Raw genomic sequence first — 62,570 nt, 5'->3', positions numbered from 1 at the left:
TGAAACTTTTGGGATTATCCAGAGGAAATTTGGGACATCAAATTATCTTTTATTATAAGCTTTTTGCCACTTTACAGTTAGTTGATGTTTTTCTACACTACACATCTTAAAAAGTCTTATGGAAACATCCTTTATTATAGAAAAGGTTTATTTTTTCGAAGACAAAACTCTTATTGCTACAACAATGATAAGATTAGAAACTTCCCTTCAAATAATATGAGCTTTTTGATAAATGGAAAAATTGGAAGTAAGTCAACATTTTTTTTTTACCCAGAAGAAAAAAATGCTTATGCACTTTTTAAAGTGAATTCTGAGGTAAATCAAGCACTTCAACATAAAAAACGTATGAATGTTTATTTTTCAAATTGTTTAATCAGAAACAAAAACAACAAAGTTACAATTTAAATGGACATGAGCAAAATATATCTAATACTTTCTCTCATTTTAACAATTTCTTAAGACAATGTTCGAGATATCTTGAATAAATAACAGATGTGTTAAAATAATTACTTGTTCAAATATCAAAATTGAGCACTAATATGTACATGAGATCTTGTCCCCGAAATGCAATGAATTAACTATGACTTCATTATACAATGTCACGGTTTTAGTGTTTCTGGAATTTATGCAACAAATGGAAGGATGGAAATATAATTAGAAAAATTATTTTTGTGTTAGTTAAGAATTACAATTCCTATGACCCAATATTAATTCTTTAAAAATACCAGCAGCAATAGAATTACAGAGACGGCTTATAAGGGTGTGTATGTTTGGGGGGGGGACAAAAAAGAACAAAAAACAAAGCTATAGGACTTTTAGCGGCAGCAAAAAAATTAATTACAAAAAAGTACAAAATTTTGTTAATTCTGGTTTTGAGAACAGATCAGTGGTAAATCCAACAACTTAACTAAAGTTTTTTAAGATTTTGATGAATGATATGCAGTGGAGGTAAAAAAAATTGCATCACTCGTGCCGCAAAGGAGAGGAATATCATCCTGACTGCATTCAACACACAGTCAAGCATCCCGTATCCCAGATGATTTAGGGATGTATTTCTTATCAAGGAATTGGTATGCTTCACTTCGTGCAAGGAACAGTAAACGCTCAGGTGTATATTGGCATTTTAGAGAAGAAATTTCTTCCTGCTATCCGGGATCACTTTGCTTCAGTTCCAAACGTCATTTTCCAGGATGATTCTGCTCCGCGCCATAGGGCAAAGCTGGTAAGTAACAATTTAAAAACCTTTATCCTGCCATCAAAACTTCTCACATAATCCCATTGTTGTGAAATAATTGTGAGGTAATTTTTTTTTTTACCAGCACTGTATACAATAACTTTCCCCGAAGAAACACTTGGACATGAATAACTGACATTATTTTCCCCTAAATATTTTGAGATGTCACAAAAAACACTTGGTAATAATTTCACTAAACAAGTATGGCTTGTTTAAATAAAACCAAAAGTTACTGCTTTTTGCTAAATTATGTTTTGTAAACAGATATACAAATAAAACAAATAGAGATTTTGAAACTTCTGCTTTTTTTTTTATAATTTCCAGTTTTGGTTTCTAAATTGTAAAATAAATTAACCATAAAAAGTGGAATTGTGGCCAATGTGGAATTATATTTCTACCAATGTATAATCTTTACTAAAAAAAAGCGGAAAGTCTCTCTGTCTGGGACACGCATAGCCCCTAGATCGTTCGGCCGATTTTCATGAAATTTGGCAAAGTTTGTAGCATGGGGGTGTGCACCTCAAAGCGATTTTTCGAAAATTCAATTTTATTCTCTCTCTATTTCAATTTTAAGAACATTTTCCGGAGCAAAATTATCATAAGATGGACGAGTAAATTACGAAATCATCATGACTTGGAATGGGAGAGCGAATGAACATAGCCAATTGGCGAGAAATTCGTCATCCATTATTTGTAAATATACAGGCGAACCAAATGGCCTTTTAATTTTCAACTACGGGAAAAGCCATGGGGGTACCACAAGTGGAAAATAAAACTAAGCTAACTTATAGGTTTTTTTTTTCAATACCCTTAGAGAAGTTAAGAGCTAGTTTGTACCTTGTTTTTATAGCAGCATTTATCAACTTTGTGGGATGGTAATTAACCTTATTTTCAACACTTCAACTACAAAATTGTGATTAAATAGCCATTTTCTTCAAAGATTATAGCAAGTTTCAAAAGCTTTTATTATTTAATGATCACTGTCTCTTTAATTTTTAACGTCAAAACTAATTTAAGAACTAAAATTTTTTTTTGATCCATATACTTGGTGCTCTTATTTAAAAATAAAATTCCAAATAAAAAAATATATTCTACATATAACCAACTGAACAATATTTTCGGAAAAACTAAGCAATATAAATGATTTTCATACGGTCAAACTACAAGAACATTTTCTGGCTAGGATTTACTGAAATGTAAGAAAAATTATGCAGCACACCCGTTGAATGATACAATTTTTTAACTCATTTAATTTCGTAACTAATAAGGAAAGGGCAGGCATGGCAACTTTCCAGGCGTAGGATTAGTATGTTTTAGATTATAATGATTATTAGTTTTGAAAAGAAAGATATTAATAAAGGTTTTAACATAGGAATTGAAAAAAGTTAACAGTCAAAAATTTCACATTTGAAACAAGTTTCTTTTGTAGGGGAATTTTGTTTTTGCTGGAATTAATTGAAGATTTAGTGGGGGGTCATGACATCTTTTAAGCTAATAAATATAACCAAAAACTATTTTGGGTATCTGTATTTTGTCCAGACTCCCTAGTTTTGAGTATTGCATTTTAACACCTCCTACTGCTTGTAACCCCCTCGCCCCCCCCCCCCCCAAAAAAAAGAAGCTGGATCCTCCCTTGGTTGGAATGCATCATTAATCAAAATGTGCTCTTGGCACTTCAATTGCATATTTTCTATTTAAGATAAAAACCTATTTAATTTGCATGCTTTTCAAATTCAGTGGCTTTCTAGTTGGCTGGAACTAACTGCTATAGCATCATGATTTAGCTGCTGATAGGTGGGTTACATTATGCTGTTGTTAAGGTAGCATAAACATGAAAAAGGTTTTTTGAATAAATATGGGGTTTTACTTTTAAATGTGCATTACATAGTGTAGCTGCAATAATTATTGATGTGTTAAATGATCTTAAATTTATTACTACAACAAATCCTAATAGTGGGAATGCCATTTCCACACAACTAAAGCAATGTGTGTGAGTCTGGGAGTGCATTTATTTATATTTTGAACTTAATAACTGCTCAAGTATTTTCTAAAAATAAAATCTTAAACTAAGATATTAGGACATATTGTGATTTTTAAAAAGGATGAAAATGGAACAACTTTTTTGTTTGAGGACTTTAAAATTGGAATATTACAAAATTTTCCTTTTTCATAATTAATATTAATTTTTAAGACAGTTGTAAAACAACTTTTATTTTATTAAAAAATGCTTTGTGAAAAATTAAAACCATAAAAGGAAAATGCACTTTTACAATAATGTAAATAATGATGTGAAATATAACATTCTTACATTCAAATAATCAACAGTCATGTTGGATAAAACGGAAAAATTCACACTATAAGGGGAAAATAATATACATTAGAATATATGATGCACATGTTTTAAACAAGAACACCAATAAAATTTCTCATATGGAAAAGAGTTAACAACTATTTTTAAAATATCAAAATAGTTATTATTTCTAAATAGTACATTGACTGAGTTTAAATACTTGCAGTTTCAAGCAGCACATTTAACTGGAAACTTTTCAGATTTACAAACAAATTTCACAGTAACATTTTCTTATCATATCAAAAATTTCTCTTAAACAACTATCTAAAATTAGAGCACATGGAACAATAATATGTCTCTTTATTATTTCATAAGAATGACCTATCACTTCAATTTGTTTCTCATATAAAAGCCTTATGGTATGGATATGTATGGCAGGAGAAATTGAACACTTGTAAAAACGACGTGTACTTTCTTGTGCCAGTTTCAGTATGAGTAGAGGTGAAAATTTAGCTAAGGTCTCCCTATGTTAGCAGTGTCCACGGGTGACTGTATTTCTCCAGTATTCCCTGTACTCTGGATAGGAGACAGTCAGTTTTTCACTTTGGTAGCGAGTCAACCGGATGGATTTGCGAACATCAGAATCTATAGTACCCTTGTAGCCACCTTTACGCAACAAGGAATCAATGGTCTGGATGTGGTCCCACCCTGCAGAAGACAAAAAAAAGAAGGAAGATTTTTATAAACATTTCAGCTAAAGTAACATTGAAAAAAAATTCAATATCAATAAATCAAGAGAAGTAGAATAAAAAGTACAGTAAATCAATGATATTTAGTATAACATTATTGTTTCCAAAAATTTCAAATCCACAAAGAGCAATTCATCTGTGGATTGTATTTTTGAAAAGAAACCCCTGATAAAATGTTATTGATTATAATGAAATATGAATTCTAATGTATAAGCGCAGATAGTAGTGACAAATGTGCTAATGTGACTTCATGTGTGAACACACAGATTTTGACCAACATGAGAGTCTACTACGCATAAGAGCACACACTAGAAACATTTTGATTTCATTTCACTGGAATTTTTTCTGTTTGTAAAAATAATGGAAATTTTAGGACATTTATTAATAAGTTCAAAATCGTAAGACAATCTTGAAAGAAATTAGCAATTTTAAGAAAATTAGGGCAACTCCAACCCCTGCTTGCTGTAGAAAGGAAACTGAAGAAGATAATTCAAAAATTAACTGAAATCACACACACACACACACAAAAAAAAAAAAAAAAAAAGGATAATAACAAGAAAAGCAGAATATTGCCTGATGAGCTGTTGAACTATCCAAAGTTTCACTGAAAATGAAACATAAAGGGGAAAAGAGGGAGCACATTGTCTATAATACAGAATTGATAAAGGCAATCAGATCAATGAGAAAGCTATTACGTTTCAGCTATAATCTACATACAGTAGAGTAGACCGGGGCAAGTTTACGAAGTGCCCTTTTTTTCAAAACGAATTATAACTGGAGAGCCAACAGTCATAACAAAGTGATGCTGCTCTCTAACACACATTCGAGCAAGTTTTTGAGCATCAGTCGAGCTTTGGTATAGCATGCAGAAATAATAATCTGTTTTCTACGAAGTTGAGTAAATTTTGAGCTCAACGTTTTGAAGCAACTTATTGTGTTGAACGCTTTGAAGCTTATTGTGAATAAAAAATACTTATTTAAGAAAGAATAAATATATAAAAATTAGTAGAATTTTATCCTTTTTTGAGAATTGTACTTTTATAGAAAAATTAATAAAATCAATAAAATGAGAACTTAAAAAATTAATTTTCATTGTCAAAAAAAAAAAAAAAAAATCCTCTGCACATATCTTTATGTAGAAAAGAAATGACTGCAAGTTTATCTGCCGAAAATTTAATACATAAATTAAAACTTTAGAGTGAAAATAAAAACATGTCATATTAATAATTATTATTTCAGTTAAAACCATGGCTGCGGAGTCGGAGTCAATCTCATTTTGGGATAAGAGTCAGATTCGGGAGCCGAAGATCTTTAATTCAAAGACTCGGAGTTGAAATCGGTCATTTCCCTTAGAGTCCGCAACTCTGCCAATGTTCGGAGTCGAAGTCGGATTTATTTTGATATAAAGGAGTCAGAGTCAAATATCCAAGAATCGGAGTCAGTCATTTTTATTCCGTGTGTAAATTTTTGCCAAAGCTACGAAGTCAGAGTCGAAGTTGGGGAGTCGGAGTCGGAATAATTGTCAGGCACAGGAGTCGGAGTCAGGTGCCCCAAAATTCTCGAAGTTGGTGTCGGGAACTTGTCGTCAAGAGCTATTTTCAACAAAATTCGTTTGAAGTAAATCCACCTTCTAGTGCGGGGAATCTACATTGACTTTCAGTTTCCCCGTAGGCGCTAATGTTAGGGGATTTGAACTTTAAAATTGAACGAAAAATTGTTCAAATAAAAAAGTGAAATATGGGAATTAGGTGTCCTCGACAAGATCTTTCGAACAAAAAAAAAAAAAAAAATTGTTCGAATCAGATTAATTTACTCAAAAGTTATTTGGGGGGAGGGGGGGTGCAGACAGACATGGTTCCCCATCTATATACCCTACTTTCCCCTACTTCTATAGTACGGCTTTTTTAATTTTGAAATATGAAAACTAACATGATCCACGCACTAGATAGCGCATAGCAAAAAATTGCAGACAAAACATGAACCAATTAAAGTATACATGTACAATGCTGCAGTTGGAGGAGAACGTTAGAAGGAGGGATGCCATTTCGAAATATTTTGTTTTTACTGTAAAAATAATGCAATTAGGTTTTAAAAAACTTTTTCTTTCAGCATGGTTTCTTGTGGTCCGAAACCCCAAGGTTAGTTTTCTTTGGATACAGAAAGAATTTCTTTGTTCCCTTTATTTTTAATAAAATCTGTTTAAAAAATAATGAAATCTTCACATCGCGCCACTGTTACCAGGTAGAGGAATTTGAACAGCTCAGACAAAGCACGTGTATCTGAGCTGTTTTCAGCATAGACACGGGAAACGAACCGGTTGCTATGCTTCAGTGCGACTCCATCAGACACCACCAAGGGAGTAGATGAGTCAGTGCATTCAATTCTTCCTTTGGTTCTTCAATGGTCTGAGATTCCATTAGTCCCTTTCATTCTTTGCCACAAACACAACTGTGGAATGTCTAGTTTTATAATGGTAAGATTCTGGAACAAGTGTTAAATTTGAATCTTAAGTCTTAAACATTTAGATGAATATCAAAAAAAAAAAAAAAAGAAAGAAAGAAAGAAAAAAAAAATCAATGATAAAAAATAAAGAAATTACACAGTAAAACAGGGTGGCGACAGGAATTGTGAAAAAAAGTTCCCTGCCTTTTCCCTGATTTCCCTGATTAAGTTCATCAAATTTCCCTGATTTACGTTACCAATAATAATGGTTTTTTTTCTTTGCTCTACTTGAAATCCATTGTATGTTTGTATAAAATGCAGTATTTTAAATGTTTTAAGTTGTGTAAAGTTGTTGAACTAAAGATATATTTTTAAAAGATGCTACTTTTTTAATAAAATGATTAAAAAAAACATATCAAGTCAATTTTTTTGGAAAAAACCCTACAAAACAGTATATTAAATTTTTCTACATGGAAAGATCAGAGAAAATTTAAAAACAAAAATACTTTACTTCCAGAAACCACTTAGCATAAGAATTTTAAGAAACTATTAAAATTTCCCTCAAAAACATGTGTATTTATGATAGAACTAAAAAGTAATTGAAATTATTTTGAACTAAGTTTCCAAACTGTATAATAATTGTTGCAATAATAACAAGTAATAGTGAAAAAATAGAAGTAATGTAGTTACTTTTATATAACTAATTGACATATTTATGCAAAACAGATGAAACCATTTGACATCCATTCATAGGGAGCTTTTCTCTAATCAAGAATATAGGTTTTAATGAATGAATACAGCATTTTAACAATAAAAAAATAAAGATATTTAAAGTAAGAAAAACAACGTCAAAAAAGCACAAATTGCCGATTACAGCAGACACATGTTTCTGCGTTTCAGGGAAAGCCTTTCTCAATGCAAAAAGTAATGAGCTTATGAACGAAAAGACATCAAGACATCCGACAAAAGATATTTACTTAAGCACACAAGTTAACTCTATTTCAAATGATTTTAACAGTATGTAATGAAAAAAAATCTTAGATTGCTTTTGTAACAAACACCTTTGAAATAAAAGAAAAAAAAAAGCAATTAGTTAATTTCAAAATATTTAAAAGAAGAATACAACTTGGTTATAAAATTAAAGAATCACTTAAGCCTGAAGAAAAGAAAACCTTTATAATCTGCGGTGACAAAAAATAGTATAACTGCAAAAAACAAAGTTTAGTTCAATTTTAGCAATTAAATTAAAAACGCGAAGAAGTAATAACTTTTAAGCTTTTATCAGCATTAATTCAAAAACCGAAGATTTCTTCTTGAAATCGTGATTACAGACGCTAATTACTTCGAGACAATGGAATAAAGGCAAAGGAGCTAAGGCATTAATGAAGGCTTCCTCTTTGCCTGTATGGTTGTTTATTTTACGTAACATTAAAAGCGTAAAAGGAAATTTCAAGCTAGGTAACATAAACAACCTAACAGACACAGAAGCAATCTTAGGAAGTTCATCCTGTGGTTAATAAGTAAGATTCAATACTTTGACTTGAGGAAAAAAGATGCACAAATATGCGGCAGTGTATAATCGCACCTCATTAATTTTACTTTTTTTTGAACAGATAATTGGCGGAAAGTGCGTAGGGAATTAAAGTACTTAATTTTGCAAAGAAAAAAAAAATTTTTTTTTCCTTCACAAAATCAATTTTCCCTGATTTTTTGTAATTTTTTCAAATTTCCCTGATATTTCCCTGACTTTTCCCTGATTAATAAAGTTCCCTGACTTTTCCCTGATCTCCCTGATTTCCCTGATCTGTCGCCACCCTGTAAAATCTCATTACAGCGAATACCGATACAACGAAATAGCCATTCAACAAAAAATAAATGTTCCTTCCCATTTTAATTTTCATTACATTGCTAAAATTTCAATATAATGAAATTCCTGTCACAAAGTACATAATTTACAATTCCTTGAAATATGTTGTAATGGAATAGGCACAGATTATTCGAGCAAAGAGCAACGACAGCTCTGATTAAAATATTTATTCTGATGTCCTCGCTCAGGGCCTGATTATCGCACAGATCAATTAGGCCTGGGCTTGGGTCCCATCTTTTTCAAGGGCCCCAAATTGCTTAAAGATTTTTGCATAGTAAATTTACGATGTTACAATTCTGAGGAGCCCCGATAGGATATCATATTTATCATAAAGGAATATAATTCATTTATGTAATTCTGTGATACACAAAAGGTTCCAAAACTGCATTCCGACGGGTCGCAAACCTGTAAATCAACCATTGCATTCCGTTATAAAGTCTTCAGGGGGCCTCCAAATTATTGTGGACCTAGGGCCTCACTTTTAGTTCGTCGAGCCCTGCCCCCCCTAACTTTTTTTCACAACGACCCGCGAGTCAAGAGTTTACTTTTTTTTTTTTGAGAAAAAAGAAGAAAAGGTTGTGTGTGGGGGGGGGGGGGCGGAATTCTCCGGTTTGAATGTTTTTTTAACAAATTTTTCAGGCTCTGCGAGTTGATTTTTGTAAAATTAAAAAAAAATACTAATAAATAAGGGAAGAAAAACACATGTGCGGTTTGGGATTTTTTTAAAAAGATTTTGCAGGTTTGTGTGTCAAGAAAAATTGAGAAAGGCTGGTGTAGGAGAAAAATCAACTTGGTGCCTATGTATATAGCAGTCGCTGGCGTTGTCAGAAGTATGTACTTTCTGGGAACTGGCCCGTAGCCTACGGCTCCTGCTCTTGAAATGTTTGGGGTGCGCAAGAGGTATGAGGGCGCACGCTCTGAAAAATATGGCACTATGATGAAATTTGAAAAAAATTTTGGGAGGAGGCGAAAAAGTCTGCCTACGCCCCCCCCCCCCCATATTTTAGTCGGATCTTGCATACGATTTTGATTTAGGTTATAGTTGAGGCAGGGGCGGCATTTCAGCATTTCATTTGGGGGGTCAAGTTTCTTAAGCATGAATTTTCTCAGTATGGTATAAAATACATATTGGTTAACAGGAAGTAAAAAGAAAATGGTTTTAATCTCAAGAATATTTAGGTTCCTTAAGAACAATTTGAATTTTTGAGGCCGAAGCTTTTAATTTATTTTGTAATAAGTTATCACACAAAATATTTTGGTCGTAGTTTTTATTTTTTAGCAAAATTCAATCTGCTATTTTCGGAGTTAGGAAGAACACAAAATTTTGTTACTATATTAAATCAATATCCAGTGTTTAGCTTTATTGCCAGTACAGCTAAAAATTAAGGTCTATGCTTGCCTCATTGTGCTTCGAATGTAATTCTCTAACCTCCTGAGACACAAAAATCATGATAACTGATCAGATTGAAACAGTCGAAAAACAATGGAAGCAAGAAAGTTATGTTAAAAACACATTTCTTTCAGATTTCTCTTTAAAATAACCAAGATTTTTTTTTTAATTGGAATGTATTTATTTTTTGTCATTAAAAAGTATAGTCGCAATTCACAAAACAATTCCTCTTCCCTCATGCTATAAATTTTACTTATTAGTGTAATATTTTCGTTTTTTATAACCGACCTACGACTTGCAAACTACTGAACCTAAAACCAAAGATAAGTATATATTCATCAAATCTTGTCTCAATTTCTTGAGAAAGTGAATTTATCATTTTATTCAAAATATTGCAACTTCATGTGGGTTTTGTCTCCTCTTCTACATTAGCTAACAGTAAAAACTGCTATGGAAAGTTCTGCCACAAAGTTCCGCACTTGGTTCAAGTATGCATTAGTGCAAAAATTACTAAATGAATTAGTGCAAAAATTACTAAGAGTTTCAACTGCTAATCCAAGAATTAAGATTAGCGGATTGAAAAATTTTTGACAGAATGTAGCACTGTTTGAAAAACTCTCTGCAGTACAAATAAAGTAAACAGAATTGAAACGAAGTCATACATTTCAAAATGCCATCAGATTTCCTATCATTGAAAAGATCGCGTTCCAGTAATGGGGTGGTTTACTTCAGTCAAAAGTACTACTTTTAGTCACTAAAATTGATATAATAAGCAAAAAAGAAATAAATAAATAACATAGAGCGAGAAAAAACTTGCATTTTTCCAACGCTTAATTTTTTAAAATGTCCGATTTTGAAAAGAAGGTGTAGTCTTTATGGCGTCGCAAGTGATGTACTTTGGGGCATCTCCAGTAGCGCGCTGAAGCACTTACGCATGCTGTCTGCCGCGTTTCCAGCTTATGATATTTCAGTAGCGAAATATTGCACTCTACGCTTGCTATCAGCCATATCATTTCCAGTAAACATGAGTAAAGATGCGAATTAAGTATTGCGCTCTGTGCTAATGGCATCAGTGAAAGGCATCACATTTGATATCATGTGCAGAAGCGTAAAAAATAAAATTGCAACGTTTAAAATAATTGTTAAAAAACATTAAACTTTGTCAAATTATTTAAAAAATGGCTAAATCCTATGTTTTTAAGCATGCTCTTTCAGAAAAAAAAAATACTTTTAATGTTTCGGATGCAACCACATTCTTCCAGGATTGAAATAACTGCCCTAAAATTTTCAAGAAGGGTTTTTATAGCTTTAACTCTTGAATATCATCTTGTGACACTCAGAGATTGTCAAGCAAAGACCCTCAATATATATTTGTTGATATGGGATGTTTTTCAAAAAAAAAAGCATATCTTTACAAAAAGTTTCTCTGAAAGCATATGATACGTCGAGTTGCTGAAATGTGTTTCTAGTACAAGGAGTCAATGAACACTTACTAGCTAAACATTAAGTTATAATATAAGCATAACAATGTATGTAAAATGACAAGGAGTTTGCGTGTAAAAATCGACTGTTTGGACATTTCATTCAAGAAAATCCATCCTAACACAGGGCACACAATTTTGAAATATTTATCCTTTCTGAAGATATTACTTTTTTAGTTAAGGCAAACAGTTGTTCTGCATCAGTTTTTTCTCTTCTGAAAAGGCAGGCAAATTATTTTTTTATGCTATCTAAATTGAATTTACCCATTTATTATTCTTAGCGAAAAATTTGGGGGTGCGACCGCCTCCTCTCGCACCCCTTATTTGCCGCCCCTGAGTTGAGGTAAACCTAACCTGGCAGCTTCGTGATGTTGTCATTAGGATCTGCGTAGCCTTCAAAATGCTGCCAGGTTAGGTTTGCCCCATCTATAAATACATTTTGCAAACACTCTTCAAATAGGAGTTCGTAGACGTCGGTTTCGAATGACAATGCATATAACATATACGATACAATCAAGTTTTCTTCTTCTTTTAATACAATTGCTAATGAACTTTTTGCCGGATTTAAAATATTAATATAAGACAGGATAAGTTATAAATATCCTAGTCTGAACTTTATTGTTTGAAAACCTAGGTTTTAAGTTGGTTGGAACATAGGAAACACTAACATACTCAACTATTTGATCGGTTTGCCACAAACCACTTGTGATACAAGTGAATTCCAGTCTTTGGGTACCATATAAAAATTTATGCAGCAAAACTATAAACCATTTAATAATTAAGACTGCATTATTGTAATAGTATTTTAGACATTATCTAGATTTTAGTTATGCATTTGTAAAAAAATTAAAATAACTTTGCTTATCATAGTAAAATCATTTCGCAAATACTAATCTTCGCAGTTTTAATAAGCAATTCAATTATGCATAGAATAGAATTAATTTAATGTTACACTTTTGTGGTTAAGTAAAGTAATTTCAACTTCAATCAATTTTTATTTCTTTTTAAAAGTATTTTTTTAATTTAATTAATTGGATTGCTGAAGTTTCAAAAGTTGAATAGCGAATTTCAATGACTGGGTAACTAGCACTAATAAAATGTGCGATATCTGAACAAATGTAAAAATCATACTCGAAATTTCGTAATAAAATGCTTAGAAAACAGCTTCTAAAGCAGGCAGAATTTGAAAAAGGTTCCCAGAACAACTCTAATAAGAAGAGATAAAGCCAAGTGAATAGTGAATACATTCCAACCTCGAACTGTCTTCGTCAACCTACCCCTCAGGGAAAGCGTCCCTTCCCACTCTTTAGTAAACTATCTAGAGCTGGTTTACCATAATGGCTGGATTGATCAAGCAGAAGCTCCTTTGTAAATCAAAGGGGGCAACACTGGAGAACCGGAGGTCCTGGAACCAGCAGTATTGCTGTGAAAACAACATAGCTCTTCGAAATGTTTATGCATAAACTGACCTTTTATGGCGAAGAAGTTCTCACAGTAAAGAGGTTAATGGAAAAAAGTGTATTAGCTACTTTGTTAAAAAGATGCTATTTTATTTGTTCGTTTATTTATTTTTTTTATGCATTTCATTTTTTTAGATGAGTGAGACATATATTATTTCTAGAAATCAGCTTAAAATATTAAAAAATTACGTTTGAAACAATGTGATTTTAGCTATTTTTGATAATTTTGATCAGATAATAGAAAGTAGATATGGGTATACGGGAAAGTAGGCTCGTTTAGTTTTAGACGGAACTTCTTGTTGATTATATTATAACATTGAACAAAACAACGGGCCACACAAATTAGCTTGCAGGTCATAGGTTGGGCACCACTGCTTTAGATCAATGCGACAAGTTTACAGATCTGGAATTGCTGTTTATATTCAAATCAAAATTACTTTAAATTTTTAAAAAAAATCTCTATACAAAAATAAAAAGACTGAAATAAATAATAAAGGTTGAAAATACTCCTAAGAAAAAGATTTAAAAAACAAAGTTCTTTGATCCATCTGCAGGATGCCATTTTGTGGTTTTGTAATTACCTTGGTAATAAATTTATACAGACATAAGTATAATAAATTTCTTTAAAATAAATTTAAAAAAAGAAAAGTGAATTTGTAATGCGATGTTTTGATGCAATGCAATGTATCAAGGTTTGAAACGATTCTTTTTATTGTTAGCTAAACTGTACAGAACAATTATGCATGAAAAAAGCAGATGAGTGCAAAATATTAAGGCTTCCTTTAATGCAAACACCTATGCAAAACATCAAAACAGATATGAGGCCATTAATGTCATTTCGATCAGAGATTGATACCTGACTAGCCCTTGAAGAAATAGGAATTTCCAAAGTAAAAGAAAGAAAATAGGTGGAACTCTCCCTTGGGAAAATGGTTAGTACTTGGATAATCTCCCACACCTCCAGGAAGTAAGCATTTGAAACTCCTTTCATTTAGCTATTCAAAGATTGGAAAATACAAAGGGAAGACTCCTTTAGGGGGGTGGGAGGGGTGTTCAGTAGGGTGTCTCTTATTGTCAAAGTATGAAAATATAATCCTCTCACCCCCTAAATTGGTTCCTTTTTATGAAAAGAAAATTCAGACAAAATTTTAGGACGGTCGGACAAAATTTAGATGTAGCTCAGTGAAAGAGAAGTTAGGATGGCATGTGGTGCATGTGACAGCAATATAAGGAAAAAAATTTAAATAACTTTTTTATACATTTATTATTACTTTTGTTCTCAAAATTTTCTATAAACAAGGACTCGATTTGTCGACAAAGAATGAAAGAAAGAGCTAAAAAATATGAAAAAATTAAGACCAAATTTCAAGGTTATGTATCTTTTGTCATTCAATGGGATGGAAAATTAATCAATGATCTTACCGGAAAAGAGAAAATTGATCATTTACCAGTGTTAGTTTCTAGGAAAGGAACTTCTCAACTATTGGCAGAACCAAAAATTCGATCTGGAACTAGAGAAGCTCAGGCTGCAGCTGTCTTTGAAACCGTTCAAGACTGGGGTATTGAGGACAATGTTCGTGCAATGTGCTTCGACACAGCCAGCTCAAACACAGGCCCAAATTCTGGGACTTGTACCCTTTTAGAGAAGAAGCTTAGTAAAAATCTTCTGTCATTTGCTTGCAGGCACCCAATAATGGAGCTGATAATTAGTTTGGTCCTTAAAGTGTGTATGGGAACTACGTCTTCTCCAGAAGTTGCACTGTTTAAACTTTTCCAAGAATATTGGGGATATATTGAAGCAGACAAGTATGAACCAGGAATTTCATTTGACATGGTAGCTAATCTAGTTGAAGATATAAAGACAGGAACAATCGACTATGCAAGCAAATATCTAGCACAAAGAGAATCAAAGCTAAGAGGAGATTATAAAGAATTTCTAGAACTTGTAATCATCTTTCCTGGTGGGGTTCCAGAAAGGGGAGTCAGATTTATGTCGCCGGGAGTAATCCATCATGCCCGGTGGAAGTCCAAAGTTATATATTGTCTCAAGATCTGGTTTTTCAAAGCCCAACTTAAACTGACTTCAAAAGAAGAAAGAGGATTACATCATATGTGCATTTTCATAGTTCATATATACTTAAAAGCTTGGATTTCTGCACCAAATACTTTCAGTGCTCCATACAATCACTTGTTTTTGATGGTGAAATCTTTTCTTGAATACTCAGCAATACATTCAGCCATTTCAGAAGCAGCATTACATTAATTTTTGAATCACCTGTGGTACTTATCAGAAGAACTTGTTTGTTTAGCGTTATTTAATAACTCTGTAAGTGTTATCTAAAGACAAATGGTGTGTAATATGCAGAATAAAGTTCCAGTCGATAAAGATAAAAAGTTCTCTTAGAAGCTTCAAGTCGATATTAATTCAGTTAAGAATAAGAATTTGCAAGGTTGTTGTTACAACCAGGACAGTGACTTTTTATCAGTTGTTGGATCTTCAGTAGCTGGATTTCTTGAATGTGTTCCAAATGTATGGGAATTAAGAGATGATTACAAACAGGCAAACGAGATAGTTAAATCCCTGAAAGTTGTAAACGACCATGCTGAATGTGCAATTGCTCTTATTGATAAATACAGTGGGTTCCTTACCCATCATGAAATACAACTACAATTTCTATTGCAAGTTGTTGAAAATCATAAAAAATAGTACCCTGAAAGCAGAAAAATGACACTTAGTAAAGACCTTTAGTTTTTGCAAAGGCAATACAATGTAAACTTGACAAGAAAAGCTAAAGTCAATGTATAAAATGAGTGCAATAAACTAATCAGGGGTGCAACCAGGGGGGTCCACAGGGCCCGTGCCCTCCCCCCCAGAACGCTAATTTGAACAATTTTCAAAAATACTCTTTTTTTTATTTGAACAAAGATTAATGCGCTTTGAGGAAACGAAGTGGTTCCGAAGTAAGCAGGGACGACGAGAGGTCATTTAAAACTTCCCCCTCTCTCCTTTTCGGCATTTATTTTTTCTGTAGTTAGGAACTCATTTGAAACGTCAGTGATTACAAGATCGTATCTTTTTCGGTGTGACAGTGGATGGATAAGCAGTAAATCTGAGGAGAAAAACGTCGGAAAACAAACTCACCACCACTTTCGTTTTTCTCGGAAACACTTCTGATTGACGACAGGTAAAAATGTTATGCTGCAGGGGGGACTAAAAAGATGCCTGATTGGCCGACCACACACGCGTTCATTGTAACTAATAATATTAAGATGACATTTGTCTGCTGTACTGGAAAATGTTGGCGGTGATGCCGCTACCACAGGCGTTTGTATTGGCCAATCCTTTCTTACCCCCCCCCCCTCGATTACACAAACTACAGAACGATTCTCATTGAGTTTGAGTTTCATTTAAACTTTATGCTCAAGCTGTATCACTTTAAACCTACTTCTTGTTAATCTTCATCTATAATATAAAATGCCTTTTTTTGTTTTTATTGTAAAAAATTCAGATAGTTTCTAAAAATTGTTTTTGGCTTGATTTCTTATTATATCAGTACTATCTATGAAACGCCAACTTACGTTCTTTGACCTCAGGGCCTCCAGGTCAACCATATCTGCTTCCAACAGCACAGATGTAGATTTGTCAGCACTATCGGAGAAAAAAAAACAACCTGATGAGGAAGCAATGACTTCCTCGAATTATATCGATATCACTCACGCTCACGACACTGGACTATGCGTCGAAGAGAAAGTATCTCGAGAAATGAGATATGCTTTTGTGACCGAATGTTGGGTCCCTTCGGACAATTATATTTTTCCTCAAGTTGTGGAAATGGGAAAGAAACGAAAATTTCAGCTTGGCTAGCTTACAGTGAAAAGCTTTCCGAAGCTTTTTGTAAGCACAGTGTCTTGTTCGCAACAGACAATATTGGCAACCAAAAGCTGGGAAAGCTAGTTAAAGCATTGCTATGTCAATATAAAGATGAAATAGAAATTTGCGATTCTCATGAGAAAACTTCATACTATAGAGAAGCAATGATTAAGTTTGCTTAAGAGTTTTAACAAGAGTTTGTTGCCAATTTTAGAAGACCAGAAAATGCTATCATAAACATTATGGACAGTTGTAGCCGGAACCAGATTTTGAAAAACCAATCCAATATTATGCCCATAATTGAAAGTTATTTTCTGCAGAAGACATGAATTGCCGCTTCGCGGGCACCGAGATAGCGGAAGCCCACTTGAAAGCCCCGAAACCGAAGTCAATGGCGGAGTATTCCGAGGAGCATTACGCTTTCGTTTGGATGCAGGAGATGTTAATTTAAAAAAGCATCTCATGTCTGCTCCTGCCAACGCCACTTATTTGAGCTGGAAAACCCAAAACAAGATAATTTCAGGATGTGGTCAAATAATTGGAACATCCGTGGCCAGAGAAGTTAAGGATGAAGGATATTTCAGCATCATTGTTGATGAAACGACAGATATTTCTACGAAAGAACAGTGTTCTGTATCAGTCTGGTGCATTAAAGACGTGAAAGTTCGAGAAAGATTTCTTCGATTTTGCGATCTTGAAGGTGATTCATCTTCTTCTTCTATTGCATCAGCAATTCTAAAAACTTTGTCCAACTTGGATATTGATACAGCCTTTCTTCGTGGGAAAAATTATGATGGGGCATCGACAATGAGTGGTCGATTTAATGGAGTACAAGCTATCATAAAAGGTATTTCCCCATCTGCTCCCTTTGTTCATTGTGCTAGCCACGTTTTAAATTTGGTTGCACAGAAAGCATCGAAAGTAGCTGCAATCCGCAATGCTTTTGGCATAATAAAAGAGATGGGTGGTTTTTTTTACTATATCTGCAAAACAAACAGCATATTTTAAATTAAAAATAAAAGAAAATGATTCTCCAAAACTTCATGTAAAAAAAGTATGCCCCATGCGTTGGGTTGAGAAACGTGATTCTGTGATATGATTTGCTGAAATTTTTCCTACAATATTTGAAGCTCTGGAAGATTTCTCTTCTGGCAAAGGGAAAACTGCATCTAAGGCTGCTGAAAGGAGTTGGAAATTTTAATTTTGTGATTAAATTACTGATAATGGAAGATATTTCCGGGCTTTTACTTCGCATATCAAAAGCACTCCAATCAGCAACTGACGATTTGTCAAAAGCAATGAATTTGATGAGAGACATTCTGGCCATATTAAATGAGAAGCGTTCAATGGCTGATGACAATTTTAATGTTCTTTTCAAGAATGCCTCAGGAATTGCAGAACATCTCGACCTTTACATTAAAATTCCAAGAAGAGCTAAACGTATAGACAATATAATTTTGCAGCTTGAAGAACGTTTCGCCCCTCATGATGCAAAGTGCACCCGAATACAAGGATTGATCCCAGCCAATGTTTCTGAAACCTCTTTTGAAGATCTCTCCGATGCGATAGAGTATTATCAAAACGATGTTGGCCCACAATGTGTGATTCGAGGGGAATTCGCAAGGTGGAAGTTAAAGTGGCAAAATTCAGAAAATAAACCAACTACCACACACGATGCTCTTTTGGAGTGCAACAGGGACATTTTTCCAGAAATCAACATACTGCTTCACCTGTTCATAATACTGCCTATTTCTTCTGCTACCGCGGAGCGATTGTTTTCAACATTGTGCCGTCTCAAGTCCTATTTAAGAAGCACAATGATGCAAGAACGCTTAAATGGATTAGCACAGCTTTGTATCAACAAAGATATAGTTGTAGAAGCTGAAGAAGTTGCAGAAGAACTAACCAAGAAACAATGACGGTTAAACTTTGTATTGTCGACAATAAGACAATTTTATAAGTGCACATATGCAATGTGGATATTTAGGACTCATCAAGTGTAAGTGATTTTATTGATTATTTTGTTGTATTTTTAAGTGATTTCATGCCATTTTAACGTGTTCCTTTTTTCTTTCTTTCCTTGAATAATCTTAAAAATATGAATAGTTTAGAGCTTTTGGTGATAAAAATTCGTGTGCAATATGATTTATTTCATTAATATAGTAAATGAAGTAATAACAAGTATTGATTTCCATTTATTAATTTGAACATCTTACCGCCATGCTGTTGTTTCAAGTACTTTAAAAGTTTATTCTTAACGTGATTTCACTTCTGGCATAAGAACAATTAATGTTTTTGCAACAGTTTTTGAATAAATTGCAAAACTTATACAATTTTAAGGAATGTTACTAAATAATAATAATCTTAATGTATAAAAATCTTTTGTGCGGACATTTGTCACCATAAGGCTTTTAAACGGCTGGACCGATTTTGATAAAAAATTTTGTGTGTAATTAAATTGTGGCAAGCATGGTTTCGAAGCATGATGGATTGAATCAGAAATGTTAATTAATTTATTTATAAATATTGGATGATTATATCTCTCAAACAGGGTTGGCAAAAACCCGGGTTCACTTAAAAAAGCCCATGGACCCAGGGTTTTTTGGGTTTTTTAAAATAAAACCCAAAAATACCCAACGAAAGCTGGGTTTTTTAAAAGAAATGCGGTTTTTTTTTTGTCTTTTTTTAGGGAAAATGTGGGTACTTGTAGCATACTGTAGCGTAAGTATACGGACAAAGCACAAAAATTGTCTTGGGGTAAAAAAAGCTGGAAAATTTTTCGTTTTCTGAAGGAAAGTAAAAGACGACAAAACCCAAGAATGGTGAAGTTTCAGATTTTTAGTTTCCATGATTATCAACAGTGGCAAAGTTACTTTTCGAGTGATAAAATCTATTGTTCATTTGTTCTATTATGTTGTTTTTCTTTTCTTTTTTTTTTTTTTTTGAATTTTACTTTATTGTATTTCATTTTGTTCTGCAAAACTACTGTAGAACCTCAAGTAGTTTAAATCCCTTTTTACTGAATTCCAGCTTAATCAAGACATTTCTTTGAATTTTATGTTGCCTGCTTTTCTATTTATATGAAAAGAGTAAGAAATATTAAACTTTTTCGTAAGCTAAAATGAAAATACTGTACATCCTATTCTGTTTTCTCTCCGACCGTTTGTAAAAAATCTGCTAATTTCTAAAAAATATACTTTGTATATTCGATATTTGTGACATGTTGGTTTGCAGAAAATAATTGAAGGGCCACGGGGAAGAGTAATCCTAGTCCATGCTCAAATTTCCCTCATTACATTTTTGAGCTTGAAATCTCTTGAATCACTTCAAAGGTAGCCTCATTCTTCCCTGTTAAAACTCACTCACTATGATGATTCTTGTCTGAATAATATTTCTCTTGAATACTGTCTGTAATAATCTACGTGTTCCCATAGGTTAACCAGAGTTTTTTAGAAAAACGGACTGATCGTTCTTCCCCGTAGCCTTTCAATTCAAATGAAAGCCTTTTATTAGAGTAGTTTCCTCTGTGTATACAATCTACAAATATTGAGAAAATCATACGTGACAGGACTTAGTCAAGATAATTTGAGTTATTTATTGACCAGTTAAAGAAAAAAGTTAAACATATTTAAAATCTTTGAAGTATTTTTTTAATGCCGTTAAGAGTTAAGAAATACTATTAAAGTTCAAAATTCATTTTTTATGTCCATTGTCTGTGGTGAAGAACAACAAAAAAAAAAGAAGTTTAAATTGCAAAAGTATTTAAATAAATTAATTTTTTTTAAACTTCTCAGAAAATTTTAAAAAACCCAAAAGTGGGCTAAATAATGGGTTTTTTTAAATGGGTTTTTTCAAAAAAACCTATTGGGTCCAATACGGCCAACCCTGCTCTCAAATGATGAATATTTATTTTAACCTATTGTTGAGCGAGAACTGAAATAAATATTTAACCTGTTGCCAAAGGACAATAAGAAAGCCAGCTCTGCTTTTTGTAATGAAATTTCCTACTGTGATATGTCAATTGAGAATAGATAAAACGTAGAGAGATAGAGAACCCTTCATTTCTTGAAAGCAACGATTTTAGGTCGGACCCGTGATATATCTTTATATATAAAAATCTTCTGTGTGGATGTTTGTCACCATAAGCCTTTTAAACAGCTGGACCGATTTTGATCAAATTTTTTGTGTGTAAATAAGTTGTGGCAAGCATGGTTTCGAAGCGAGATGGATCGAATCAGAAACGTTTTTGTTAATTAATTTAAACATTGGATGGTTATATCTCCCAAATGATTAATATTTATTTTAACCTATTGTTGAGCGAGAACTGAAATAAATATTTAACCCGTTGCCAAAGGACAATAAGAAAGCCAGTTCTGCTTTTTGTAATGAAATTTTCTACTGTGATATGTCAGTTCAGAATAGATAAAACGTAAAGAGAGAGTGAAGCCTCCTTTTCTTGAATGCAACGATTTAAGGTCCTGTGAGATATTTTAAACTAAAGTACTGGAAGGTTCACGCAAAACGTGTGTTCTGTTGTCGTAGCTGAACCATGTGACAGGATCGGTGCTTTAGGTTTTCCTAACCAAATGATCAGAAAGTACCGTACCTAGCAACATTTGTTTCTCGGCTGAAATCCATCTGAGTTTGGGCACCAATGTCGAGAATACTTTTAGGATTATCTAACTAATCAGTATATTATTAAAGGAAACTATGATGGAATTTAAAGACGAAACAAATTTTATTTTCGTCCATATAAATTACAACAGGGTAGTTCTGTACACAAAAGATCACTGTAGTGGAAGATCTTTATATTTGACGGAAAGAACAAATTAGGCAATGTATGAAATTTAAAAAGTTTTCGTTCAAAAGATCGGACCGCTATTTGGTTGGAAATGGCTTCACTCACTGATTGGCTGGGAGTGCGTGATCATTTGTTTACATTTTAAAGCTACTGTTAATGTAATTGATTGTATTTCTTGTTTATTTGGCAAAATATTTCAAATTGCAAAGAATTGTTTTTCGTTTTTAAAGAGTTTTTAGTCATTTTAGTTGAAGAATGTGTTTATTTTACATCGGGAGGGGGGGGGGAGTGATTTTCGCTTAATCAGAGAACTGTATTTACCTTTATATTTTTAAACGATATCCTGTCGATTGTTTACTCTTTTTCATATGGGGGATGTTACAGCGGGATTTTCCGTTTGTTCTAGATGGGTAGTTAGTTTTTTACACTTAATATCAGAGGACACTTTTTATCCTTTGAGTATGGCTGAAGGAACAAGCCATCAAGTATGGGAGAAAAAATAGTTAATAAAACAACTTTTCAGTGGGCATTAGATAAATAAAGTTGTATAAAAATAAATAAAATTGTAAAATATACGCGCGCATTCTGACACCAAGCAGCTTAAGATATTTTCTTTTTACTTATTTTTTTCAAGAAAATGGTTCAAACACTTGATAGTTTATTGAAATTTTTTAACTTTTCAATTAACAAAGTTCGAACAGAACAACGTCTGTCGAGTCTTCTAGTAATAATAATAAATATACATTGATGTAAAGAGAAAGAGAGAATGCTGAGTGTAGTGAAAAAAAAATTGTGCCCCCCCCCCCTAAAAATATTTTCTGGTTGCGCCCCTGAAACTAAATCCAACTAGTTTATTGATTTTAAGTTTCTTGTTTCACATGTAATCCTACTTTCTGTTACTGTTTCAAAACTTTAAGGTGCTTGAGCTACCCTTAAATATTAAAACATATTGTTCAAACTTTACATATATTGTTTTTACAGTAAATGTAACCAAATAAAAGGGTGAGACGTGTGAAAATATGAAATTTTTTTTTAGGGCTCATAAGAGAGACACTCTAGTTTTGAGACTGAAATTCACTTTTTTTTACGAATATTTATCCAAAAATGGTTTGATTAAATTTATTAAAACCTTTTGCTCATTATTATGTATGTTTTTAAGAATATTCTATTAATTTTTGATCAAAAAATATCTGGTGACAGAGCTTTTCCCAGAGTACCTTTGGAGAAAGATGATTTGCAGTGTTCACTGCATCTCAGCTGACATTTATCTGAAATTAAAATCTATTTGAATTAAGTCAAAGTATTAACTGATCCTCTCCCCTACGTTCTCAGATTGTTTGTTTGACTTTAAAGTTTTTAGCGGCCATTTGAAGTTAAAAGTGCTATTTTTTAAGAAAAATTCTGCTATTCTGTTAGTAAAAAAACCATTAAAAAAAAAAAAAAAAAACGTCAAACTCAAAGTAGGGGGAAATTTTTTATGAGTAGAAAGTGTGTACTAAATTTGAAATGAATCAGTCCATTGGTTTTAAAATAGGAGTGAACACAGACTTTGAAAAAGTAGTTTTGAGAAAAACGCGTTTGAAGTCTTAGAAGCTAAAAAGCATCAATTCCAGCTTATAGAGTACAGTCCCTGTTGCACATTCGAACTCTTCAACCTCTTCATTTTTCATTATTTATTTATAGTGTATTTAACTAACCCCATGCCAGCACTGACACTCTAAGCATTTGCAGCTGTTAGAACCGCTGCATTCTTCGGCAGCTGTCGGAGTTACGGCTTGAAGGAACGGAGACTGAATGCTTGATAACTTTGAGAATTTTGCTCGAAACGACTTAAAATTTTGGGAACATATATTTGAAATGTTTAACTACACGACAAAACAAAAAAGAAAAAAAATATCGTTTTTGAAACTACAAAACCCTACCCCCCCCCCCCCTCTAAAGAACAATGAAATGCTAGTAGGACATTGCAAGTATTACAATGGTAATTTCTGTTAAGCAAAAAAACATTTTTTGTCATAATTTTAAACTGAATGCAGCTCTAAAATTACCGAAATACCTAGATAACAAATGTGATCATCCAACCACCTTCAGCACCATTCTAGAAGACTTCAACCCCAATCTCGAACTGTAGGATAAAATGCTTACCTTGTTCTGATGCCACCTCTGGAAGATATGTAGCTGTTCGTTTGGAGCCTTTTTCTGTTGAAAACTCTATTCTGATTCCATGAACTCCTATCTGAAAGAAATTATTAGCTTGAATATCAACCATGTTTTGCAGCAAGAAAATTAAAAGCATTACGTAAAAGTGGCTTAATTCAATGCCATGAGTTGAACAGGTTTATGAAAATGAGAAAATATATGTAGAAACTTTTTTAGGGTAAGATGTATATAAAAAATAATTATTGCTTTTAAGTTCAAATGCATATAGTAACAATTCATAAAACATGCCCATTTGCTATGAATTTTAACATCTTCATATGTCACACAGCAGTTCCATTGCCAATAAATGCATTAACCAAATTGAAACAAGAGATAAAAAGTCATGAAGTTTTTGAAATTAGAATCAAAAGTCACAGGAAAATTTAACAAGTTAGAGTTGAAAAAGAATATGTTATAAGGGGAGGGGACGCACGTTGGTTCACTTTTTTACTTATAATTTTTTTATCTGATCAAAAAATTTACTGAGTAGTTAGATTTTCTACAATAAGTTTCACTAAACACTTCTGAAAACCACTGTTTTTTTTTGGAAATTTTGAATTGTTTAACTTTTTTTATATTAATTTTTTAACAGAACCTTGGATACTAAAAATTTTTTTCGTGTATTTTATCCCTTTAGCATCACTGATAGCGGAAGTTCCTACTTCGTACTAGTCTGAACATCTCTTATACAAATACCCCCTCCTCATTTTCCATTTATTATTTTCATTCTAAATATGAATGCTGATGAATACAATAACTAAGAGCGTTGTTTCATCTAAAGTTCATGAACATGAAAGAAAAAGAGAAAGTTTCTGACAATTAAAGAAAAGCTTAAGGTTATGTGCATGAACAACTATAAAATGCGTTGAAGGTAGCACAACAATTAGGTACGAGTGAATCTTCCATATGTACAATTAAAAGTCAAGAAAAGGAAATCCGTAAAAAGTTCACCGAGTAGTATCTAAAGAAAAATGCAAAAATTATGAAAATTGAAGCTGCTCTTGCATTGTGCTTTTAAGAAACCAGGAAGAGGGGTGTTACCATAGATGGGAAGGTTATTTAAAAAAAAAAGAAAAAAACTAGTGAAGCAACTGTATTGTTTATTTGAAAGTAAATAGGAATAACGGTTTGATCATGCAGCATAGATCATCATCATTATGACGTTTTTAAGTTACAAATATCATTATGGATCTACTATACATTACAACTACAGTGCATTTGTTTTTATTACTACATACTGTACGTAACGTACTGGTTTATTTTATACATTTCTTTCCCATTGATCATTGATTTTGTGCATTGTAGCAGTATTTTGGGTTGAATAGAACTGTTTTTTTTTTTAAATAAATAAAAATTCAGGTTTTATTTTTATAAGAAACAATAATGTATAGTTGAGAAATTGTTTTTAACCGGTTTAGGTGGTGTTTACAAGTATTTAAAATAATTGGGTATATTTATCAAAGTTTTTACACATACCCTTCGCCACAACACGAAATTTCGACTTACACAAGGAGTCTTGGAACGCATCTCTCGCATAAGTCGGGATTCGACTGCACAAGGTCAAACGTTGTAACTACCTTATATTCTTTTAACAAAGAGTGAAAAATATAAAGTTTAAAGATTAATATAACATATTAAATTGATTTTAATTGATAAATCATCCTTAACTGAAAAAAAAATAATAAGCATTCACCAATAGTACACAATTATTTTTAAAAGATCAAAATAAAAATCAATTATTGAATATTCACGAGACAATATTGAAGTTAATTAAAGATGTGTTAAATGATATCTGGGAATATAAAAGTGCTTCTTCCAGAGCTTTGGAAGAAGCACTTTTATTGGACTGGGTTTCTGAAGAATAAGTCATATGTTACTTTTATCCAAAGTTATATCAATGATTGCTAGGGGGGAAAAAGCTCTTTTTTTTTCATTGCATTGCATGAAACAACTAAAAAGAAAAGAATCCTGCTATACTAATTCCATATATTTGAAAGAAAAAGTACAATAAAATTGACAGATTTAAGTTAGCATATGTTAGTGTTTTAAAATCAAATATAAAAAATAAAATTAGATAACCTTAAGTAAAAGTATACTTTTTTATTCCTTTAATCAATTATTGAGCAATCATGATTGCCTATTGTTCTCATTTCACCGTTTTTGGTGTCCGTGCCTTTTTCAACTTGGACCAGGGACACCAGCACCACCGCCCACCGTCTTTTGCTGGCGGCGCGGCGCGGCTGCTCCGGTTTTGAGCTATCCAATCTCCTGGTCGGAGGCGTCCATGTCCCACACACACGCACATTCACACACATACACTCACACACGCCTACGTGCATACACACAGGTCTACGCGCACACACAACTATGCACACGTAGGAGGAGAGGCAGGCTTTGGGGGGACAGGAGCTGTTTCTAGAAACAATAACTCCAACGAGTAGGGTCCTGTCTCAGTTCGTAATTGCGAAAAACATAATTTGGATTCGAAATTTCACAATTCAAATTTTTTTTTTGTTTTACTTTGTTTTTACATAGAATGCTTGTTCAGCCAAAAAATTTTTTTAATGCAGGATCTTCATTATAGCATGTATACATGTATTGCATATTTTACTCTTAGAAAACAGTTGTCCGGAAAAATTTAGAAGTATGTTTGAAAATATAAATTGTAAAAAAGCTTTTGGTAAAATTAATTTTGTGTAATTTTTGTTGAAAAATTATCTTTACTTTTTTTGCTTAAAGTTTTTATTATTATTATTTCGAAACATGTGTAACATGAAATGAAATGAATGTATAAATAAACTCTTAGAATATTGTTATAATTATTGAGATATAAGAGAAAAAATTTTTTTTAAAAATTATGTGGGGTAGTTTTGTCTGATCCAACGTGCCCCACAAAGAGTGAACCAACCTACCCCACCTTATTGGTTTGAAAAAGTTATGTCATAATTTTTTTCTTTTGACAAAAAAAAAAAAAAAAAAAAAAATAGCCTTTTATTGTGAACTAAAAGAACTTACTTTAAGAAAGGAGTTCATTTTTTCCCCCCATAATCTTGATGAAAATCAATAAAAAAATAAAGTTGCAGTTTTCCGAAAATTACTCAGGGCTCGACCACTGAAATAACTTTCTTGAATAAAATTTGTTCAATATAACTGTACCATGTGATTTCAATATAGGATTTGTAGGACCATAAGTGCTATTTGTTGGTCATAAAATAAAATAAAAAATATTATTAATAGTATTAAAATAATTGATAAATTAATAATGAGTGTTAATAAGTTATAATGCATGTAATAGCATTTATAAAAACAAACACATCAGCTGCAAGTTTTAAGATGTTTATCTGTGATTTGGAGGTTTATTGCCCATAATAAATGCATTTATAAAATTAAAAAGTAGAAATGAAAATTTTTTAAAGGTTGGAGTCTCAAAACATTAAAAATTATATGAGACAGGGAGAAGCAAAGGGATGTAAGTGGCAAAATTTAATTTGGAGATAACCTGTATGAATGGTAGATGAAACTCACCTCTGTCTTGGGTCAAGAGATGGTACCAGTAGCCCTGGTAGGTGCTGGTATACAGCATGATTTAGAAAAAAAATCATTGAAAGCCTACCAAGGATATGATCTTTAAACATGTTTTCCTTGAAACTTGATAAATACCACTTACATCCCTTTGCTTCTCACTGCCTCATATTAAAAATAATAAAAACTACTTAAAATTAATAAAGGAAATGTTTACATAAAGTGAAATCTGCTCTTGGGATACAAATACAAATGTGATGATCAGCAACAAACTCTGAACCCAGCTAGGCTAGTGCAAGTTAATTTATTAGTCTCCAATGAAGATTCATGACTTTTTTAAAGCTATCTACCCCCTTGCTTATTACAGCCTCTTCTGGTACTGTTCTGAATAACCACAATCCTACTAAAGTAGTAATGTTTCTTAATTCGTATAACATTGACATATCCATAAAACATGCAAAGTACATAAATATTTAACTGCCAATGTTTGACTTTCTTCTGAAATTTTGACGAGTAATTAAAATTATCCCTTAATCAACCCTTAAAACTTATTAGATCTTTTTCTTGGAAATTGTCCAATCAGCAACAGATAATGATTGGAAGAATCTTCCTTCCAAATGCAAAAATTAAAATCTTGAAATATACGTCCTGTATAAGATTATCAAAATCACAAAAAAAAAATATATCACGACCTTACCTCCCAGTCCATATAGTCTTCACCATCTTCAAAATGTCTCAGAATAGAGACAGAGACATGTAACTTTCCAAATTCGTCTCTAGTGATTGGACTAAATCGACTATCTTTGAAAGCACTAGTAAAAAATTTAATTGATGAGAAAACGATAAAACAAAGATATTAATAAAAATAATGATAATTTATACAATATCAATGTAAAAATACAAAATAAAACTAAGTACAGCTGAGCCCTGAGCAAAAAGACAACAGAAATAGATTAGGACCTCTTGGAGAAATTTGCATCAATGTTTTACTGAACTGTGGAGATAGAAGGTAGCATTGATGTTAATCATGACAAAGTATGAATTGTTACATATGAGGCACATATACACCATGTTCATGTGATGAAGGCTCCATCTTTAAATGCAGGCAAATACTTTAGAAAACTTTGGAATTGCCCAGGAAAACTTTGAAGTAGATGCTCCAGTTAAAAATTAGCAATTTTAACTCTAATGAGCTAGTCAGTAACAAGATTTTGTATACAATACTATACAAAACTGTATAGATACTGTATAAATTTTTGTATAGTATTGTATATTTCATATAGGTTTTTATATTGTAATGGTAATTTCAACATTTGCAGTAAATACATGCAGAACAAAAGTCATCCATGCTGCATATGGCATTTCCATAGAATAATAGTTTCAAAAAAAAAAAAAAAATCCTTTGAGAGCCATTTAAGCACTAAGTATGTTGCACAGAAGTACTTAAGAATCAGAGAACCTGACATACTCAATTTTCAGTCTTATATAGGAGGTATTCATGACAAATACATAATATCAATGCTTTGCGAGGATTAAGTGGCTATTAGATGTATATGTATATTACAAGTAAATACTTCATTATGATGCCTGGATTTCAAAAACTAGGTGTAAAAATTGATACCTTAAAACACTTTACATTAGAGTGGAAAACTTTTGCTTCTCCGACCCATTCCAAATGTTAGCTACAATTGATATGAAGAACAGAACAAAATGCTTCTTTAATTTTGGTCGCCTTTAATTACATTGCTTACTTTTAATGTTTTTTTTTTTCTTTTTTCAATCAATAACCTCAAGCAGATTTGATTTTAAAAAAGCATTACCTAGGTTTTTTATTTTGATTCCTGGAAAAGTTTTGCGATAAGACCCTACACGTTGGGTTAATTGCTTTTACAAATGGAATGGAAATGGACAAGAAATTTGCACCAGTCATACAATGACTGGTGATTTTCTAAATTAGATGATACGATAAACGTCCATAAAAAACGAAACAGTAATTAAGACCTTATCCACAAATCGGAAGCTCTAAATCAAAATCGCTTCACACAGGAGGGTTTTTTTTTTTTTTTTTTTTTTTAATTTTCAGTTTTTAAAACTTCAGTTGCTATGCATTTCTGTAGAACCTAGACTGATTGAGATTCTCCAAAAATATTTTATATGCTTTTTAAAATGCATCAAAAGTACAAAGATACGAAATTTTATAAAAATCCAAAACAAGGTGCCAAACCAAGGTGCCATCTGTGGGGTCTTTGAGGAGCAATTTAAAATTTTGTGGAGTAGTTCTGTATTTTGTATAAAAATTAATAAAAGAAACTAAAACCACCTATCTAAAATTGTTTTATAGCTTGAATAAACAATGTTAAGCGCGAATATAAAAATAATTATTTTTAAATTAATAAAACAGCTTTAAACACTATTTCAATTTTTTAGTATAATCATCTTTAATTTCCCATATTTACATGCTTGTTACGATAAAATAGCAAAATTTAAGCTTGAAAACTTTTGGTTGGGAAATGCGGAGCAAAAGAACTTCTTTTCGGAGCCACGGAGTTTCGCCATTTTTGCGGAGCAGTTGGCAACCCTGAAATAGTGTTAATAAATAAATTACTAAAATAATAAATAAAATGAATTGAGTTAGGGTAGCAAATAATAAAACACTTCAAAACTTTCTAAATGATATATTTTCAGGATGCAAAAGGATTGCCATCTCAAACAAGACACGCAATTTTTGGGGATGGACGTGTTTCAGTATGTTTTCCAAAACATATGTTTGTGGAGGAAATTGCAGTGGATGAAGGGTGATTGGAAAAAATAAGGAAAAGAGGAACCAGAAACGTAGAAAAATCAGAATCTTTTCAGGTTTAAAGTATGAAATTTCTGCAAAACTATTGATTTCCTACAAATATCTTCCAACTCAAGACATAACTTTGCACAAATTCTGTAGATTTCTTTTAAGTTCAAAGTAAATCTAAAGTTCCTGCAGATGACTTATCGAATAAAATATTTTTCATAAGCTTTCCGCCGAATTATCATAATTTACGAGAATTTTATTTACTTCTAATTTAAAGAAGTCTGCAGAATTTTATCTTCAGTTGGAAGATATTTACAGAAAATCTATAGTATCTGCAGAAATTTCACGGAAATCTAGAATTTCTGCAGAAAATTTGTCTGGGTTCTGCTCTCACATTTGAACAGAATTGTTCTGCAGCTCAGGCATCTCTGCGTCGCATGTCGCAAATTTAGCAGTATTCTGCTTTGTGGGATGCCTTTAAAAAAAATTATTTCACACTAAAAATTCATACTTTATAAAGTAAGACGCCCTTATTTTTTTTTTTAGATATGCTTCATTTAAATTCAAATAAAAAGAGGGTGACACACTTATCCCATCCTATGAGGTAAGTACCCATCTGATTAAAAAAATATACATAATCGTTGGGAATATTTAAAGCATCATTTTAGAAAATAATAATGAACTTTTGTTTATAAATAATGTCCAAGATAAAATAAGTTAATAAGTTTAATTTTTTTTTCTTTTTGTGTTAAAACTTTTGTATGATGCTTCAAAAACAAACTGTTATCAAAAGGGATTCCACTTACCCCAACCAACAATATCCTATATTAAAGCATTATTTTTTTAGTTTTTTAGCAAACATCATTTGAGTAAGAGGCAAATTGAAGGAAAAGAACTAAAATATCTTTTTTTCAAGATATTTAAACTATGGGGTTTTATTATTATTGCTTTTCATTTGCTAGTTGTTACTAACATTCTATTTTGTACAAACTTGCTGCATTACGCCATTTCTTGCAAGTTTGTTTATTTCTATATAAAGTAAAATTTTGAAAGAGAGGCAGCAATTTCTATTCCTCTAGTCCTGGAATAAAGGTTGAGGGAGCCAGGGTTCAATCTTGGCTGCATCACTCAATATCAATTTTTCATACTTTTTAGATAAAAATAATTTTTTTTAATTAAAAACATTTGAATTTAAGGTATTGAAAATGAGAATGTATAAAACTAGTTTTTTTTATTACTGTAAAAACATACAACAGAGTGAAAAATCCAAGTTTTCCTTATATGGTAGAACATACTTTTTATCACAAGAATTGAAAATAAATAAATCTTTACTAATAATAAAGCGGAAAGTCTCTCTGTCTGGATGTCTGACGCACATAGCGCCTAGACCGTTCGGCCGATTTTCATAATATTTGGCACAAAACAGGTTTGTAGCATGGGGGTGTGCACCTCGAAGCGATTTTTCGAAAATACGATTTTATTCTTTTTCTATTTCAATTTTAAGAACATTTGCTGGAGCAAAATTATCATAAGATGGACGAGTAAATTACGAAATTATCATGACGTGAATTGGGAGAGCGAATGAACATTGCCAATAGGCGAGAAATTCGTCATCCATTATTTGTAAATATACAGGCAAACCGAAGGACCTTTTAATTTTCAACTGCGGGCAAAGCTGTGCGGTTATCACTAGAAAAAATATATAGTCACACCTCCCAATTGCAGACACGGTCAGGATCAAAATTTTTGTCCATTAACGGGGAGTGTCCGCTATTGGGGAGTCTGAATTTACAATCGCATTTAAATTTTGTATTTTAAACCCACAGATACAGTTTATGGTTCTAAATTAAAATAATGAGTTCAAGGGCGCCTATATGCAAAATTTTAAAAAATTGAGGGGGGGGGGGGAGGGGAGACTCAAAAATTTTCCCCAAGGAAACCGATTTCAGTACAGATTAGAGATAATAAAATTTGACATTTTTAACAACTTATTCAGTAATTGCTGGAAAAGAAATTTTTATACATTTTTACAAAGAAAAAAGCACTAAAAGCAAGGGAGTTCTCATTTCTAGGGGGGGGGGAGGGCCTTGAGCCTACACTTTGTCCCCTTTATCATGGGTGCCCTTGATGAGTATTGCTTATATAAGTGAACTTAACTAATAAGTAAATAATCCGCTGAATCTTTTGGGAAAATAAAATAGGAAGGCATTTGTAAATTGTTTCCTCCAGCTGAACAAAACCAGTCAAGCACAATAGAATCAATGTCGTTGATTTTCAGCACATTTTTTGTTTTAGACTGCAACAAAATGTAGCGCAATCGGCTACTTTTCACTCAATCTGGCAATACTGTGCCGATTCCTCATCAGCGTCTGGTGGGAAATGACGTGGAGCTGACACTCGGGGGAACGTTAAGGTGCACGAGAGTATTTTTTTCTCCCATGCAATCTGATAAAGCAAGGTACTGTGTAAAAAGAGAAAGATGTTTTTCTTCTGTTTATTGCTGGAATTTCGTCAGGGTTGGCAAAAACCCGGGTTTTTTAAAAAAGCTCGTACCCAGGGTTTTTTAAAATAAAACCCAAAAAACCCAACTAAAGCTGGGTTTTTAAAAAGAAATGTGGGTTTTTTTGCCTTTTCTTAGGGAAAATGTGGGGTACTTGTAGCATATTGTAGCGTAAGTTTATGGACAAAGCAAAAAATTGTCTTGGGCTTGGGATAAAAAAAGCTGGAAAATTCAGCGTTTTCTGAAGAAAAGTAAAAAAGACGACAAAACCCAAGAATGGTGAAGTTTCAGATTTCTTAGTTTCCATGATTACCAACAATTAAGGCAAAGTTACTTCTCGAGTGATAAAATCTAATGTGTCTAAAAAATTACTACATTTTTTTTTTTTTGCCTTTTACATTATTGTATTTCATTTGTTATGCAAAACTACTGTAGAACTTCAAGTAGTTTAAATCCCTTTTTACTGAATTCCAGCTTAATCTAGACATTTCTAGAATTGTACGTTGCCTGTTTTTCTATTTCTGTGTACAGAGTAAGAAATATTAAACTTTTTTGTGAGATATTGAAAATACTGTACATCTTGTTCTGTTTTCTGTTCGACCGTTAGTTAAACCTGTTAATTTATAAAAAAATATACCTTGTTTATTCGAGATTTGTGACGTGATGGTTTCCAGAAAATATTTCACACGAAAGCCTTTCGGCTAGAGTAGTTTCCTCTGTACAATCTACAAATATTGAGAAAATCAGATGTGACAGGACTTAGTGAAGATAATTTGAGTTATTTATTGACCAGTTAAAGAAAAAAGTTTATTAACATTATTATTATTATTATTATTATTTATTAGTTAAAAAACATAATTTAAAATCTTTGAAGTATTTTTTTAATGCTGTTAAGAGTGAAGAAATACTATTAAAGTTAAAAATTCATTTTTATGTCCATTGGCCGTGGTGAAGAACAAATAAAAAAGACGTTTAAATTGTGAAAGTATTTAAATTATTTTTTTTTAAAACTTCTAGAAAATTTTTAAAAAACCCAAAAGTGTCCTAAATAATGGGTTTTTTCAAAAAGAAAACATGGGGTCCAATCCGGCCAACCCTGAATTTTGTGCATGAAATGAAAACAAAACTTTTACAAGCTTTGACTGAAAAGGTCGACTTGAATGGCTCCTGTTTTCGGAGAAAAAGGGGTTTTAACCCTCTTATCGGTATTGGTTAGCCCCAAAACATCGTAAAGGAGTAGAAAAAATGCTTTCCGCAAAAGCAATACAAAGCTAAATCTTACCAGACACAGAAAAGTAAAACAAAACTCAGCTGATTTACTGTCCGCTAACGAGGAGTGAAATACATTATAGGCCTATCTTGAGGGTCTGGGGATTCAGAAACTGTCCGCTATCTGGGAGTGTCCGTTAAGGGAGGTTTGACTATATATATATATCTATAATTTATTATCTTTTTTGATTGCATTGGAAAACAAAATTTGGTTTGAAAAACATAATACTATTTCAGGATCAAAAGAACAACTTGATGTTGCTTTATTAAATCATGAAATTCTAAAAAAATGTTACCATGCTGTAAAGCATATACCATTTGAGATTCATAAATATTTTGAATGCTTTCTTAAATTAAATGCATAAAAAAAATAACCATGCAAAGTTTCAATACAATCCGAGACTATAGGAGTTAGACCAAATTTTTTTGATAAGTTTTTTTTATTTTTTCTAAAATAAATTTAAGAAACAAAAATATTATTGAAATTATGAATAAAGAAGGCAGGAAGAAAATACCATTTGGTAAAAAAACCTTCCAACAGTAAAAATGATTGAAATATCTGCAGGATGCAAAAAGATGCAAATCTCAAACAAGGTGTAGTGAAGTGAAGTCACTGATTCCTGCGAGCGATCAACTCAACTCGAGCGGAGTGCAGGAGTGGAACGAAAACAATTCGGCGATCGAACAGACGCGTTTGATTTGGTGTGTATCATTGTAAGATTAATAAATAATATGGAGTCAGATGATAGTGTTTACTGAATCAACCACAACACTAAAGCTACAATGGTGACCTCCGGACTATTTTGTGCATTGAAAATGAGTACTGATAAAGAAATTCCGAAACAAAGCGTTTCAACGGACGTTCTTTCTGAAACCGAAAGCACTGAGCAAGCCTGCTTTGTGGGTCATGTTGGAGTGAAAGTTCCACCATTTTGGAAGCCTGATCCCAGGATTTGGTTTCTGCAGTTAGAAGCACAGTTCCGCCGTGCAAAAATCACAAGTGACGAAACAAAATTCGACCTAGTCGTCAGTTCCATAGAGGCGGAAATCCTAGCGCAAGTTACGGACATTTTAGTTACCCCACCACCCAACAACAAATATGACGCAATAAAAGATCGCCTGATTTCGACTTTCGCAGACAGTGAATCCCAAAGGACACAAAAATTGTTGACCCAAATTGAACTTGGGGATCGTAAACCTTCAATTTTACTCTGTGAAATGAGAAATCTTGCCGACCAAAAGGTTAGTGAAAATTTTCTAAAAACCTTGTTTTTGCAACGCCTCCCAATGGACATGCGCAGCATTCTATCAGTCAGCAACGATGATTTAAATAAACTGGCCACCATGGCTGATAAAATTTGGGACCTTCGATCACCCAATAATTACAATTTGGCTTCGGTGTCACATACTAATGTGTCGATGGTTACTTTGGAATCCCTCCAAAAACAGATAACAGATCTCCGAATACTGGTGGAAAATTTAAACAAAAGGGGACGTTCCTCAGCTCGTCGTCAGCATAGTGGGAAGAGCCACAGCAAATCTGGCAGCCGCAAACCCTCCGATCAGCACGGAATATGCTACTTCCATTCAAAGTTTGGTGATAAAGCGTATAAATGCTTATAGTCCAAGAGCTAGCAACGTCGAAAAAACAAGAATTTTAGGAAAGCTGGTTCTTTAATATATCTTTCCCGAAGACATTTCGAACAGCGTGCGGGTTGTCTGGCGGCCGGTAAACGTTGTGTTTTTTAGTGCGCATCACATCTTTAGAAGTAAAAATGTGGATTTTGAAATCATTTTAGTAAGAATCTTATCTTTTTCAGTGAATTCTAAACACTTTTCGAAACACGAATTTAATATTGCCAGACAATTTTGTTGTTGCGAATATCGTGCCAGATTCAATTTTTTACGAAAAAAAAAATTAAAAAAAAAACTATTTTAGTATGTCTGTCATTTTAACATTATTTTACCTACATATGAATAAGTACAAAATTAATTTGACAGACATGAATTCGGTTGCGTACTCGACAGACAGACCGATTTATTGCTGTAGAGTAGCGCAGCATTATGCCTCTGAATATGAGAAAAATGAAACATTATTATTTAAATTCGTGCCAAAATGATATAAAATAGCTGGATATATATTTTGTTTAATAACAGGAGAAATATGTCACTTATAAGTATCAAAATTAGAATATTTACAGATTATATTTAAATCATAAAAATCCAATTGTAACTAAATTACATTATTTTTGTAAAAGATACAGGAAAAAGAACTTTAATTTAGAGCCAAAGTTCTCACTACTTATAAATATTATACTTAAAAAATTACAATCCATTTTTAACTAAAATTGGTATGTTCATTCTATAATTGTATCGCAAAAAAGTGATGTATCTCCATAGTCGTCATCGTCGTCACTGCTCTCATCATAATCATTGTAATCATCGTCATCTTGCGTAGAGTTTTCGTTGGATAATACTTCACTTTCAATAACGATGTCAGCAACTGATGATGGAAACTGCTCCCCAGCAAACCAGAGAAAATCGTATTTATCATCATTGATGACCCAACCGGAAGTTAACGGCGATAAAGATGACGGATTTTTTAAATTAGCGTTTCTCCAAATTTTTGTCACATACCGCACTCGCAATAAATGCTGATATAATTCAGCTTTGCATGGGGGTAAGCTCGATGCATCAAAATTTCGAATTTTTTTTTCAAAGTTATCACTACATTTTTTTCGATTCATAAGTTTTTGAAAACAGATAAAAGCGAACATCGTTAACATTTGAAGGATTAGTCACCCCATACATGTGACATATAAAGTTTTCTAACCTGTCCAATGTGCGTTCTAGTACACGCTCATCGTCTGTTGTAATCTCTTGACATGCCAACTGGTACTCAACAGATTTCTCTAGCAACTTGAAGGGCCTTAGTTTACCTTTCCGGAAAAAAGCTGGGGTGTAATCACATCCTGTTATTGCTTGGAAACATGGTAGAGCTTTTGATAAGGAAATACCAAGAGCTTGATATAACTCATTGACGTTTATTAGACGTTCATGGTTTCCTACTCCCCATTGAATCCAAAGCTTTAAAGGTGCATTCAGGTGATCCATATTGCCTAGAAGTATAATAAGAATATCAGAGTCTGAGCAACGTACAAGAACTTGAGAGTCAAAATTTATCTGGCAAATATGGTACATGATACGAGTATCAGCTTCTTCGTGTTCTTCACATGATAATGATTCTTCAACGATTCTAATAACTTGATTATTTACAACCTGATACGAGTAACACTTATCAAAACTCAGGTAAATAGTTTTATTCCCAATAAAAGGAAACATGTCATCATTTGCCCAATGATCAATAAAAAACCTTACAAGAGCTTCCTTGAACTGCGAGTTTCTGAGTTCACCAGCAAAATGATGAGGCCGAATTTGACTAGGTTTGATGAAAACTGTACTGGTTAATTCACTGCGACGTAAACGCTCACAATCTTTTATGGAAGGTTTGAAGTACTGATCAAAAACAATGTCAATGCGAGATGATTTAAACTGTGAAATCATTTTGAGGAATTTTTTCGATATGCCATCGAAAGTTTGTGGTATTTCTTTCATAAGGTGTAACATGAAGAATCCGTCCAAAATACTGATATCAAAACATAACAATTGCTGATTGACACTGCTAACTTTCTTTTCGAATACTTTGACTAATTGTGCTTTATCCGTTTTACAAATACTACCATCGGCATGGCACATTGATGTTGGTACTGGTGTTAGTGGAAATCCTAATACTTTTTCAATATCAACCTTGTTGTTCATAGATATCCCCAACATTCTACCGAATAGATCTCTTTGCATTCTTAGCTCAACAATTTTGTTACCAAGAGTTAGTTTTCTCTTCTTTGGAGCACAAGCAAAATTAAGCACTTGATTTTTTTTATTGGTTTGTCAAATCTCTCCTGATCTTCAGCGCATTCATTTATAAACTGCTTTCGCAAATCGTCACCCTTTTTTTCAATATTCAGCAAAAAGTCAGCTGTATTTTCAGGAGCGGGTTTCGCAGTAGCAATATTGTACAAACTATTTTTGTCCAAATTTTGATCAAATGGATTGTTATTTTTCTGAAAGATTTCTATAAAATCGGTGATTTGTTTGTTGTAAATTTTGATTCTATTAGGTTGTAAATCGGCAGACACGTCTTGTAATTGCCTCAATCCACAAACATCGAGAACGTGAGAAATTAAAGCAGCTCTAATGCTGTGACTCTTTGACCAGCGCTGACGGGCAGCTATGGAATTGGTAAAATGTGCAATACCGCTAAGACGTCTAGCCGCTTCGGCATTTATAGTCTGCTCCAGTGTAAGGTCAATTGGTATCCTTGAGAATGGTTTGTCGGTTCTTTTTATTCCAAAACATCCGTTTGTGAAATCATCTTTGAGTCCTGGATGTGTTTCATCAACATTATTCAAACTGTCTAAATATTTAACACACCATCGAGCATAATTCGGTTGATTTACAATGAAAAACAAATTTGTTATTTTTGGAATTACATACTTAAACATTTCGATATCACCCATTCGTATACTTCTTGATAGGGTAATGTAATAGTTTACAAGCTGGATGTAAATCATATAGAATTGAGCAGTTTTCCCATGTTTACCTTGTCTTGTTTCTGCTACGAATTTTTCATAAGCAGATATTAGTCTCGATAATACATTATTTGATAATTCTATCGTCGTAGATGTACAAGTAACTTTAACCTCCTGGTAATGTAAGAGATCGTCAGAAACTTGCTCTTTCATAAAATAGTATTCCATTTTGTCCATCTTTAAAAATGTATCAAAATGCAACATTTGCAAGCCAAGAGCCATCAACGGATGCAGACGTTTGCAACGATTAAAATGCTTTCCTTCAACTATCCCATTTACTGAGCCAGGAGCAATAATATGGCTCTCAATCATCATATGCGATAGACCACATTCATTAATAAAAACGCCTATAGCTTTGAAGAAAGCCATCATTAAATGGAATGAGCCAAGATGGATGAAGATATTATCAAATTGGGGCTTTGATGTTGATTGAATTTTATATGCTATTTTAGCTATTGCCAGATCATAAGTAACTTGCACGTACCTTTGATTACATTCTTCTCCAACGATTTGGGCCTGTTCCAGTGTATGTTTAACCACCGCTGCATTTGTTGGTGAAAAATTAATAGGCGTAAGATATGATACTTTTTGTTTGGGGCTAGTATCTTCAATGATTTTACAATTAAAACCAGTCCACATTGGAGTATTTGGCACATGAAAGACGTGTGAAAGTAAGTATAGCATATCTATTGTTTCTATCAAAGGTGAGTTTACGGGCCGAGTTAATGCATTGTCTTCAACTGGTGTTAAATGTTCTAATATCTGCAATCGATTTCCATACGAAGGAGTTCAGGAATTTCTTCGTTAAACGTCCGTCTTCTTTTTGCTGGTGGTGGTGACATATCAAAACTACTATCTATATTGCTTGGGTTTAATTCTACATCGTAATCATCACTTACAATTTGGTAGATGATCCCTACGGTGTCATGCAGTGTATCTTTTCCATTTAAAGTGTCAACGTATCTATCGAAATTATCGAATGCTACACCTGTGCATAATGACGGACTTCGAATGATGTCAGGAGGACAAATTTCAGAACGTGTTACGGATGAGATCGTAGCTTCAGTTTCTAATTCTTTCAACGTATTGTAGTTGCAACAATGTCCAAGTCTATTCAAAATATTTATCATCTTTCGACTACTCGTAAGACTTTTGACAGTCATACCCAGAGTTATATGTTTTGATGGTTTCACAGTACCGTTGCTTACACAAAAAACAGCATCAGAAGCCAATGAGTTGCTCAATCTATGACAATTAACTCCATCTCTGCGACGAATATCTTTACCTCCAATCAATGCTTTAAAGAAACAATCTAATTTTTCAGGAATTGTGCATTCACCATTTATCAAATCCTTTGTTTTTATTGCAGCAGGTAATTTTGTTTTCTCCATTTTCAAAATTGTAGTTCTTAGAGTCGAAGCAACTTTATCGATGAGATCATTTTCTTCGAGCATCATAAAGTCTTCTTCTTCTAATAAGTTACTATCAGTATGCATAATAATCTTTTTTTTGTATTTTGTTATAATCTTTATTTGCTTGAACTGTTTCAATATTTTTTCTTCAAGCTGATGATTTTTCATCATATTTATTTCTGATTCAGGATGAAGTACTAATTCTTGTTGTAATTCATAATTATAAGTGTTACAAAGAGAATTTAATAGCAAATAACTTTTTTTTAAATTATGTCTTCCTGAATTATTGACACAATTTTATCGAAAACAGTGTTGTGAATATCTCTTACGCAATGCCAAGAGGTTCGTGCAGTATCAGTAATTATTCTTTTGTAATGATTGAAATATTCCAATTCACATGAATGATGATAGAATATTGGACCATTTGAGGTTTTCAGATAACTAAATTTTTGTATCAACTCTTGATTTTGGCATTTTTCAACCCACTGCGTTACTTTTTCAAGCATCTTGACATCATTGGAAGAATGTAAATTTTGTTGCTTACCTTTGACTTGTTTTCGATCCTTTTCACAGAAAAAACAGACTCTTTCATTACTAAGACTTGAACAGGCATCACTACATGACAAAGTCTCTCTTGCATCTACTGGATTATTCGGTAATGTTGAAGAAGAACTTGATGTGCCAGGAAGAATTATTGATGAATCATAATTATCATCAGATATATTCCGATACTTCGCCATCAAGGATGCAAAGGATTTGTAACATCGTGTGTGGTATCCATCAGAAGTATTTAGTTGTTGGGGTAACTTTATATTACTATATTTCAAGTTGAATGTAACACGAACACTCAAAACTTCTTCAAATTTTTTCAATTTTCCTTCGTCAAATGCTATTATTTTTTCATTTATTCCATTGCAAAATACACATTTCATTTTATTTGCCATTATTCTGTCATAATTTTCACGATAATTTTGAATACATTTTTAAAAATAATATTTAAGAATAATCATATTGATGAGAAAATTTACAGTAACATTTTTCGTCAAAGACGCGTAAGAAAAACAAAGTTTACATGCCAGCAAAACATTTCCACTGTTCAATCTAATTTCTGTTTTCGCTGATATTACAAAGAAAATAAGAAAAAGCAGACGATATTTAAGTTAAATAACGCAAAGACACATAAACATTGCAGACGATAGTTTAATTAAATAAAACAAAGAAGTATAAGCATTTCAGACTATTATCGTATGCAACGTTCTTTTTTCTTTGCATTATTTAATTTAAATATCGTTTGTAATGTTTGATAAATATTAAATGTTCAAATGTAAAACACGGCAGACGAGGAAGAGAAAAAAGGAGTCAGAAAAGAGTCTTCAAAAGATCTTGAGCAAGCAATTCACTATTATAGACCTTTACAAAAATATATATATATATATATATGTATTTTTAAAAAAATAAAAAAAAAGCTTTAACTGAAGATTTAAATTACAATTTTATAATTTATTATCTCAGCTCTATGATTGCGCCACCACAATCGTTATTATCTTCCTGTTTCAGTAAGTGATCAACAAGAATTACATCACAGTGCGCAAATTGAAAATGGATGTGGTTCTCTGCGCGGCACGCTCGCAAAATGGAAAATACTTAACTTTTTACATAAATTTTAACAAAAAATAGGCAACATGTGTGTGAATTCAACAAGCAATTCTTAATTTTAAAGTGAGGTGACTAATTTGACCTAAAACTTGGGCACCACGCTAGGAATACTTCTTTCTTTTGGTCTCAGCTTATCGGTCTGTCTGTCGAGTACGCAACCGAATTCATGTCTGTCAAATTAATTTTGTACTTATTCATATGTAGGTAAAATAATATTAAAATGACAGACATACTAAAATAGTTTTTTTTTAATTATTTTTTTCGTAAAAAATATCATCTGGCATGATATTGGCAACAGCAAAAATGTCTGGCAATATTAAATTCGTGTTTCGAAAAGTGTTTAGAATTCCCTGAAAAAGAAAAGATTCTTACTAAAATGATTTCAAAATCCATATTTTTACCTCTAAAGATGTGATGCGCAGTAATAAACGCAGCGTTTAACGGCCGCCAGACAGCATGCACGCTGTTCGATACGTCACAGGGAAAAATATATAGAGAAATCAGCTTTCCTAAAATTCTATCTCGAAAACGTTGCTAGCTCTTAGACTATTACAACCATGCAGTATGTCTCTTCAACTACGGCGTGAGGGCCCCGACGTGCAGGAAAACTGATACCCCGGCTTTCCACGGCGACAGGGAGCCTAGGGGCGGAGCTGAGTCGCCTCTCCATTAGTGACAAAGCATCAGCAGCCCTTTTCCTGGTAGATTCAGGGGCGGAGATTTCTGTAATTCCTCCAACGCTCACGGAAAGAAAAAATGTACATAAGTTTGAACTATTTGCAGCAAACCATTCGAAAATTAAAACTTTTGGGCAGAAACTGTTACGACTCGATCTTGGCCTCAGACGAGACTTTGTATGGCCGTTCATAATAGCCGATGTCGACAAGCCAATCATCGGGATAGATTTTCTGGCAAACTTCAACCTTTTAATCGACAGCAAAAATCAAATGCTAATAGATGGAAATACAAAACTGTCAACAAAGGGAACGTTTTTTTCAACGAGAAGACCAGTCATCACTGAAATAGAAACGCAACAGCCATATATGTACATAGTCTCAAAATTCCCTGATCTGCTAAGACCTAATATTGTAAATACTAAAATTGTAAATCATAATATTGAACATTTCATCACCACACAGGGACCACCGGTATATAGTAAAGCGCGCAGACTTTCCGCAGAAATTAAAGGCCGCTCGAAAAGAGTTTGACTACATGCTACAGCAAGGTTTGTGCCGCCCTTCCAAGAGCAGTTGGGCCAGCCCACTACACCTAACCCAGAAAAAATCAGGTGATTGGAGACCTTGCGGGGACTACAGGGCCCTTAACAACGTTACGGTTCCAGATCGTTATCCGATACCATTTCTAACGGATTGTAGCTATATACTGCATGGAGCTAAGATTTTTTCATCCATTGACTTACTGCGAGCGTACCAGCAAATACCGGTGCATGAAGCGGACATCCAAAAGACCGCCATAACCACGCCTTTTGGGCTATTCGAGTTCCCCTTCATGCCGTATGGCCTTTGCAATGCAGCACAGACTTTCCAACGTCTGATAAACACTGTGTTGCAGGGATTAGACTTTCTTTTCTGTTATTTAGATGACATATTGATTGCTTCGAAGGATGAAGAGACACATCAAAAACATCTGTTCCTTCTCTTCGAGCGACTGAACGAGTATGGTCTACGCATTAACCTTTCTAAATCTATATTTGGTGTAACACACATCCAATTTCTCGGATATGAAATCAGCTCTGAGGGAATGAAGCCTTGTACATCCAAAGTCGATGTCATTAAAAATTATCCTGAACCTAGCTCTGCCACTGGCCTGAGACGGTTCCTGGGAATGGTAAATTTTTACCACAGATTCATTCCTAAATGCGCTGGCATACAGCAACCACTCACCAAGTTACTTGCTGGCCATAAAAAGAATAGCACCAAACCTCCTCAGTGGACTGACGAAAGTCGTGAATCGTTTTCCAGGCTCAGGGATGCCTTATGTTCGGTGACTCTCTTATCACATCCAGATCCAGAGGCTCAACTGAGTTTGGTAACGGACGCTTCAGACATAAGCATCGGAGCCGTCCTTCAACAAGAAATCGCTGGATTAAAAAAACCTCTTAGTTTCTTTTCAAGAACTCTATCCCCGGCACAGAAGAAATACAGCACGTACGATCGTGAACTTCTGGCCATTTACAGTGCAGTTAAGCATTTTAGATACTTACTAGAGGGAAGGCCTTTCGAAATCTATACGGACCACGAACCCCTCACATACGCTTTTCGACAAGACTTGGACAAAGCCTCTCCCAGACAAGCAAGACAATTGAGTTATATTGCTCAATTTTCAACGGATATTCGCTACATCAAAGGAGAAGAAAACATTATTGCTGATACCCTTTCCAGAATTGATACAATATCCGCACCATCTCCAATCGATTACGCAGCTATTGCAAAACTTCAAGATGATCACGATTTAACAATTTTGAAGAATAACCCAAGGCTGAGAATGGTTAAAATATCCATTCCAGAAACTGACGAATCCATTTATTGTGATGTCTCCACCAAGAGTAATCGACCCTACATCCCTCCAAACTTCCGACGACAGTTATTTTCTTCTATTCATAACCTATCTCATACAGGAATTAGAAGCACAAGAAAATTAATTACAAAAAGATTCATATGGCCAAATATCAATAAAGATTGTCAGTTATGGTGCAGGGAATGCGTGGAATGCCAAAAATCCAAGGTACAAAGACATACCAAATCAGCTCTTATGGACTTCAAGGTTCCTACCGAACGTTTCCAGCACGTTCACATTGATATCGTTGGACCCCTGCCACCATGTCAAGGTTTTAGATACTCACTAACGATGATTGATCGTTTTTCGAGATGGGTTGAAGCTGTTCCTATGGCAGATCAATCAGCAGAAACAGTTGCAACAGGCATGATCTCAACCTGGATTTCACGCTTTGGAATACCGCAACGTATTACGTCTGACCAAGGACGTCAGTTCGAAAGTCAAATCTTCTCATCTTTGAGCAAATACTTCGGGTTTCAAAAATACAGAACAACAGCCTACCACCCACAATCGAACGAACTGCTTGAGCGACAACACAGGACTATTAAGGCAAGCTTGAGATGTCATTTACAACAAAGCAAATCTTGGGTTGATGCTTTACCTTTGGTTCTCCTCGGATTGCGTTCTGCACTGAAAGAAGACATAGGATACTCTTTCGCCGAGCTCCTTTACGGAAGTCCTCTACGTTTACCCGGAGAGTTTGTTGACACCATTCCTAATGTCACGCATTCAGAGTTTGTACAAAGGCTACAAAGTATTATCCGCAACCTAAAACCTTCTGCAACGACTACCCATGGTAATACGAACGTGTTCGTTTCAAAACAGCTTTTGAATTGCTCACACGTTTTCGTCTACAATAATGCCGTCACTTCATCTTTGCAACCAGTTTATCTTGGGCCTTATGTTGTGAAACATCGGTCACCAAAGTATTTTGACATTGAAATCAATGGAACTGTCAAAAGAATTTCAATTGACCGACTGAAACCATGCTTTATCGTAAAGGACAACGACGAGAAACCCCTCGAAAACCAAAGACACAGGGATTTCACGGATCAACCCACCCAAGGTGCATTTCGAGAGGAAATTTCACCGCCGAGCAATCGCACTCATACCACACGCAGCGGAAGGATTGTCAGGTTCCCCCCTCATTTAAAGGATTATGATTCCTAATCGTTTGCTCTAGGGAGGGAGTGTGTAGTGAAGTGAAGTCACTGATTCCTGCGAGCGATCAACTCAACTCGAGCGGAGTGCAGGAGTGGAACGAAAACAATTCGGCGATCGAACAGACGCGTTTGATTTGGTGTGTATCATTGTAAGATTAATAAATAATATGGAGTCAGATGATAGTGTTTACTGAATCAACCACAACACTAAAGCTACAAAGGCATGCAATTTTCCGCGAAACAATTGCTTGATGTTGTTGGCATGTTTTCTAAACATACATTTTCGGTAGATATCCTGGAAGATGAAGATTTTAAGGGAGGAGCGGGGTAATAGAAAAATGAGAAAAAGGGGACCAAACTTGATTAAGTTTTAGGATTTTTTAAGTACCTTAATTTTGCTTGATGAAATTAAGGGTTTCTTAAAAGTTTTTTAACGAACCCTGCATTTACCCACCTGTTTTTGGGTGCCCAAGGTACAAGCAAAAAATATGGCCAAATTACATGAACGTGACTTTCAAAATATTTTTGAAAAAATACTAAAACATTGCTAACAAAACCCAATAGCAAATCATGAAGCTCCTATTTCAAAGAATCAAATTAATCTAGCTCTCACTTGAAAAAACCCCTTTAACCAATCATTAAAAAACACAGGTGATTGGTCGAGAAAACTTCACTCCCTGCCATTTGTTTCTGATATAACAACACAAAACTGAAATGGCAACCCAATAGAGCAACCAAAACACAGGAGCAGTATTGTCACAACATGTGCATCAATTTTGCACATTCACAAGAATTTCTCTTCCCAAATAACAGATAGCAGGGGTGTCCAAGGTACACGATCTTCCCTTGAAAAAATATATGTAGGTAGGAAAAGATTAGACTATTTGCTATTAAAAAACAGCACAAACAACATTGTTCCTTCAACAGTGTTTCACTGACATGAATCTTGAAAAAAATCACAACTGTCAGACACAATCTTTTTTCAAGGTGTTTTAATAGGTATGAAAACACTTTTCTCTCTCTTATTTACTTCATTGTTTTTGTCCTTAATATAGGAAAATTGAATGTATAAGGATGCTTTAACACAATTTAGTATTTTTGTAAGATGCATTTTTTAACAGTAAAAAGCTGGTGACCATTATTTCATTATTTACCCTGGAAAAAGAGATCCCTGGTGTAACCCTTTAAATAAAGAAAATGCAATCAAAGATTGTGTATTTCTGGTTTTCTTTACTCTTTTTAAATACTGCAAACAGAAATTGCAAGCAATAGAAAGCAAAAAAAAAAGTTTACCTTGTAACAGCATATTCCCTGAGTCCAGCATGCAAATTCATAGAATTGAAAGTTCCTATGCAGCCTCTAAGTCTCCGATCTTTTCCAATTTTCCAAGTCACAAACAGTGGACTGAAAAAAAAAAAAAATCAAGACATTATTTAAAAAAAAATTTTTTTTGGTTCTTGACAACCTAACTTAAAAATAATAAACAGCTTTTTAATGCTTCATATGTTTAAAACTGAGTAAATTCAGATTTATACTCAAATCAAACTCTAAACCATCAATAGGAAAAATGATACCTTGAAAATCAATTTTGGAAACCTGAAAATACATTTTACTATTACACTGATATTTTATTATATTTATCTGTTTTTTATTGCTTTCTATATGCCCATGATTAAATATTGTTCCCACACTATTCAAACGCACAGTAAGAGAAATGGAAGAGTTGAGAGTCTGGTTTCAATGCCAGACTTTAGTCAGTGTTTTACCCTTCAAAAAAGATTTGCTTTCATATTCAAGTATTGTTTTGAACTTCAAAAGGACAAGATAGATGCACTGAGAAACAGGGCAGGGCACATAGAAGGTTGAATATAAAGAGGTAGGGCACAACACCTACACATGAGACCATTAATAGATTTTTCTTCAAAAATATCAAAAAACTTGTTGCAGTGCTGCCAAAGTGAAAGCTATGAAATGAATATGATTTTTTATATTCTTTTTAATGTTTGATTTTTATCTATTTTTAAATTTTCTGCTTTTGCTTGATTTTTGTCAAATCTGGCTAATTAAACACAGGGCTCAGAGTCAAGGGCACCCATATGCAAACTTTTAAGGGTGAGCTCAGATATTTTCCCCATAGATACCGATTTCAGTACAGATTAGAGTCATTGGGTAGTTCTCAAAAGGTGGGAGCAAACACAGACTTCAACTTTGAAGCTTCAACACCAAATAACTTTCATTTTAATTAACTCTAAAATTTTTGAGGTAAATTATAATGCTGTATAGAGACAAGAATTGACATAAATTATGGAAAAAAAGCTCTTTAAATGCCCTTAAAAAATATTTTCTTTGCTAAATGGCACAATTTTGGACATACCAAAACGTTAACTGAGCAAATGTACCATTAAAAAAAATTTTTTTTTAATTATTTCCGTACGTTTCAAAAGAAAATTAAAGGCATGAATCTTACACTGAATAATTTTTTGTTAATATTTTACACAAATAACAAAAGTAAAGACAGATTATTTACTTTGTAAACGATTTTAGAAAAAAGTAAGTTTGAAATTTGATGCATGTCCAAAAGTTACGATCTTTACAATGCTATTATTTGAGAACTAAGTATATGATGTTTTCGTTTTAAAGGTATTTATCGATCCTCAGAATCAGTTTTTAATTGTTTAAAAGTGTTTTCATAAGCTTTTATGCAGTATCTTAGAAGAAAAATAATTTTTCTTAAACATACATGTGAGATGTCCAAATGGCGTTACGATCTTGACGCCGATAGTTCTGTCCGTTTATTTATAACTTTTTTATAATCCACTGTCTTCTAACATCAATAAAAAAGATTATTATGATGTTATCTTCTTTAATCCATAGGTATTTTGCATAATTAATACGTTACACATTGAACAATACATAAATTACAGTAGAAACATGGCTGTTTATGATCGAACGAAAGCCATTTTGCGCGAAAATCGCCAAGCAAACCTCCGTTGGCGACAACACAGTATACGATAAGCTAAAGATTACCAGAGGGGGATTCCAGTTTGACAAATGTAATTAATCGTCAGCCGCACCAGTTTTGGTGACTTTATCACCTGCACTAGCAATTTTTTTTTTTTTCCCGCGGCTTTTATTATTTTAGAATTTTTTTTTCTCTTCTTTCTTTTGGAAACATAATTTAACGATCTCCAAATAGAAATACGAATTTCTTTTTTCAATAATTTTTTTTTAGACATCGTTTTAATTCTTATGACATTAGAAAATATATTCATTATTAAAACTGATGTCACTTTTTACATTCTTTCTTAAAGCATATTTTGTTTATTTTTCCTTTAAAAATATATATGCCGTATTTATTTGTCGGTATTTTTATTCTTTATTTGTCCCAAAAAATCAAACTACAAGTTTGTATAATTATTTCCATGAAGCTTTTTTCTACCTTTCATCAACTTCTTCAAAATCATTCCAAAACTCTATTATATGTAAAGAGCAGTATGTATAGCCATTCAAGTACTTCATTACTATCCTCTTTATCATTAAATTGCAAAATTCAAAAAGTAGTAAATAAAATTTTCATTGGAAAAGTTAAAAATCAGATTAACAATTGTCAAAAATGGTGAAACTTACATTTATGATGATGTCCAAAATCCGTTACCTACAGGACAACAATGTCCAAAATCTGTTACCTTCAGACTGCTAATTTAATTTGCTAATTAACAATTTTTACAAATACCTGCTGTCTTTTCATGTTCATATATTGTGTTCTAGGTATGCATACTATAGAATAAAAGCAAAATTGATATCAAATTCGAAAATTTTTGAAATTGCTCAAAGTTAACTTTTTTGTTCCCACCTTTTGAGAACTGCCCCATTAAAATTTGATATTTTTAATAACCTATTTATTAATTGCTGGAGATGAAATGTTTTTACATTTTTGCAAAGGGTAGAAAAAAGTACTAAAAGCAAGGAAGTTCTAATTTCAAAAGGGGGGAGGCTTGAGCCTTTACTTGCCCCCCCCCCCACGCCCATATGGGCGCCCTTGGTCAGAATGGGAATTGGGAAAAAAAGACAATTTTAATCACATTTTAAGTAGGGATGCACCCAGGGGCGCCGACTTGCAAAAATTATTGAGGGAGCCAGACATCAAAAAGGGTTTTGGGGGCTATGTAATCCAATTGAGCCCCCCCCCCCCCCAAATAAAGGTCAGATTTTTGTACCTTTAAAATGCCATATTTTCTGGTGTGCATAATTTAAACAAACAAACAGTATGTGACATGTGTTTTCAAAGTAAAACAATCTAAAAATTGGTATACGAATTTTCTGGTTCAACTAGATTATGTCACTTGTCTTAGTGAGAGACGTTTTTTGTTCTATTTTATGGAAAGCTGTACAGTGCCGTAGCTAGCATTGGTATAAAGTCGCATGACTTGACTTGCATGGAAGGGCATTCCCAGAGGCTCCGACTTAAAAAAAATATTGGGGGGGGGGGGGGGGGGGGGACATACTGTGGGGTCTTTCTGTGGGAAATTTTCTAAATTTGAGATGAAAAATAATGAGTTTTAAAGTTTTTTAAAAGCATTTTAAAGTCATATAATCAACATTAGAACCCCAAAAACTCGACAAGCCTGACACATATTTTTTGGCTTTGAAAAAAGGAAAAAATAAATACAAACACGCACAGTATTTTCGTAAAAAGGTAATTTAATTTACGCATGTTTTTTTTAAGACCAGTTTTTTTATTAGTTATGCCGGCTAACATATTCAAGTGTAAACGCACTCTCTCAATATCTAGGTTATTTTAGAAAACTCAATTGATTTTTCAAAATTTGTTTCACCTCTGTTTTATAAAAGCAAGCACTCTTGTTCAACTGCAATGATCTGTGCGAGTCAAGTTGATGTAAACCACCCAATAATGCAAGATTGCACCATTTCACAAACCTCAATGTAAAGTGCCTTTGGGATTTTAAAAGCACGCGGTGAGCTGGCTTCGTTGTTTTCATACCTATTTGGTATACGTCGATTCCGAGGAAGCGAGGGATCATCATTTTGTGAAGGTTTTCCTTTTAAACACAATTCCCAAAAGTATTCAAAATCACGCCTCCCATTTAATATACAAATCAAATCCTCATATATTTTTTCCAAATCACCAACACTTAGATGAGCAGCGCTGCCTACGGGTGAGACTTGACCCGTAAGTTCACGCACTAGGACAAATTCTAAGTGAGCTTGCAGCACCGTAACACTATCATTATTCACACCACTCATTTTTAGTTAACCGGCTTACTCTACCGTAATAATTATTTGTTTTAACTCATTACTGAATGTATTTTACAAGGTAAACCATCTTGTATCTTCAAACAAGGAACATAAAAGATAAATTTGTGAGTTTATAAAGCATAATATGGGCAGTTCTCAAAAGGAGGGAACAAAAAAGTTAACTTTGAGCAATTTCAAAAATTTTCAAATTTGACATCAATTTTGCTTTTATTCTATAGTACACATACATAGAACACAATATATGAACATGAAAAGACAGCAGGTATTTGTAAAAATTGTTAATTAGCAAATTAAATCGGCAGTCTGAAGGTAACAGATTTTGGACATTGTTGTCCTGTAGGTAACGGATTTTGGACATCATCATAATGTAAGTTTCACCATTTTTGACAATTGTTAATCTGATTTTTAACTTTTCCAATGAAAATTTTATTTACTACTTTTTGAATTTTGCAACTTAATGATAAAGAGGATATTAATGAAGTACTTGAATGGCTATACATACTGCTCTTTACATATAATAAAGTTTTGGAATGATTTTGAAGAAGTTGATGAAAGGTAAAAAAAAAAAAGCTTCAAATTAAAAATAATACAAATGTAAAATGTGACATCAGTTCTAATAATGAATTTTTTTTTTAATGTCATAAGAATCAAAACGATGTCTAAAAAAAATATTGAAGAAAGAAATTCGTATTTCTGTTTGGAGATCTTTAAATTATGTTTCCAAAAGAAAGAAGATAAAAAAAAATTCTAAAATAATAAAAGCGGGAAAAGAAAAAAAAATTGCTAGCGCAGGTGATAAAGTCGCCAAAACTAATGCAGCTGAAGATAAACTACATTTGTCAAACTGGAATTCCCCTCTGGTAACCTTTAGCTTATCGTATACTGTGTTGTCGCCAACGGAGGTTCGCTTGGCAATTTTAGCGCAAAATGGCTTTCGTTTCAATCATAACCAGCCATGTTTCTACTGTAATTGATGTATTGTTCAATGTGTAACGTATTAATTATGCAAAATACCAATGGATTAAAAGAAGATAACATTATAATAACCTTTTTTTATTGAGGTTAGAAGACAGTGGATCATCGAAAATTATGAATAAACTGACAGAATTATCGGCGTCAAGATCGTAACGCCATTTGGAGATATCACATGTATGTTTAAGAAAAATTATTTTTCTTCTAAGATACTGCATAAAAGCTTATGAAAACACTTTTAAACAATTAAAAATTGATTCTGAGGATCGATAAATACCTTTAAAACGAAAACATCGTATACTTAGTTCTCAAATAATAGCATTGTAAAGATCGTTACTTTTGGACATGCATCAAACTTCAAACTTACTTTTTTCTTAAATCGTTTACAAAGTAAATAATCTGTCTTTCCTTTTGTTATCTGTGTAAAATATTAACAAAAAATTATTCAGTGCTCGATTCATACCTTTAATTTTTTTTTAAACATATGGAAATAATTAAAAAAAAATTTTTTTTAATGGTACATTTGCTCAGTTAACGTTTTGGTATGTCCAAAATTGTGCCTTTTAGAAAAGAAAATATTTTTTTAAGGGCATTTGAAGAGCATTTTTTCCATAATTTCTGTCAATTCTTGTCTCTGTACAGTATTATAATTTAACTCAAAAATTTTCGAGTTAATTAAAATGAAAGTTATTTGGTGTTGAAGCTTCAAAGTTGAGGTCTGTGTTTGCTCCCACCTTTTGAGAACTGCCCATATAACTAATAATTTCATTGATTTATTGGGGGGGGGGGGTATTTATGGTTTTTAAGGGGTGGGCCCTTCCTCTTAGGGGGGGCACCCCTGTATTTAAGATGCTAATTTGCATCTTTAGAGAGAGTGAATCTTTGTTTTCTGGAATTAAAGTAAAATTTTCAGTTGATTATTTTAGCATAAGTTTATTAATTTGTTAACTGGGTTGCCTACCTGGGGGGGGGGGGGTTAGGGGTATTTTCTCTTTTTTTGCGGAGGGGGCTTTCTATTTGGGGGGGGGGGGTATTTATGGTTTTTAGGGAGTGGGCCCTTGCTCTTAGGGGGGCACCCCTGTATTTAAGATGCTAATTTGCATCTTTAGAGAAAATGTACCTTTATTTCTGGAATTAAAGTAAAATTTTAAGTTGATTATTTAAGTTTATTTATTTATTTTTTGAGTCAAACTGGCCCTGTTTTAATATTTTCTTTTTTAACTTGTATGTTAGAAAAATTTTACACGTGTATTATCTGTAATAAAATTGATTTCAAAGTAAAGTTTTATTTTTTGTTATTTCTATATTGGAAACAAGAAAATGTATTACTTTATCATGAAGTTTAAAAAAATTTCTACACGTCATGCAAATCTAATAACAAATACAACTCATTATACGACCTGTATGATTTCAACTATGAATAATTAAAAGTTTAAACCATGTGTGGGCAGTTCTCAAAAGGTGGGAGCAAACACAGACTTCAACTTTGAAGCTTCAACACCAAATAACTTTCATTTTAATTAACTCTAAAATTTTTGAGGTAAATTATAATGCTGTATAGAGACAAGAACTGACATAAATTATGGAAAAAAAGCTCTTCAAATGCCCTCAAAAAATATTTTCTTTGCTAAATGGCACAATTTTGGACATACTAAAACGTTAACTGAGCAAATGTACCATTAAAAAAATTTTTTTTTTAATTATTTCCAAACGTTTCAAAAAAAATTAAAGGCATGAATCTTACACTGAATAATTTTTTGTTAATATTTTACACAAATAACAAAAGTAAAGACAGATTATTTACTTTGTAAACGATTTTAGAAAAAAGTAAGTTTGAAATTTGATGCATGTCCAAAAGTTGTGATCTTTACAATGCTATTATTTGAGAACTAAGTGTATGATGTTTTCATTTTAAATGTATTTATCGATCCTCAGAATCAGTTTTCAATTGTTTAAAAGTGTTTTCATAAGCTTTTATGCAGTATCTTAGAAGAAAAATAATTTTTCTTAAACATACATGTGAGATGTCCAAATTGCGTTACGATCTTGACGCCGATAATTCTGTCCGTTTATTTATAATTTTTTTATAATCCACTGTCTTCTAACATCAATAAAAAAGATTATTATGATGTTATCTTCTGTAATCCATTGGTATTTTGCATAATTAATACGTTACACATTGAACAATACATAAATTACAGTAGAAACATGGCTGGTTATGATCGAACGAAAACCATTTTGAGCGAAAATCGCCAAGCAAACCTCCGTTAGCGACAACACAGTATACGAAAAGCTAAAGGTTACCAGAGGGGGATTCCAGTTTGACAAATGTACTTAATCGTCAGCTGCACCAGTTTTGGCGCCTTTATCACCTGCGCTAGCAATTTTTTTTTCCCGCCGCTTTTATTATTTTAGACTTTTTTTTTCTCTTCTTTCTTTTAAACATAATTTAACGATCTCCAAATAGAAATACAAATTTCTTTTTTCAATAACTTTTTTAGACATTGTTTTAATTCTTATGACATTAGAAAAAAATATTCATTATTAAAACTGATGTCATTTTTTACATTCTTTCTTAAAGCATATTTTGTTTATTTTTCCTTTAAAAAAGATAGCTATATGTCGTATTTATTTGTCTCTATTTTTATTCCTTATTTGTCCCAATAAATCAAACTACAAGTTTGTATAACTATTTCCATGAAGCTTTTTTTCTACCTTTCATCAACTTCTTCAAAATCATTCCAAAACTTTATTATATGTAAAGAGCAGTATGTATAGCCATTCAAGTACTTCATTAATATCCTCTTTATCATTAAATTGCAAAATTCAAAAAGTAGTAAATAAAATTTTCATTGGAAAAGTTAAAAATCAGATTAACAGTTGTCAAAAATGGCGAAAACTTACATTATGATGTCCAAAATCCGTTACCTACAGGACAAACAATGTCCAAAATCTGTTATCTACAGACTGCTGATTTAATTTGCTAATTAACAATTTTTACAAATACCTGCTGTCTTTTCATGTTCATATATTGTGTTCTAGGTATGCATATTATAGAATAAAAGCAAAATTGATATCAAATTCGAAAATTTTTGAAATTGCTTAAAGTTAACTTTTTTGTTCCCACCTTTTGAGAACTGCCCGTGTACATTACATACAGAATTAATTTTTGCCGAAAGTTTGTCTCTTTCAAAAAAATCTGTCGAAATAAAACAATATTTTAATGTTTCATTTTATATATAGCACAATTCCTAAATTAAAATATAGAGGCTCTAAAAAAGTACATTTGAATGTACTTAACATGTTTTTAAAGAAATGATATGTGGAACAAGTTTGATTTATTGTTTTGAAACGGCGTTGTAGAAAAATATGCAAACATGCAATGCAATCGAAATGCCGGATATCCGAATCCAGCAGGTAAGGGGGCATCGGATATCCGGTATCCGGCAAAATCACTATCCGGTGCATCCCTAATTTTAAGACATTTCTAGGACACTAAATTGACTAAAATTGACTAAAAAGTGAACACCAATAAAATGAGCACATTATTCACTTTTGTTAATTTCATTCCAAACTGCATTCTGTCTAAAAAACAAAAAACACCCCTCTCCCTCCAAAAAAAAAAAAAAAACCCTGCATGTTTTTTTTCCTGAAATGTAATTTAAAAGCAATTTCTAAAATTATTTTATCATAGGTTGTTGCCAAATTTGTTTCCTTCTCCTTTTCACAAAAGAATTATGTCACACATGAAGATGAAAGTCATGCATTGTCAAAAAAAAAAAAAAAAATCTGGACCTAGATTAAGATATTAACAACCACCAGTACAGGAAGCTAGGGCACTTAATTACAAGCTCCCCATTCAATTCAAATTGTTAATTAAAATCATCCCAAAAGGGAACATTATATTATTTCTTTTTTTGCTTTTAAATTCAACCAGAATATTAAAACTCTTATCAAAAAATTATTTATTAAACCTTTTAAAATAATTTTTGACCATGAAGTATAAGTACTTAAGACAGAAATATCAGAGTTAATATTACCAAAGAATGTGTAACTACTTATACTTTATAAATGCAAACGATTTTCCTAAGAGAAAAAAAGGATCTATTGACTTGATTCATTACTCATTTTATTTTTATAATCGTAAGCAGGGTTGGTAAAAAAAACGGTTTTTTTTTTCTTCAAAAAAACCAAAAAAAAAAACGTTTTTTTTTTGTTTGAACCAGGTTTTTTATGGTTTAAACCGGGTTTTTTTGGTTTAAATACTATTTGCGAGAAAACAATTAATTTTCGGAAGGTAATTAAGGTTCCATGTAATTAACAGTTATTCAATAGTCACATTATACCTAATTTCTTGATTAATTAAAGAGATAAGAACAAAATCTTGTAACTAAATTAAATAATTAAAATAGCTTTCTGCGGGGAAATTTTGATTGAAATGTTTGACTTGATTAACATATTAGTATGCATGTATATATAGACCCTTTATGATACAAAATACTTCAAGAAGTGGTTGTGATGCGGGTTAAGATAAAATATAATGAAGATCCAAGAAAAAAACTTTATAAAACCAACATAATATGAATAATTATCGAATAAAGGTAAAAGTTATATTTTTAAGCATAATCTTTTCAAAAGAACAATTTTCATATTTTTTCTTTCTGATCTTACATTAATGCTGATTTTTATGTACACAAAGTCACAAATATTGAAGTAAAGCAAAATGTACAACAGTACATGATTGAACAGTCAAAAAATCGATTGCTGTTGTATTGACAAAGTTTTTAAAAAAAGTGCTGCTCTATATTCGACTCCGTTCTTATTTTGGAAAGACATGGGAAAAATATCAACTATCGCTAAAACAAAGAACCAAATCAAAAATATAAAAATTGGTGTAACATGGCTTAAATTACAGCTTATTTACTGGCATACATGTTGCATCCAGACTTGGATAAAATGAAAAGCTTTCTGCGAACACAAATCCTAACTGGAAAATTTTCTGAAAATAATGTTTTGCCTAACTCACCCTTGAATAAAAAAATAAATTTATATTCAAATATGAAAGAGACGAAAAAAAATGCTTTAAATCATTTTTTTTTTTAACAATAACATAATAACATATAGTTTGCTTATTTTTCACCAACTGAAGAAACTGCCAAAACCATTATTATTTTTACACATGTGCTTTAAAAGGTTTTGACAGAAATAAACTCTGAGATTTTCTTAAAAATTCCCTTAAAAATAAATTTTTTTTTTTTTTTTTTTAATCAACGTTAGCAGTTTGGAAAAAAATTTCTGCAGAGCCAAAAATTTTCTGCGAACGCCGTTCGCGCGTTCGTCTATATTATGCAAGACTGGTTGCATCCAGCATTGAAGTTTAAAATATATTAAATGCAAACTCTTTAGAACAAATAAATGTGTAGCAAATTCTATTTCAAGAAATTTTTTTTGCCAAAAATGTTATATACGTGAAGTATAAACTTTTTTTAAAATTTGATTCAAAAAATATTGTTTGTGTTTACCTGCAGAACAAATCTTAATTTTTAGGATCAAACAATTACATTAGACTGTTGATTACCTTACAAGTCAAAGTTAAAATTCCAGGAAAGTGCAAATAAATGGGCAAAAATGTCACACCCCCTGCAACAGGAGTGAGTAAAATAATGAATTGCATCTACACTAAAATATTCAATCCTTAGTAAATCTTAACTAATCATGCGAATTGAGCATAATGATGGAAGTTGACTGAAATCTGCTTTATGGCACATATATGAAATAAAAAATATATTAATATTTTTTTTCGATTAAAGCTTGTAATACATTTTGAAGAAGCAACTTTGCAATTTTAGTATTTATCTCTGCAACTTAGCTAGGAACTTAGCCTAAATGGAATTTTACATTTTTCAATATGTGTGGGGAAATCAATGTAAACCTGTAAAATAGATTTTTTTTTGGGTTTTTTTTTAAAAAAAACATTTTTTTTAAAAACCGCATGGTTTTTGGGTCTTACCTGGGTTTTTGGTTTAAAAAAAAAACAATTGGTTTAAACCGTGGTTTAAACCATGGTTTAAACCAAACAACCCTGATCGTAAGTACAAAACCTTATTGGTTAGGATTAAAATTTTTAGAAATAACATAAAATAACACTACTTACTAACTATCATTTGGAAAAGTTGGAGATTTAGGTGGATCGAATTGATTTAAATGGCAGTAAAGCACATCGAAACAAAAGAAACACATTTCAACACAAACAACAACTCCATTTTTGTAATTGTTTGTAGGGTAAGTATGATGATGGATTATATTTCCGTTCTCATTACAGCACGGACTGGAATGATTATTTAACTTCTGTTTTTTAGCACCACAACAACTAGCAGCCATAACTAGCTATGTTTCTCTGAATCTTTCTTTATAATCAAGTTGTGAACGGAATGAAAAGTCGATGACTATTGTATAAAAAAAATAGCAAAAAAAAAGAACGTTAACAAAACTCAGTTACAAGCACAGTTAATATGAAACGATTAGAAACAGCTCAGATGACAGAGGCTTGTCTCTCCTTAAATGAGCTCTTTTTCAGAGAATAGAAGCAAAAGAGGTATGAATTAGACTGTTTGTAAAGCAAATGTGTAAAACCTTCGAATTTCTTTTCTTCTTTCAGAAATCACGTTCAGCGTTTACTGTTTGAAATCCAAATTAAAAAAGGTATTTTTCAATGCCGTTATGTGATGGCAACTTGTTTGACAACAGCACAATTGTTGTAAATGTAAACATTGCCGTGTCAAGTTGATTCAGACGTAATAAAACAGAAACGTTTCCTCTGTTAATCATGTTGAAAATAAATTTGTTGCATCGAATAGCAGAACCAGTTATTACCAATTTGGTAATCCGGTCATCAAGTTCAGTTCGTTCTATTAGTGATAAAAAAGGGAAGTCAAGTGAAATCCACTTTAATGAGCAACAAGCCCCATATTACACTGCCAAGGATGTTGAATTTTGTCCTAATCGTGCGAAAGAAGTCATGCAAAATTACGTAGAAGAAACATCCCAAAATGAATGCAGTGATGATCCTTTCATAGAGGCAAAGCAAAGTAATTCAAATGCACCCATGAGCGATGAAGCTCATATGGAGGCATACAAATCTGGAAATTCAGTTAGTTTGCATTCGGTAATGCAAAGCAATGTTCCAGAACCATTTTCCACTCGTGATAAAGCTCCAACTCACTTAAACATGCCCGGAAGTTCGTCTAGTCAAGACTATAAATATTTGTCTGGCAAAATGCAGAGTACGCACCAGTCAAAACAATAACGTAAGTCTGTTTTTTGTGTCAAATTGAGATTATAAATTTGAAATAACTCATTTTTAAATGAATTTCCGAAAATTTAAATATTCTTGGTTTTGAATAAAAATATAGTTTTTATACATCTATAAAGCTGAATATGAATGAATCAAACTTTGAGTATTTTGTGTAGTTTCATAAAGATCAAACTTGTGGGGGAAGCTACCTCTAAATAGTTACCACCCCTGTTGTCAAACGATTTCCCAAATCACTGATTTTTTTTCCAATACCTAATCAATAGAGCCCAGAATGCATATATTGTCGTTGTCTTCATGTGGATTTGATGTCATCTCTATTTATTGTGGTACCAATATATTTATAAATTTCTATATCACCTGTTGTTTCGAATATTTGAACAAGAGGAGTTTGGCGAAATGGCAGTGGCAGATGCAAAAGGGAGGAGGGGCATGTGGTTCATGACCCCTTCCCCCCCCCCCCCCCCCCCCCCCCCCCCCCAAAAAAAAAAACCTGCAAATGTATCAGAATGTTTACTTGAAAAATATTAAAAAACTTGATCAAAACCATATGAAAAAGAATTTTTTTTTAAAATTCAATATTTTTTGGGCATTACATGAAGGGGTGGATACAAGGAAGGGGGAGGGGGTCATATGGATCGCAACCTCCGCTGCCCCCCCCCCCCAATATGCAAAATTTCTTTGTAATCACATAAGGTTCATTGCATTTGAGGAGTGAAAATGACTGCTTGAAAAAAAAAACCTGAACAGAACCATAAGAAAAAGAAATTTTTGAATTCCTTTATTTGTGGCATAAAATATTATTTGCTATTGATATATAGCTTTGCTTAAGACAGTCTTTCTACGGCACTGTTTTCAGGCGCCAGTAAACTGAATAAACAAAGAAGTGTCTGCGGCCCGGTCACTTTTTATGCAACAAATTTAATGGAAGATAGGAATCTTTCCAGAGCTGTAAGGCACAGCTTCAATTGATAAAACGTTTGATTGTGTAATTATTTTTTATGTAAAGTCTCTGTGAATTAGTATTCCTTTCTGTTGTGATTTTTAGGGTTTTGTTTTTGTTTGTGCTGAGTTTATTTGTAAATGTGCTGTGAATAGTTAATTAGTTTAAATCAGTGATTTGGATTTTGTGTTGTGCAAGAAATATAAAATTTTAGTTTCGTGTTAGCTCATTGACGAGGGTTTCCATAAATTATTGCACGGAAACTGCTGAAAAAACCTTGTTTTGTTAGAAAAGGACTACCTATAACAAAAACAATGAAGTTTTCGGTTGACAAAGCATTGTTGTCTTTTTTTGCAAAGTTAAAAAAAAAAAACTGATGAACCCAAATCTGATGGAAACATATTCAGAGTTCCTGTATCAGACTCTGAGACTGCGACGTTCTCGTCCACCTCCGATTTTTCTACAATAAAAAAAAAAATCAATCAGTGAGTATTGATCAATGTCCAATGTACATTCATAAAATATTTAATTTTTAATTATATTTTTGCCGCATTTTTTAAGTGAAGTTTTAATAGTATATTTTTGCTGCATACAAGATAGACGGGTCATAATCATTTGAATGAAATGAACCTCCTTTACGGAGATATCAGTACATAAAATATAAAAAGGAGCAGAGACCGTCGTTAGAAGCTATTATCTTAATGTTTATTTTGTTATAATTAATGTGCAACAACCTTTATAGTTACATCAGTTAGTTAATGTTTAATCACAACTTTTATGCTAAACAATCCTTCATTTCATGCCCTGATCTATAACTTTCATGTTCTACTACAAATATCAACAAGCTTTTTATGTTTTTTGACCTCATATCTGAGATGCCCATTTTATTCAAAGTCGATTTGTAAATTTCAACAGGGTTAAAACTTTTTCTTCAGCACCAATTCAAAGTTCACCGTTAGAACAGGAAATATCATACTATCCCTTCACGGCTCTTACAAGGTGAATCCCAGAGGTCAAACCAAGTGATTTACTTTAATTAATATTATTTTAATTAAATGTGACCCAAGTTTAAGATAATGGCCTTACGTTCGACTACAAAATCTATGGTTGCTGTTCCGGGCTGACAATACGCAATTATTTTTAAACAAAAACTTTAAAAATGATTATTTCAATAATTTTTGTATACAGTTTTGAATTTTTTATGGTGGGAGGGGGACTTTCTCATAGGTTTTGTAAATTTTAGAGTGTCTTCAAAAAATTTTACTTGAGTACACTCTCATCCTTAGTCATGACCCCCTCCTAAAATGAAATCCTATATCCGCCCCTGGACGAAAGTTGCCTGAACTTTTTAAATCTTGTGGCTAGAGGTGGCTCATAGTGCATTCGTCCAACACAATGAAACAAACCTTTTACAGAAGATTTCCCAATTGTCCATTTTTCTTATAAAACGTCTCCTGAGTTTTTCTGTAGGGGGACATACAAAGCAGTTTACATGTGAATAAACAGTTTTTCCACCACCAAATAAGGTTGCAGTAATTCTGAAAGAAGCCAATTCAAAAGGTACTCTGCTTGTTGGCTGATTTTTGGTTGGTATTAAATAACTACTGCAGTTTAGATAATCTATGCCGGCTTCCTTTTGGATTTAAGCAGGGTTTAAGCTGAACTCAAAAGTTCGTTATCGAAAAAGCTTAAACTGGGCGGAGTTGACTTTCTGCCAACAGAAGGTAGTTTTCCCCTGCCAGTGGCAGAAACTGGTTATAACTGGTAAAAAGCAGCAGAAACTGGCAAAAACTAAAAAGCGCCTTCAATGATGCAAGTAATTACTAAATAATATTTGTTTAATACTGTTTAAGGCTTTCACGGCCGGCGTCAATATGAGGAGATAACATTTCCGGGCTTATTGGCCGTGGTCTAATTGGAGTAGAAATTCCAGACATTTCGGCTTGTTTTGCTGCAGCCATCATCAGTGGTTTGAGTTGATGATGAATCCCATCCAATCAGGTACCAGGATCACCCAGCAGCTTGAATCTCATCCAATCAGGAACCTTATTCCACCAGCGGCTTGAGAACGCCTCCCAATCAGGACCAGCAGTGCAGCAGCAGTTTGCTTAAATATCGGAGCCACCGAAGCCAGGAATCAGTCTCACCAAACTCAAACCACTGATGATGGCTGCAGCAAAGCAAGCCGAAATGTCTGGAGTTTCTACTCCAATTAGACCACGGCCGATAAGCCCGGAAATGTTATCTCCTCATAATATTTGTTTAAGTAAACTAAAAAAATGAACTTAATTTCATCATTATAAAAAATAAATTCCATTGCTAATGCCCTTGATATAGTTCAGAAAGAGAACTTTTCAATTGCAGATGATCGTAATATTTGGACTAATCTAACAAAGGACCAAAATCTTATGGGTGCTTAGGAAAGAGGAGTGACATACAGATTTAAACTGACATTTCTGATTGTGATTTGATTGCTTATCTAAACTGCTTGTGATTAAAATTGTCAAGTGCTTTAAGAAGAAAGTGCCAGAATTTTACTTACCAATATTAACCTAAATCTATACAAATGAGGTTGTTTCCAAAATTTTAAAAGTATTTTTTTCTGAAAGAGCATGCTTAAAAATATAGGATCTGACCATTTTTTAAATAATTTGTTCAAGTTTAATATTTTAAAAAAATTACTTAAATCTGTGAGCTTTCATTGTTTACGCTTCTGCCGTGTGACATCACAGATGATGAAATGCCA

At 32.8% G+C, this 62,570-nt stretch overlaps 1 protein-coding gene across 1 annotated transcript; it reads right to left on the bottom strand.

The window, feature by feature from the left end:
• Positions 1 to 3,514: 3,514 nt before the first annotated feature.
• Positions 3,515 to 58,005, bottom strand: LOC129227537 (nuclear protein AMMECR1-like). Its single transcript, XM_054862111.1, has 5 exons — positions 57,724 to 58,005; positions 46,614 to 46,724; positions 28,004 to 28,118; positions 23,731 to 23,821; positions 3,515 to 4,232 (listed from the first exon to the last, which is right to left on the bottom strand). Exons 1-5 carry the CDS (start codon positions 57,948 to 57,950, stop codon positions 4,054 to 4,056), a joined length of 723 nt encoding a protein of 240 aa, XP_054718086.1. The 5' UTR covers positions 57,951 to 58,005; the 3' UTR covers positions 3,515 to 4,053.
• Between the last annotated feature and the right edge of the window lie 4,565 nt (positions 58,006 to 62,570).

Source organism: Uloborus diversus, chromosome 8 (assembly GCF_026930045.1).
Source record: "Uloborus diversus isolate 005 chromosome 8, Udiv.v.3.1, whole genome shotgun sequence".
Taxonomy (NCBI): Eukaryota; Metazoa; Arthropoda; class Arachnida; order Araneae; family Uloboridae; genus Uloborus; species Uloborus diversus.
The sequence above is the reverse complement of the archived record's forward strand: the minus strand, read 5'-3'. Positions and strand labels throughout refer to the sequence as shown.

What these genes read in the sequence shown, in the direction of transcription:
- LOC129227537 (XM_054862111.1), bottom strand. Translation starts at nt 57,950, where the DNA reads ATGGCTGCTAGTTGTTGTGGTGCTAAAAAACAGAAGTTAAATAATCAT. An exon ending in AAGACTATATGGACTGGGAG is followed by an intron (nt 23,822 to 28,003) that starts GTAAGGTCGTGA and finishes AATTTCTTTCAG; the next exon opens with ATAGGAGTTCATGGAATCAG. An exon ending in AGAGGTGGCATCAGAACAAG is followed by an intron (nt 4,233 to 23,730) that starts GTAAGCATTTTA and finishes TGTCTTCTGCAG; the next exon opens with GGTGGGACCACATCCAGACC.